The following is a 72089-nucleotide window of genomic DNA, read 5'->3' as shown; positions in this document are numbered from 1 at the left end:
GAGAGATTTTGGACTTCCAGGATACGAAACAGTAACAATAAATTTGTGTTACTTTAATTCACTACATTCATAATAGTTTGTTACAGCAACAATAGAAAAGTAATAAAAATGTCATATGGTTGGATATCTGGTCTGTATTGTTAAAGATGGAGTGTTTTATATTATTTGGAACAAACCAGACTGTTGTTAGCTCCTTAGGGAGTGGAACATATCCACAATAGTTTCAAGCTACGTCTATAATATATTATATAATTTACTTGTTAATCTATTAAATGTAATGAATATTTTTACAACTCAAAATGCATTAATTCTACAGATCTGCCCTAAAATCAAATATTAGTTCTTATTTCTGTTACTCCTTTTGGCTTTTATCAGTTATAAAGGTTCTGCCTGTGGAACTTCTGGCTAAGACCAGAAAGCAGAGCTCTCTTTCCTTTTGTGTTGGGGGGGTGGGGCGAATATCTTTGGGGGAATATATTAGTCCATTCTCATGCTGCTATAAGGAACTCCACGGGACAGGGTAATTTATAAAGGAAGGAGGTTTAATTGACTCACAGCGTGGTGGAGGAGGCCTCAGGAAACGTAAAATCATGGCGGAAGGAAGCAGGGGGAAGAGTAGCAGAGCAGAGTGGGAAGGTCCCTTATAAAACCATCAGATCTCATGAGACTCACTCACTATCACGAGAAGAGCATGGGTGAAACTGCCCCCATGAGTTAATTACCTTCCCTTGGTCTCTCCCTTGACACGTGGGGATTATGGGGATTACAATTCAAGTGGAGATTGTGGGTGGGGACACAGCCAAACCATATCAGTGAAGTTTCCCCTGACTCTCACGGCAATCAAAATTCGTACTTATCCTTTTCCTAAGAGACCTGTTTTTAGAATCTGACCTAATTTATTTGACTTAGATTTAATTTTTGCAACATGTATGACTTGAAATAAGTTAATTGAACTCTCTTGGTTTCTTTATGAAAATAGGATACATTTTTGCTATAGATTTGAAATGATTATGAAATGAGATGATCCCGTTTTGTTTTGTTTTGAGACGGAGTTTCACTCTTGTTGCCCAGGCTGGAATGCAATGGCGCCATCTCAGCTCACAGCAACTTCCACCTCCCAGCTTCCGCCGTTCTCCTGCCTCAGCCCCCCAAGTAGCTAGGATTACAGGCATGCGCCACCACGCCTGGCTAATTTTTTGTATTTTTAGTAGGGACAGAGTTTCACTATGTTGGTCAGGGCTGGTCTCGAACTCCTGACCTCAGGTGATCCACCCGCCTCTGCCTCCCAAAGTGCTGGGATTACAGGCATAAGCCACCACACCCGGCCCGAGATGATGCTTTTAAAGTAAGTTAACAAAGTGCCTGGCACACAGATGGTGCTGAAGGATCTCTGTTATTCTTCCATTATTCTCCCTCCTCCTTTCCTCTCATGAAATCTCTTCCATTGTATAACTCATCTAGCAGGGGAGTTCCCTAGACAGGCTGCCATAGCCAAGTGAACCGAAGATTGTTTTAGGTGTCAGAAAGCAGAAATAAAGCCAGAAAGCAAGTATAAATGAATGCTAATATTTCAATATCAAAATCAGGCCTGAAGAAGAATGACTTTATGGAGTGTATTTTGATGTGCTCTTGAGTATTACACTGTGGATGGACTGAAAATTCCTCAAGCACTATTAATACTGACTTTTTCGATTTCACAGTCAGTGTTGTCTGTGCATTGCAATGTCATGAGACAGGAACTGTAAATGTCAGCATCACCTCCTGTTTCTCTAACAAGTATCTAAAAGGAACCAACTTTGAGAGTGATAGGGGCTCAATCAGATTAACGTACCTGTTACTGAATTGGTGCTAGATAAATACTATATAAATTATAGAATAATGGGGCTGAGGGTATGAAGCATAGTGTATTTGTAACATCATCCATGTCAAATGTTTCTTGGTTAGCCTCATTTTCATGAAAATGTAGTAGATATAAAAGAAGGATCTTTTTCTGCCTTGCTGTGTGTGTGCATATGTGTGTGTGTTTGTCATTTTATTTAGAGTAGAACAAAGTAGGATGTCTCTGCATTTTCCAGCCTCTCATCTATTTCAGTAAAGACAGGAAAAAAAATGAATTTGGAATTTTGAGAGGCTTTTGGTAACTATACATCCTGACAATGCTAAGCATTTCTAGGCCCAAGGGAGAAGAAGAGAATTGCAACGGGATGTGGTATTTTCTCCAGAGCAAACATAACAGATAAATGCCTAATAAGCTATTCTAACTCAGATCTGACTTAAGATGGATTCAGACCATCTTTACTGAAACCCTCTTTGGGATACCTCACTGCTTGTGTAGAGAAAACATGATGTACTTCAGGGGCTTCTGGAGCCATGCCACACTCAGTAAAATGCTTGTTTTCTAATCATTTTCATAATAACTATAACTGAGTAATATTGTACCTTTTTAATGCAAACTATCTCTCTAAAAGCAGCTATAATTATAAATATAAGTTTTATATTTTGGAAACAATTGAGTTTTCCTTGCCACAAAATTTCCATGCCAAAATGTGCTGATTTAAAGGCAATAAAATTACAATTGTAAAGCACTGACATACGCTTCAGTCTTCATCATTACCTAATCTTTATTTATGTCTTTGCAACTGGCAGCCATCAAGGGGTAAAACTGCATCATGCAGATATGACTGCAACTGTAATGCAACCCAGGATTGTAGATTTATTATGGGCAATCAACCTGATTTATTAAACAAACTCTATTAATGTTACATGGGGGATAAAGTTATTATGGAGCTCTTCACATTGTAAGAATTTATAATTATAATTTCTTCTTAAGAATAGAGTCACATCTTTATAAAATAGTCACTAGACTCTGACACACTGGGCTGTGTAAAACTGATGAGTTGAAAATTAAGACTGTCAGCAGTGTGCTCTCTAAAATGGCATACAAGCCATTTGAATCTGAAATAATAATATAACAATCCTTTTCTTCTTTCAGAAGATTGCTATTTAAATCTCTATAAAATATTCTTAGAACTAGTTTGAACCACTAGAAGCATATTATTTTATTTTTCACTTGACGTTTAGTAAGTACTTAAAATAAGTGTCAATAATTTAAAGGTAAATATGCCAGGCATTATTTTAATACAGAAGAAAATAATAATATATGTTAAAAAATGTTAAACCAAAATTTTTATTTATAGTTGATTATATTATTTTCTAATATAGTAATTAAATGGAAGAAATCATACACTAATATATGTATGATTGAAATTATATTATTATAAATATACATATATATGTGTGTGTATTATAAGCTTGCTTTTTTGCAGAATTGTTGGGAGAACACAACAAAGGAAATTGTTAACATTTTCTTTAATAATATTTATTATGTTATGATTTATTTTCACTTTTATTATAAGTACAAGGGTTCATGCGCAGGTTTGTTACACAGGTAAACTTGTGTTATAGGTGTTTATTGTACAGATTACTTCATCACTGAGGTATTAAGCTTAGGACCTATTCGTTATTTTTCCTGATCCTCTCCTTCCTGCCACCCTCTGCCCTCTGATAGGCCCCAGTGTGTGTTGTTCTCTCTATATATACATGTGTTTTCATCATTTAGTTCTCACTTATAAGTGAGAACATGTGTTTTTTGATTATCTGTTCCTGCGTTAGTTTGCTAAAGACAATGGCCTCCAGCTTCATCCATGTCTTTACAAAGGACATGATCTTGTTCTATTTTGGGCTTCATAGTGTTCTATAGTGTATATGTACTATATTTCATTTATCCAGTCTATCATTGATAGGCATTTAGGTTGTTTCCATGTCTTTGCTGTTGTGAATAGTGTTGTAATGAATATATGTGTGCATGTGTCTTTATAATAGAATAATTTGTATTCCTTTCAGTATATACCCAGTAATGGGATTGCTGGGTTGAACAGTATTTCTGTCTTTAGGTCTTTGAGGAATGGTCTCACTGTCATACAAAATTGTTGAACTGATTTACCCTCCAACCAACAGTGTATAATCGTTCCTTTTTCTCCACAACCTGGCCAGCGTTTGTTTTTTGATTTTTACTAACAGCCATTCTGACTGGTGTGAGATGATATCTCATTGTGGCTTTAATTTGCACTTCTCAAATAATCAGTGATGCTGAACGTGTTTTCATATGCTTGTTGGCCACACACAAGTCCTCTTTAGAAAAGCTTCTGTTCTTGTTCTTTGCCCAGTTTTGTATGGTTTTTTTTTAATTGTAAATTTGTTTAAGTTCCTTATAGGTGCTGGATATTAGACCTTTTTGGACTTACAGTTTGCAAGTATTTTTGTACACTGTGTAGGTTGTCTGTTTACTCTGTTGATAGTTTCTTTTGCTGCACAGAAGCTCCTTAGTTTAATTGGATCCCATTTGTCAATTTTTGTTTTTGTTTCAATCTCTTTTGGTATCTTCATCATGAAACCCAGGGTTTTTATAGTTTTAGGTTTTACATTGAAGTCTTTGATCCATCTTGAGTTAATTTTTGTATATGGTATAAGGAGGGAGTCCAGTTTTAATCTCCTGCATATGGCTAGCAAGTTAACCCAGCACCACTTATTGAATAGGGAATCTTTTCCTCATGCCTGTTTTTGTCAGTTTTGCTGAAGATCAGATAGTTGTAGTTGTATGGTTTCATTTCTGGGTTCTCTATTCTGTTCCATGGCTTATGTGTCTGTTTTTGTACCAGTACCATGCTGTTTTGTTACTGTAGCCCTGTAGTATATTTTGAACTCAGGTAGTGCAATGCCTCCAGCTTTGTTATTTTTACTTAGGATTGTCTTGGATATTTGAGCTCTTTTTTGTTTCCATAAGAATTTTAAAATAGGAAACTGTTAATGTTTTTATCAGTATATTTTTACATTTGAATTATGCTCATCTCATTTTCATATACTCAGAAGGTTACTAAGGAAGACCAAGCGTCTTTTTACTTTGTACTACAAGAAATGTTCCTTTCCCTAGGCAACATAATTTGGGGCTTTGTGACTGACCCTACCCTTTCCTAAACATTGGGTTGAGTCTGTGGCCAAAGGATGTCCAAATAGATTTACCCAATCCTGCCAGTTATATTAATTATTTAAAAGTTGGATAAGAACTCTTCTATACAGGCCAGGTGCGGTGGCTGACACTTATAATTCCAGCACTTTGAGAGGCCGAGGTAGGTGGATCACCTGAGGTCAGGAGTTTGAGACCAGCCTGGCCAACATGGCAAAACCCCATCTCCACTAAAAATACAAAAATTAGCCAGATGTGGTGGCATACACCTGTAATTCCAATCTCAGCTACTTGGGAGGCTCAGACATGAGAATCGCTTGAACCTGGGAAACGGAGGTTGCAGTGAGCCGAGATTGAGCCACTGTACTCCTGCCCAGGGTTAATAATTTCAAGGTCATGACTCTCCTCCCACTGCTTGGATAGATTAAATGTTTGGCCAGAAATCTTCCTTCCCCTCCAGGTATGTGTTATCTCTTCTCGAAGTGGGGCTCAGTTAGTTCTGATTCTAAGCCTTACGGTATCCTCTTTGTTCTTTTATGCTTCCACAATCTCCATTAATATAGCATGCATCCATTAGCACAAAGATCCCAGGAGAAGGATGAGGGACACATGATGTAGAACCACTGAGCTGAGCCCTACCTGAGCACCAATGCCAAGTCACCACATGTTGGAGCAGAATCACACCAACTAAACAGTATATTTATAAGAATAGGCTGGGCGTGGTGGCTTACGCCTGTAATCCCAACTCTTTGGGAGGCTGAGGTGGGTGGATCACGAGGTCAGGAGATTGAGACCATCCTGGCTAACACGGTGAAACTCTGTCTCTAATAAAAAAAAAATACAAAAAAAAAAATTAGCCGGGTGTGGTGGCAGACGCCTGTAGTCCCAGCTACTCGGGAGGCTGAAGCAGGAGAATGGCATGAACCCGGGAGGTGGAGCTTGCAGTGAGCCGAGGTTGCACCACTGCACTCCAGCCCGGGTGACAGAGCAAAACTCTGTCTCAAAAAAAAAAAAAAAAAAAAAGAATAAATGTTTATTGTCATATGTTGCTGAGGTTTTGTGGCAGGTGGTTTACTAACAATAGCTAACCAATATAGTGGCAAAGATGAGTATCAAGACAATGAAAGTGAAAATCTGTGGTCAGATTTTGAATATATTATCAAAATTGAGCAGAAAAAAATGTATGTGAGGTGAGAGAGACTTTTTAGTATATACTAACATTGAATATATAATTATACTTAATAATTTAAGTATTAATGTTAAATGTTTAATAAATATACACCTAATTTTATATTTTATTATTATATATTATATAACTTCCAGCCTCCAGAACTATGCAAATATAAATTTCTGTTATTTAATCCACCCAGTCTATGGCATTTTGTTGCAGCAGCTTTGGAAAACTAATATAGATATTTTGTCAGCAGAGGCCCTATTGACATTTGGAGTCAGAAAATTCTTTATTGGAGGCTATCATGTTTGTTATAGAATGTTTAACAGCATATGTATCCTCTACTGGTAGCAATCCATCAGTTGTGATAATAAAAAATATCTGTAGATATTACCAAATATCTCTGAGATGTCAAATTGCCCCTGGTTGAGAACTACTGTTCTAACCTAAAAGATCACACAAGGCCGGGTGCGGTGGCTAACGCCTCTAATCCCAGCACTTTGGGAGGCCAAGGTGGGCGGATCCCAAGGTTGGGAGATCGAGACCATCCTGGCTAACACGGTGAAACCCTGTCTCTACTAAAAATACAAAAAAATTAGCCGGGGGTGGTGGCAGGCGCCCGTAGTCCCAGCTACTGAGGAGGCTGAGGCAGGAAAATGGCGTGAACACGGGAGGCGGAGCTTGCAGTGAGCCAAGATCGGTCCACTGCATTTCAGCCTGGGCGACAGAGCGAGACTCCATCTCAAAAAAAAAAAAAAAAAAAAAAAAAAGACCACACAAGCTCTCAAGGAGTTTTAAATAATTTTCCTCAACCAAGTTCTTAAGGAAAGACTAAACCCCAGGCTCATCTGATTACAATGCTGACATTCCTTTCAATGAAGCTTATTATTTTCAGTAGGATTATAAGTGGAGGAAGAAGTGAAGGTTAGAATATGGACCAAGGGTGAATGAACAGAATTGAACTGTACCTTGAGAACATCTGCCCTTAGTCAGAGCTCTATTCATAAAGCACTGTTGGGGACATAAGTAAACAATACGGGCTGATGTTATTTTAGATTTTAGAAATCATGGGTTGATGGAGATCTCACTTGGAGCTCATTATTCCATGAAAATCCATATGTTGATGTTCCTGTCTGATTTTTACTTCTTTTTTTGAGCTAGAAGATGTCCATAATCATGAGGAAAGGTTTAAGAAGTCAAAATTATATTAAGCATTAGAGAGAGGAAAGATAAAGAGAAGAGCAAATATATTGCATGTTTTTTAATTAGTTATTTGAGTATCGAATTGTACTCTTATCTATTTACTTCTGTGTCTGTCCCATTAGATTGTAAGCTTCTTGCCATGCAGGATTATGTTTTTGTGGTTTTATATTCTTAGAATTTTGTACTACACCTCACATATAGTCTGAACTGAAAATATGCTGAATGATTAGGTAAGTCTAAGTACTACACGAGTAAAATGCCATACGACAAAATTAATCCGTGAAATTACGTAAAAGAAGTAGGATATTGCAAAGCAAAAAATTATATGTGCCATAAAGATACTGAGGACACAGGATACTGAGCTTATCCAGTAGTACAAGTGCATAAATTAGTTAGAAGAATAAAACAAATATAATTCTCAAATTCCCCAGGGAGTATTTTCTGAAAACTGCATTGCAAGAAATACACGTGACTATCTGAAATGGAAGAATACTTCATACAGACTCAAAAAATAAAATATTCAAAAGAACATGTTTTAGAGTAATTTAGAGCAATGCAAAAATAATTTGTTGTCAAATATGGGAGGGAAAAGTGACATGGTCAATAGATAAGTGTACAAGATGACAAAAACGCAGATTTCTGGGGCTACTGTCATAGAACAATTTTGAAGGTTTGAACATTTGAAGTGGGCCAATATAAAAGCATTTTTGTTCTGCTAATCTTGCGCTATTTGGAAAGCAGGAAACTTGAGAATATCAGATTGTATCTAAAAATAAATTTGGGATAATTCATATCCTATGAGATTCACCAGAATCAGAAGTATATACTGTCTTATCTCTAATAATATGCATTAAAAGAAAGTGCTTCATTTATTTATCTTGAACTGAAAGTACTTTAGCTAGCTCATAGACAAATAAAAAATGGTAATAATATTTCATTTTAGGTTTTCTATGACTTAAAATACTGAAAATAATTGTAGATAATCAGCTCTTGAATGCCAAATTTGGGTAAGCTCCCTCAAAAATACGTTAGAACAGAATATTTATAGACCTAATACTAAGTTATTCCAGGTAAAAAATCAAAGAAGTAATAATGAAAATTAATAGATAAGCATAATTATTTGGTAATATTCTCTGAGTCCCTTAGAATTTAGTTCCAGTGTGTGAGATATCTTTAAATAAGTCATAGAGTTGAAGGAAGACATAGAATAATCCTTTAAAATGTCTTAGATCAAATGTGCATTGAATTTTGATTTATTGAAAATAAAACATTATCTATATAAATGTTTCATACAAAATTTTGTTTCTGATGCAATCATGTTGCACTCATTTACAAAGCAATTAAAGTCCTTTCTAGGCTTCACTTCAATATAAAAGGGAATTATCTTCACTCATCTTTTGGTTACGTTTTTTACTCATATTTTAAGATAAGCCATTGTGATTTCTAAAATTTATAGGAAGGCCAATAATAAAAATCAGAGCACTATTTTTATTATTTTGCAGTTTCAGTGTGATCGATTAGAGAAAGCTTGATTTTGGTATTCCTTTTATTAATTTTTATTTCCTGTGAGGAGTGAGATCTCTTAGCTGAGAATGAAATATATTAAGTTTGAATGAATTAAGTTTCAAGATATTTTAAAATAACTGAATTGTGGAAGCAAATTTGATTATATCAAGAGTAAGTATATGTTACTGAAAACTTCACTTTTCAAGTAGTCATTTTTGAGGTTTGGGCATTTTCATTTTAATAGCCAGAAACTGAATTATGTTTTGCCACTAATTTCTCAATATAGTTTTAGCCATCAACATTATTACGAAAAAGTTAAAAGTATCTACATTATTAAACAGGTTGTACAAATGTTTCATCTGTAAAAGGGTCTAATATATGTTGATTTACTTGTGTTACAGCAACCTCTAAAAACTTGAAGGTCTGGAAGTAAAGCAATTAGAGAGATATTGCCATACTAAAGGAGTTTATATTGTAAAGCATCCTTTTGAAAAACATCAGCAAATTTTCTTCCAACTTGATTTTCTTTTTTTTTCTATCAAATTTATATTAAGTTCCAGGGTACATATGTAGGATGTGCAGGTTTGTTACAGAGGTAAACATGTGCCATGATAATTTGCTGCACAGATCAACCCATCACCTAAGTATTAAGCCTAGCATCCATTAGCTGTTTTTGTACCAGTACCATGCTGTTTTGGTTACTGTAGCCTTCTAGTGTATTTTAAAGTCAGGTAGCATAACACCTCCAGGTTTGTTCTTTTTGCTTAGGATTGTCTTGGCTATATAAGCTCTTTTTTGGTTCCATATGGATTTTAAAATAGTTGTTTTCTTTTAATTTTGAAGAATGTCAATGGTAGTTTAATGGGAATAGCATCGAATCTATAAATTACCTTGGGCAGAATGGCCATTTTCATGATATCAATTCTTCCCATCCATGAGCATGGAATGTTTCTATTTCTTTGTGTCCTCTCAGATTTCCTTGAGCAGTGGTTTATAGTTCTCCTTGAAGAGTTTTTTCACTTCCCTTGTTAGCTGTATTCCTAGGTATTTTATTCTCTTTGTAGCAATTATGAATGGGAGTTGTCATGATTTGGCTCTCTGCATGCCTGTTGTTGGGGTATAGGAATACTAGTGATTCTTGCACATTGATTTTGTATCTTGAGAATTTGCTGAAGTTGCTTATCAGTTTAAGAAGCTTTGGGGCTGAGACAATGGGGTTTTCTAGATACAGGATCATGTCATCCGCAAACAAAGATAATTTGACTTCCTTTCGTCCTATTTGAATACCCTTTATTTCTTTCTCTTGCCTGATTGCCCTGGCCAAAACTTCCAATACTATGTTGAATAGAATTGGTGAGAGAAGTTATACTTGTCTTGTGCTGGTTTGCAAGGGGAATGCTTCCAAATTTTGCCCATTCAGTCTGATATTGGCTGTGTTTGTCATATATGGCTCTTATTATTTTAAGGTATGTTCCTTGATACTTAGTTCATTGAGAATTTTTAACATGAAGGGATGTTGGATTTTATTGAAGGCCATTTCTTTGTCTATTGAGAAAATCATGTGGTTTTTGTCTTTAGTTCTGTTTATGTGATGAATTACATTTATTGATTTGCATATGTTGAACCAACTTACATCCCAGAAATGAAACCGACTTGATCATGGTGGATAAGATTTTGATATGCTGCTGAATTCAGTTGGGCAGTATTTTATTGAGAATTTTTGCGTTGATGTTCATTGACCTGAAGTTTGTGTTTTCGTTGTTGTATTTCTGCCAGGTTTTGGTATCAGCATGATGCTGGCCTAATGAAATGAGTTAGGGAGGAATCCCTCCTTTTAAATTTTTTGGAATAATTTTAGTAGAAATCCACCTTGACTTTTCTATTTGTATCATAGAATAAAGTGATTTTAATCAAAAGTGTCTGAGGCTATAAAGTTATTCACAAACTGGAAGCTGTTGTAGGGGTTGTAATTAAAATGTTTTTTAACTGCTTTGTGAACACACTATTCTTGTTTTATTTTCTTTTATCTGCATTAAAACACTACATATTATTATTATTATTTGCATAGGTTATCATATTATGATAGTAGCCTACAATAGACACCAGTGTAAACTGCCACATAATGAATGACTCTGTGCCCACCCCAACTCTTTTCTTTATTTAAGGAGTAATTATAAGAGGAAACAGATGGCAAAAATTAGAAAGTGAATATTGTCACATGACGGAAAATAATGAAATCAGTTTCTCAATCTTATAAAACCTGAAGCTCATTTTGAGCTCCACCTCCAGTTTGAAGATGTGCCACATTTAGAAATAAACTGCATTTCTCTTTCTTTTCTGCCTTTTGAAGGGAGAGGAGTCACTGTTCATCTATGACAACATAATTAATTTTATATTGCAATTACTTTTAAATGATGACAGCTATCGGTAGCCTGAAACAGCTTCAAAAGTGCTTTTTAGCAATATTTCTACTTAGCTTATCATTGTAAGTCTTCCAGTTGTATAATGATACCCCCTCCCAAAAATGAGATGCTTTAAAATTCAAGTGTTGAAAATAAAATAAGTAACATCAGTTTCACAAAGATAAGATGTAATTAACTTTATTATGAGTCAGTCAAATCTGGGCATAACTGTAATACATTTTGTAAACTCTGCTAACTACTTGCCATGTAAAGATAGCTTATGCTTTGAGTAGTCTTCCTGATGGACTCATACCCTTATCAAATTAGCTTATAATTAAATCAAACTGTACTAAATGGTTATATGTAAACTTTTGGATACAATTAGTACAAGAAGACTATTAAAAAACATATCCCTGGGGCTAGAGTTAGCCTTCAATCTTTAGCCATGTTATTTAGAGCAAAGCTTTTAAATCCCAGTGTCGATCAGTCAACATTTCTGACGTTTTAGACAGTAATTTCCTATTTATTTAATTCTAGAGACCACCACAATTTTGCTTAGATTATACTTTTATACTTCTGTTTTTTGGATCTTGGATTGTGATTCAAAAATGCCATAATTAGTCATAATAGCAAATTTTAAAACTGACATTTTTATTTCAACTAAAACATAATTAATATCACTTCTAATATTGCTTATGACAGAGAAGCATAAAGTCTCTATTTTTCACAAAATTAATGAGAAGTGAAATAAATCTGTTATCAGCCATAAATCTGTAAATTTTTTTCGCTCTATTTAAGCCTTGAATGCCAATTCAGCTACTTCTTATGCCATTAAATTTAATCATAAGAATGCTAACAAAGTTCAGCCCCATCAAAAGTTTAAACTTGATACTCTGTAGTCCTTTATTATTCAAATAAATTTCCTAACAAACTCATTCCTTCAAAAAGAGCCTCACAAAAGAATATGAAGTTTAAAAAAATACAGAAATGTATTATATAGCAAATCTGTCTCCATTCACGGAATTCAGATTCATCCATATGGTGAATTATGGTGTATGCTCAAATATGCTTTTAATTGAAGAAAAAGCCTAAAGCTTTCACAAAGACTGCAGTATATCAATTTTATCACTGTAATACATCACAGAATGTGTTTGTTTTCATTCTTTATCCTTGGGTTATAGGAACCCTGTCTCTCTATTGACATATGGTAGCACATAATCTTCGTAGACTTTCTTCTACTTTGCTTCTTTTGTAAGCTATTTTAAATGTTTCTTTCTACATCATTAGATGTAGTAAATATTCAGTATATTATTTCTCCATAAAATTGTAAAGTATATATCAGTTTAATTATGCTTGATTACATGCATTTATAATATACTCAATATATAAACTCTGTATGTATGTATAATATATTGATCACATATCTGTGTATGCATATGTTCATAAATTACCATATTGATTCAAAAAGGAGCCACCTAATATTATAATTGTAAAAACTATTCTATTCATATATAGGCAGTGGCTACAATTCACCATACTTTTACATTTTTACATTATTCTAAAATGCAAGTTACTAAAAATGATAAATATTGGAATATTATCTCTTTTTTTCTATTATTTGCTTTTAATATATTCATCTAGGAACTGTTCTACTATACTTCATTGAAGGGATTCCTCCATTTATAAGTCCTTCCTCCAATTTTTAAGTCCTCCCCTAGATATTTTAAAAACTATTAGATCTACTAAATGTTCAATAATTTCATATATGGGTCTGAGGATCCCAGATCTTTGTACACTAAAAAAGAATATTATAGCACATTATAAACATTATAAACTAATAATTACTGGCTTAGTTTTTAATAACAAACTGTAAAAGGACTCTGTGAAAGAATTCTGTTTCTACATGTCTTAAATCTGGTGGGATGTCCACAAAACCTCAAAATCTCTAATTAGTGACACTGGATTAATTTTTGTCTGCATGAGATACACTTAAGATGAGTACTTAAAATGTCCTAGACTACCCTTATTTATAGATCATCACAATTTTTGTAAGCACATTAAAATATTTTATAAGTCATTGTATAGAGATACAGTCCCTGATAAAATACAGATGGAGGAAATTTATAATAATTTTAAAAATAGATAACAGATAAACATTGGAAAGACACTGTATGTATTTATTCCCAGTGATTATATGTTTTGTAAACTGATTAAACATATGGGGCGGGTAAAGCTAAGAGAGGAGAACTTGCTTATTCATTCCTTTGAACTCCTTTATATTCGAGACCATTAGGTCTAATGGATTTGAAATTCCATGCTTATTTTTTAAGTGAAGGCCTTGTGACACACAGTAGTTTGCAGAGATTGCAGAAGATTTACAAAAATAAATGGATAAATCGAATTCAACCACAGCATTCATTATGCATTCCTTTTGTAAAAGGCATGTGCTCAGAGATTTGGATAAAAATGAAGTGTATAAAAATGAAATATGATATGGTCGATGATATGAACCAACTAACATAGAGAATGCCATAAACATTCAAAGAGAAATTGCACACAGTGAACTTCAGATAAGACATTACAGTAAAGAGCAAGGCAAGTACGATCTAGTAAACAGGGTGCTTGCCTGACAGCCAGAAGTAGGGGATTATTGCACATTCTTAGCTGCTATAGTCTCAAATAAATAATTGAAACTCTCTGAGCCAGATTTTCCAGCATAAAATCAAGATAATATCAAACTTGTAGGGATTTTGTTGGCATTAACAAAATAATTTTACTGATAGTGATTATTAAACTGAAAAGCAAATTATAAAATGTAAGTAGTTTATTGTGATGAAGTGAATTCACAGTGGTTCTTAAAATATGTACAGCTAGTCAGTTATTTTACGTGTAACAAATAGTACAATGTCATTTCATTTTAACAGCTTTATTGAGGTATAATGAATATACCTAAATGGCCTATTATTAAAGTGTACAATTTCATAACTTTCCATATATATTATATATATATAGAACCTTGAAACCATAATTATTATCAATACGGTGAGCTTTTTTTTTTCTTTTTGCTCCTCTACACTTGATCCCCTAAGTCCTCAGGAAACCACTGATTTTCTCTTTCACTAAATATTAGTTTGCATTTCTAGGATTTTATATAAGTGGAATCTCATGGGCATTATTTTTGTCTTACCTCTTCTACTCAACATAAATATCTTGACATCCATCTCTCTTGTTGAGTGCAACAACAATTCCTTTTTTAAAATGCAGAGTACTGATTCATTTATGGACATATACGATTTTGATGCATTCATCTGTTCATGGATATTTGGTTGTTTTGTTTTTTTTAATGCTATTCCAAATAAAGCTGGTATGAACATTTGTGTACACATCTTAGCAAGGACATATAATTTGCTTTGGGTAAATGCTTAGAAGTGAAATGACTAAATTATATTTTTGAGTTGTGTTCCAGTTTTTAAGAAAATGCCACACTGATTTCTAAAGTGATTGTACCATTTTATATACCCACCTACATTTGATATAAAAAAGCTTTTTAGGATTGTAGCTATTCTCATAAGTAGTGTTGTGTTGTCTCATTATGGTTTGAATTTGCGTTTACCTAAAGAATAAAGATGTTGAGCTTCATATGCTTATATTCTATATGCGTATCTTTTTTGTATATTGAAGTGCCTATTCAATTATTTTGTCAGTTTTGGCAATGGTTTGTTTGCTTTCTTTCATTGAGTTTGAGAGTAATTTACATATGAAAATACATTCATCAGATATATGATTTACAAATATTTTTCATGCATTATTTGACTTTTTAAAAATTTTTCTTGACTGCTTTTGAAGGAAAGAATTTCTTAATATTTATGAAGTTCAGTTTGTCAATATTTTGGTTCTATTAGAATCATGCTTTAATGTTGTATTTGCAAGTTTTTGCCTAATTTAAGATGACAAATAATTTTTCATCTATAATTTTTTCAGATATTGTTACTTTTTTTAGCTTTTAGATGAAGCTCCATGAACCTTTTTGAGTTAATTTTTATATGTGGTGATAAATATAGATTCACTGATTCACTTTTTTTTGCATTAGAATATCCAATAATTCCAGCATGATTTTTTGAAAAGACAATTTTTAACCACTGAATTGCTTTTTTGTCTTTGTTAAAATTCAATGTCAGATGTAGACTCCTTTTTTATTATATTAACACATTTGTCTATCTTTATTCCAGTGGCACAATCTTTTTATTAGAGTAAATTAATAATAAGTTTAGAAGTCAGGTATTATAATTTCTCTATCTTTATCATTTTTCAAAATCAGTTTGTCTGTTCTAACTCTTTTGAACTTCCCCATGAATTTTGCATTCATCTTGTCAATTTCTGAAAAAAAAATGCTATTTGAATTTTGCATAGAATTACATTAAATTTATATATTAACTTTAGGCAATTTTAATATCTTAACATTATTAAGCCATGAGATAGATGGAGATGGAATATCTCTTCATTTATTTAGATCTACCTCAATATTTCTTACCAATGTTTTCTAGTTTACTGTCCACAGATGTTTGCCCATCTTTTGTCACTTTCATCCCTCAGTACAAAATATTTTTGTTACCATAAATAGTATTATATTATTTTACATTTAAAACTTTATTTTAGAACCCATTATTACATACAGAAAAACTGCAAAATTGTTCTCTCTCTCTCTCTCTCTCTCTTTCTCTCTCTCGGCTATTATTGATTTCTGTTCTATCGATCCAGTGCTTTGGACATTTTCATTGGTCATTTAATTGATTATCAGTCAACTATTTTGATGAATGTCCTGTTTAGAAATTTCTCCGATGTTTTTCTTATCACTAATCTAGGTTTTGAGAGGAAAACCACAACCACATGAATCCGGGTTTCCTTATCACTAATCTGGGATTTTCAGAGGAAGACCACAGAGGTAAAGTGCCATTTTTATCTCATCCTATCAAAGGTATATACTATCTACATGATTTATCCCTATAGATATTGACCTTGATCACTACAATATGCTTCTCCAGGTTCGTCTCATATATATCCTCCCTGATTCCTAGAAATGGCCATTTCTCCGAGGGGCCCTTGTTCCTTTCATTGCAAAAAATTGATACTAGAACCCAAGATATGGATGCTAGGTTTGCTCATTGCTACTGGGAAGAAAATTGTTTCTGGGCCCTCCCAGCTGACAGGAAAAGGACATGTGCATATGTTTACTAACCTGTGGAGACACATACCTATAAATATTTATATATTTAACATATAGAATATAAGCATATATATTTAACATTTAAATTTATATATATTTATATATAAATATATTTATATATTTAACATATATATAAAAATATAGATATTTAACATATGTTAAGCTAAACCTAAGTTCATAGTAATGTTTCCAATTATAATCTACTACCACATGGATTATTCTAGCCTCCTTTGCTAGTTTATCTGTAAATTTCTACTCCAAAATACAAACTGGTTCCTAGCCCTCACCATTCATTTATATAGTTGTTCAATTTCAGAATATATGAATAACAATATGCAAACTGTTAACCCATAGTCCTGTAGTAAACAACTTTATCAACTAGAGTACAGTGTTTATGTGGAGTTCCTTTTGCCTTTAATCTTACAGATTCCACTCATTTCCAAAGTGACTTAAATCAATATATTTCCACAACTTCTTTTACTCTGTTATTTCATATGTTTTTAATAAAGTTAGATTGTCTTAGCACAGTCTGCATTCATTTCTGGGATTCTCTGAACTTCTAAGTGATTAACAGCTGCCATTTCTTCTGTTCTATTTTCTTTTGTATGGTTTCATATTCCCTCTGGCATTACTTCTCTCCTGCCTGAACTATGTTCTTTCTTCAAATGCGAGTCAGCTGATAACTGTTTTCAGCTTTTATAAAACTAGAAGTATATTCATCTTACCTTCACTTTCATAGGATGTTTTTACCGAATGCAGAATTTTAGTTTAACATTTATGTTTCCAATCAGAAGTTAAGAGAATTTGCATTCTTGTTCCCATTTGCTTAAAAAAAATTCTGCTATCCTAATTAGGTTTTTTCCTCTGTATACAATCGATCTTTTTCTTCTTCCTGTTTTGAAGATTTTCTCTTTATCCCTACTTTTGAGGCTTAGTTTATCATACGCCTACATGTAATTTTTCTATATATTTTGCATATAGGAATCTTTGGGCTTCTTTGGCCTGTGGGCTTAGAATGTTTATAAAATTATTCTCTCTCTCTCTCGGTTATTATCGATTTCTGTTCTATCCATCCAGTGCTTTGGACATTTTCATTGGTCATTTAATTGATTATTAGTCAACTATTTTGTTGAATGTCCTGTTTAGAAATTTCTCTGATCTTTTACTTATCACTAATCTGGGTTTTGAGAGGAAAACCACACGAATCTGGGTTTCCTTATCACTAATCTGGGTTTTTGAGAGGAATGTCTTAGCCATTACTTTTTCAATTTTAACTTTTATTTTTTCTAATCCATTACCTTTGGTGATCCAACTACACCTATATAATACTATTTTAAACTATGACACAACTCCTTATTTATGTGGGGTTTTTTAGTTTTTTTCATTTGTTCATTTGTTTTATTATAGATAACGTCTATTCATATGTCTTCAAGTTTACCAATCTTGTCTTCTGTGATGTCTAATCTGTTCTTGATTTCATTTGGTTATATTTCATGTAAGACATTGTAATTTTATCCCTAGCAGTTTGATTTGGACATTTTTTCTATCATCCACATTGTCAATTATATATTAAATAGTTTTACTAGTTTCACAAACAAGGGAAATAGAATTATGACATCTCTTTCAATATCATTGCCTATTAATTGTATCATATATGTCATTTCTAGATTTGGTTTTATTGATTGCTTTATCTCATCACTTTGGATCTTTTTTATCTGATTGTTTATGCCATTAAATTTTGAATGCCAAACATTGTGAATTTTACTTCTTTTGAAATGGGGTATTTTTCTCCTCCTATAAATATTTTTGTTTTCTTGTGAAACATGGTGAAATAAATTTGAAGCAGCTTGATCTTTAATAAACAGGACCAGAAATTGTTTAATTTTTGTTGAATTTTATGCCCCCCTCACCAAGGCAAAACACTTTTAGTACTGCACTCAAAGCCCTGTTAATGATGAGGTTTTGTACATTGGTCTAAAATATAATACAGTTTCTATGATCTTTGGGGATTATCCTCTCTAATTCTTTTTTGTAATTTTTTACCTGATATTAGGCAGTTTTTCCACATGCCTTCCCTGTTCCAGACTCAGGAAAACCTTCTGTAAATGTCCATAGTTCTCTCACTTGGGTACTTTGACTGCAAACTCTAATCATTTTTTCCCCCTTGGACATTAAGTTCTACCCCCTTAATTCAAAGGTTCCTTTAGGCTCTGCCTATTTCATCATTCCTTATCCTACGTCTTGAATACTGCCTCTATGCAGTGAGTTTGGGCAATGGTAAAGCTCACTTCATTTTCTTACCATTTCTTAGGAATCATAGTTTTTCATTTTATGATGTTCTTTAACTTGTAATATATTATGTATTACAGATATTATATATTATATTATATATTATAGATATTATAGATATATAATAAAGTATACAATATATTTTTTCCAAATAATTTAGTTACTTTAGGCAGAAATACAAACTATATAACTATTCCCAATCTTGGCCAAGGGAGAAAAGCATTTTATTTTATTTTCATAGTATTACTATAGTATAAAAATTATCACAGCTATAAAGTAGGGCCTAAAGCCATAAATTCACATATTCTTTATTCCCATATTTCCACCCCCATCATATCCACATTTTCTTCTTAAACATATTTTTCTCTGCATATTTTAATCTTTTAAATTCCTATTTTTGAATTATTTAACAATTATTTTCCAAAACTTCAAAAAAGCACAATTATTTGATATTTTGAATATTTTTTATATCGGTCTTTTATATATTGTCTTGCAATGATACACTCATTATGTTTGATAGAGTAAGTTGAATTAATATAGTCTTTATGTTAAATTGAAAGGACTGCTTCCTCCTCATGTCTTTTCTTTACATGAGGTAGGGAAACACTATTGGCCTTTATTCTGCTATTTATTCCTGTCACTGAGCAAGCTACTTATTAGATTGGTCAACAATAGACATTCATCCAATTTTCTCAATTGAGTGCAAATTGTCTTCTAAAGGAACTTATTGGAGGAAATTTAGTATTTCTTCTCCTACCTCTTCACTGTGACTAATAGGAGTCAATTACCTGAACAAGTGGATTTACTCTGCATTATTGAGTTTCACTTCAGTAGGGCATTCCATATTTTTTGGACTATAGGCAGTAACCAAATACAGTTTGTTTCTCACATTAAAATACATCTTTCAACTTAAAATTTATAAGTATTAAAGATGATATTTTTATTACTGACTAGCTGATACATTCTGGTTCAAAACTCAAATTAAGATGTTTAATATTTATTCTATCAACTAAAAAACTTGGATAAGTCAAAAGTCCACAGATTTATCTCTTCCTGATTATTTCAGTGGAATTTTGATAATCCTGTCTAAAAATTACTGATATATCTGCAAATCATATTAGGATTTCATCTTAAATAATATTCAGTACATTCCATGTATTTTAGAATAAAGGCTGTTCCGCCAAACTGAACTGATATATCCAATGCTAATCATGTAAATCCATAGAATAGCTACTACAATATTTTAAACCTCCTAACTCAGACAAATAATTTTTCAACTATGTCCTATTCTTTGGGGAAAATTGCATGTTAATTTTAATTTGTAGAAATTTTCAATTATTTATTTATTTGGCTTATTTCTTAGCTTTCACATACAGATTGTAGTTTTGAGGAACAGTTGGAAAGGGAGATATAATCATTATTCCATGGTACTCTCCTCTTTTTTTCTCAAGTAATGCCTGGATTATTGTACCCTATAGATATTGATAACATTTTTTAGCCTAAGAATAATTTGATGTAAATTAAGTGAAAAAGTTTTACTTTTTCATTTTCAAATTACTTTTTAAAATTCCATTCCACTTTCACTTGTATGATAATTTTTTATGCCATTGTAACTTGGGAAAGGGTAAAAGAAAAAAATGTTTCTACTCCAAATGTCAAATGAGATTGGTAATATTTATCACACCCTGTATTTTTAACTTCCAATTTTAGAACCAAATATTCTTGTCTAGAATTGCTTACGTGTGGTCTTGCTCAGTGGTGAAGGAGGGGGAACAGATGACCTCTCAGTGTCATTTCTTCTTTGTGATTCCTTAGTGAAAAGAATGGTGGATTCTTAAGCGATTATATCACTATCATTGTACAAGGTTGTATGAATCATCATAAAGAGTGCCCTTTTTGGTACCTAACATCATAAAAATAGAGTGTTCAGAGCTTATGTCTGATGAATATTGTATTTTAGCTACCTTATGCAATGGTGCCTGATCTGCAATCCATTCATTCATTATCTGCATTTCAGATAATGTTTCCTCACTTGTAAACTATATTGCTGCCTCTGCCTCTCCACTGGATTCTTTCTGTTGTTGTTGTTATTGTCCTTGGAAGTTGTCCTTACACACACATATATATATAGGAATTCCTGAATGGTAATTTCCTTTCTCACATACTTTTTGAACATGGTGATATATATATCTATATGTTGGCTACCATTTGTTATTGCTCTCAACCTTGAAAAAATGTTTCTATGTTACTAACTTTTTATATAATGAAAAGTCAATGTACTTTAACTTTTTTTTTACTATTGTGTACATAAGTAAATACTTTATTACTATTGTGTACTATGCATAAATGTATACTTTCCTTTGCAATCAGACTTCCTTGGAATTTTAAATTAATATCTTATTAACTACAAAAATATTATGTAATTGATTGAGAGTGGGGCTGTATACTATTTTTTAAAGTTATATTTTAGAAAATCTGTAAAAGCTAGACTCTTCACCACAACATCTTCATGATCATTAAATTAATTATTGCTCTGGAAAATCAGGATAGGATTTGACAGATTGACAAAGAACAATTTGTTGACAGATTGACAATGAACCATTTGTCAATTGTTCTTAATTTTCTGTTTTTCCTTATCATAAGCTTACCTTTTCTTAGAATTGGTTCAGGAAATTAGACGTATAGATGTGGGTAAGCCTTTTCAAACTTAGAACACCAACATTTGTATATATCTGTTAAATATTTTATTATATTTAGAAGATAATTCCTTATAGTCAACTCCTTTTTAAATAAAACCTATAATTATTAAACAAAACAACTAAATAATAAATTAAGTGCCCACAAGTTTACTTAAAATTCAGTTAAATTATAATCAAATCTTAGTAAGTGTTAGTAAAGAAGAGATTCCTCTCTACTTTTGTCTTCAGGCCAGTTAGGAAGATCCTTGTAAATTCAAGGAGATAGGAGACTGGCTTTATGAATTAATACTTGGAGGAGTCATACATAAGATTTTGACAAAATGAGGATCTCTTGAGTTATAGCAAACTTTCAAACAGTGGACGGTGAAGATGTTTCTTGATTGGTCTTAAGCAACGACTGTCTGAGAAAAGCTCTGAACCAACCCTAATTTAAAGGGATACATGATACCCCAGAGGAAATATATGTATTGAAATTACTTGCATTATATGATACACAACTGTTTCCATTCAAAAGCATTAAAAGCAAACTATGTTGATCCATGTATACAAATAATTGGCATATTACATTTATTTAATTTGTCATACAACTCTACATGGAAATAAAAGAGAGAAGAGAGAAAGCAAAATTTGCCTGTTGGAGATATTATGACAGGTTATGCTGCCAAATCTAAGCTTAGTTTTATGTCTCCTAAAATAATATTAAACTCAAATATATGAGAATTAATAGTGCTTCTCATCAGTATTTATAATTTCATAAGAATACTAAAGCTAGGTAAACAAATATATACACTAAGAAATGCAATGCAAAAAAGGTATCTAAAGCCAAAGACATGCCTGTTGTTAAAAGAGATTTCCTTGTAGCTTGCCATATACACAAATTGTCTAAAGTCTCTTGCATAATAGGCTGATTACTGTAGGTTCCATAATACTTTCCTTATAAACTGATTTTATCTCACAATAATCTCATATTTATATAACATTAAGTTATGCAAAGTGTTTTCCTTTTTTTCTCATTATAATATGCCCAGTATGGGTTAGAAAAAATATCATTATTGTCATTGTACACATAAGGGCACAGATGAGCCAGATTGAGTATTTCTCCAAGGTTTTACAACTAACTAATGATAAAGGCTAAATAATAATCAAGACTGTAAGACTTTTAGTGGAATATTTGTTTTCTCTATCTTGTTTCCTCTCAAATTATTGTGCCAAATGCTTGTCTATCATTAACTCGGCTTCTACGCCTCTCAACCTGAAATTTTTATTCACAGTTCATGCACACATAAATAGGCTTCCTTCTGCACTGTCACATGAATCCACAGCTTTGCAATGTCCTGCTATACATTGTGCCTTTCCTTTGTTTTGAATTTTTTTCTTCTTATTCTTAATATAGTTGTTTCACTTCATATCCCTCTTACAAGAAACTAGAAAAGACAAAATAATATGTAATGTTTGATTTACTTCTTTTAAGTTGAAAATAGTTATGCAAGGTAGCATATTTAAATTGATTTAATTTGAGACAACACTGCCATTAGATGGCACTCTGGGTAAAGTTGACAATGTTATTTCCTATATTGGAGCACGACATCATTCAAGGACTTATGTAAAGTAAATGGAAAAGAAGATTGGCGAAACTTAATAAGTCAAAGAATTATACTGAGTACAATGATAGGTGAATTTTTCACCTTTAAAAATTTAAGGTTTCCCTTTGAATCATTACACACCTTTACTCATCAAATAAAAAATTAAAGTTATACAATGAACTATTTCTCACTAGAATGTATAATATATGATTTTTTAAAAGAAAGTACTTATACTGCCTTGTGTAGCAAAAATTAATATTATAAATCACTTTGGTTATACCCTTTCTAATATAATGTAACACTCAGGAATGAAATCAATTAGTTTTTATAAAACTTATATTCATTTTAAGGCAATCTCCACATATAAACATGGATTTCTGAAACATTAAAAAATATTGTTTATATTTCTAATCTTTTTATTAAAATAAATACTCTGGAAATATACTTGGTGCATAAATACATAATCCTTTCATGTTAGATTCAATATATTTTATTAGAAGTTATTCTATTCGTTCAATCCTTCCCATCTAATCACTAATATGTTGAGAAGTTAGGAGGGAAAGTAAAGATGTATAAATGCTGGCAACTATTCTTGAGAAATATATGCAAATGTGTGCTTTTTGATTTATTAGATTCTAAATAGCTGAATGCAGGTATAACATAGTGCACCACTATATTTTTCATTCATTTATTTCATTAGAAGCAGTACGAGACTCTATCATACAAAAAGAAATAAAGCATTTACTCTACTCAAGGGACTCTTCAAGATAGCAACTATAATAATGAATAAAATGAGCAAATCTTCATCTTCATGAAATAAATATATTTAAATTCTATGAAACAGTGCATATTATATGAATAAGCAATAAAGTTATTTCATTGTCTCACCTATGTTACTGTAATAGAAGTTGTTTGAAAATGAAAGTGGCCCATGCTAAATTTAACATTTTATCTTAAATGTTTAGAACATATTCATGATTTATCTTAATATTTTAATGTATTATCTATAAAACAAGAGTGATGAATGCAAAAATGAATGTATGAAATAATAATAAGACAATAATTGTTCATCTAAAAATACACAATATTTATATTTTACTTACTATCACCCAAGGAATCCCTCTCAAAGCATACCCTGTTCCCTTCTTTCTTATAACTAAATCTAGCCAGAGTTTATCATTAAACATTTTTCTAAAATTTTACCTAATATATGTATTCCTAAAATTAACACTTTTGTTTTCATGAATTAATGACATTTATATAAATTGAATAAAACTGTACATATTCCATGATGTACTTTTAGAAATCCTACTGAAATTGTTTTTGAGATATATCATATATAATATGCCCATCATATCTGCTAATATTTTATGCATTCTATTGTTGAACTACATTCATGATTTACAAAAAAATGTTGTTTAGATAATCTTAATATATGCCATGTGAAACATATAGGCAAGGGTTTTTCGAGGGAATATACAGAAGAATAAAATTACAGGGTTCTAGTTGACTTTAATAGGTAAATACAGCTGTTTTTCAAAGTGATTGATCTGATTTACAGTTCCACCAGCAATGGATAAGAAATGCCCCGGTGTGTGATGTTCCCCGCCCTGTGTCCAAGTGTTCTCACTGTTCAATTCCCACATGGAGCAAACCAACATGGCACATGTATACATATGTAACAAACCTGCACTTTGTGCACATGTACCCTAGAACTTAAAGTATAATTTAAAAAAAAAAGAAATGCCTTTACTCCAGATCTTCAGCAACATATTGTCAGTGTTTGAATCCTGTCAACTGGTAGATCTGAAATGGCATTGCACTGTGATTTTAATGCTAATATTTATGAAATAGAACTAATATTGTTCCAAATGTGCATTAGCTGTTCATGTTTTCTTTTCTGAGAATCTTCCCACTTTTCTATTAAGTTGTTCTTTCAGTTATTTGATTCAGAGGATTTCTTATATATTTTCTGGAGAGTAGTCCTATGTTTCTGTTATATATTAAACTTGTCTTATCCAAGTTAATGGCTTAATTTTCCATTATGTTATGGTATTTTTGAAGTTTGTAGTTTTTCTGGTGCATCCATTTTATATATCTTTTATCTTCTGTGCTTTGTACAGTATTTTAAAAAGCCATTGTTGCATGATTCATCTTACATGAGGTACCTATAGTCAAATTCAGAGAGAGAGAAATGTGAATGGTGGTTTCCAGGGCATAGGAGAGGGGAAAATGGGGAGTTTTTAATTAATAGGCCTAGAATTTCAGTGTTGCAAGATGAAAATGGTTCTTGAGATTTGGTTGCACAATAATGTTAATTTATGTGACACCTCTAAAATGTATACTTAAAAATGATTACCATAGTAAATTTTATGTTATGTATATTCTAATAGAACGAAAAAAAAGGTCTGCTACCTTAAGGTCATATAATTGTCTCTTTGTATTTTCTTTTAAAATTGGCATATGTCCCTCTTCATATTAAAACTCTAGATTCATCTAAAACTGATATTTTTGTGTTTGTACAGGTGACGAATGAGATAGTTCTCTCTCTCTCTCTTTTTTTTTTTTTTTTTGTAGAAAAACCCAACTGTCTTAGCAGTCTGTATCTAGACTCTATCACTCTAAATTTCAGGAACAAGGCAAGGATACCAACTCTAAATGACTTTACTCAATATAGCCAGTGCAATAAGGCAAGAAAGAAGAATAAAAGGCACAGTAACTTGAAAGGAATAAATAAAATTATCTCTGTTCATAGATGATGCATAATAACCATAGAAAATCCTAAATTATCTTTAAAAACTCTTAGAATTGATTAGTGAATTGGGCAAGGTTGTAGAATACAAGATCAACACACAAAAATCAATTGAATTTCTCTGTACCGCAAAGAACTTGTGGAAACCAAAATTAAAAACACAATATAATTTGCAATTGTTCCAAAGTAAATTATGTAGCTAGATAAAATCTTCACAAAATATATAGAATCCATATATTAAAAATACAAAATCTGAGGCAAGAAATCAAAGATATACTATGCTCAACATAGTAGAGATGTTCATTATCTCCAAATTAATCCAGAGGTTTAAGGCAATCCTTATCAAACTCCCAGTAAGGTTTTTTTGTAGACAGAGACAAGTTCATTATAACATTTAATATAGAAAGGCACAAGCCCTACATTAGTGACAGAGTCTTGCTCTGTCACCCAGGCTATAAAAATATTTTAAAAGAAGAAAAAATTGGGATGATTTACTCTGCTAAAAATTAAGCTATAGTATAGAGTCAGCAATCACACCAGTGTGGTATTGGTGGAGGAACAGAAAAACAAAATCAACGAAACAGAATAAAAACCTAGTAGTAGACCCACACAAATATGTCCAAACTAAGTTTTGAAGGAGGCACAAAGGTAATTTGAGGGAGGAAGAATAGCCTTTTCAGCAAATGGTGATGGAGCATTAGTACAGGTATTGGGTAAAAACATAGAACTTTGACTTAAACGTTATATTTTAAATAAAAAATTAACTCAAAATAGATCACAAATTTAAATGTTAAAATATAATTTAATTTTATTAAAATATATAAAAATATTAGGGCTCCACAACTTTGTAAAGACTTTTTATATTTGACACCAAAACCACAACCCATAAAATAAAAAATAAAAATAAAAACAAAAAACTGGAGCACATCAAGGTTAATACTTCTACTTTGCAAAAAACCATGTTAAGAGGATGAAAATACAAGTTTATAGACAGGGATAAAGTATTTGCTAAACATATATCCAACAATGGACCTGTGCCTAGAATATATATGCACACCTCACAAAACTGAACAGAAAAAAAATTAAATAAGAAAACGATTCAATTAGAAAATGGGTAAAACACAAAGACACATTTCATTAAAGAGGCTGTACAGATGGAAAATAAGTACATGAACCTGTGGTAATCTTCATTAGCCATTGTGGAAATACAACTTAAAATCATACATTAAGAGGATGTGGAGAAATAGGAACACTTTTACACTGTTGGTGGGACTGTAAACTAGTTCAACCCTTGTGGAAGTCAGTGTGGCGATTCCTCAGGGATCTAGAACTAGAAATTCCATTCGACCCAGCCATCCCATTACTGGGTATATACCCAAAGGACTATAAATCATGCTGCTATAAAGACACATGCACACGTATGTTTATTGCCGCATTATTCACAATAGCAAAGACTTGGAACCAACCCAAATGTCCAACAATGATAGACTGGATTAAGAAAATGTGGCACATCTACACCATGGAATACTATGCAGCCATAAGAAATGATGAGTTCATGTCCTTTGTAGGGACATGGATGAAATTGGAAATCATCATTCTCAGTAAACTATCGCAAGAACAAAAAACCAAACACCGCATATTCTCACTCATAGGTGGGAATTGAACAATGAGAACACAGGGACACAGGAAGGGGAACATCACACTCTGGGGACTGTTGTGGGGTGGGGGGAGGGGGGAGGGATAACATTGGGAGATATACCTAATGCTAAATGACGAGTTGGTGGGTGCAGTGCACCAGCATGGCACATGTATACATATGTAACTTACCTGCACATTGGGCACATGTACCATAAAACCTAAAGTATAATAATAATAATAATAATAATAATTACAATAAAAGAAAAAAAGAAAAAAAAAAAAAAAAACCAAAAAAAAACCAACAACAACAACAAAAAAATATTACATACTTATCAGAATGGCTAAAATGAGAAAACAATCACAGCATCAATTTTTGGCAAGGATGCACTGAAACTAGATGACTCATACTTTGCTCAAACTGTTCAGGTCACAATTTTAAGTAGTATAGCCATCATCAAAAAATTGGGGGTAAGTTATTAAAACCTAAACACGCAGCTAGTGTAGACCCAATGATTTCACTTCTGGGCATTTATCGGGAAGAAATAAAAACTTACATTCACACAAAAACTGTACATAAATACTCGTAGCACTCCTATTCATAATAGGCAAAAACTGGAAACAAGTCAGCTGCCCTTTAGTAAGTGAATGGTTAAACAAACATTGGTACAAGCATACCATGAAATGTGACTCAACAATAAAAAGAAAGAAACTGTAGATATACCATACAACTTAGACAACATATCTGGGAACTTAAATTGCTACATGGCCACAGTAATCAAGACAGTGTGGCATAGCTGAAGAGATTAGTGGATTAGAATAGAGAGACCAGAAATAAATGCACACAAGCATGTCTAATTTTTGACAGAGCTGTAAAGATACTTCAAAGGAAGAAGAAAGCTTTTTTTAAGAAAAAATGTCAATCCTACAAATTCACATACTATGTGATGCCATTTGTATAACATCCTTGCTTGACAAAATTATGGGGAAAGGAAGCTATTTTGGTTTACAAGTATTAAGGATAGGGAGTTATGAAGTAGGAGAGAAGTGGGGAAGTGGTGGTTAGAAAAGAACAACAAAAAGGATCCTTGTGACAATGGAACTGTTCTACATTTTGACTCTGGTTATGGTCACATGAGTCTACACATGTGATAAATTCTCCTACAAATCCACATCCAAACACACACAAAGGAGAGCATGTAATTAGAAAAATCTAAATATAGTTAAACAATTTTATCAATGTCACTTATCTGCTTACAGTGTACTGGGGTTTATGCAGGATGTTGAGACTGAGTGAAGAGTGCTGTTTCTTACAACTATATGTGTATTTACAATGATCATAATATAAATATTAAAAATCCCCATAATGTATGCATTTGAATATCTTTTCAAACCAGTCTGTTTCCCAGGCTGGAGTGCAGTGGCACAATCATGGCTCACTGCAGTCTTCAATTCCCAGACTCAAGCGATTGTCCTACCTCAGCTTCCCTAGTAGCTAGGACCACAGGCTCACACCACCACGTCCATCTATTTTTTGCTTGTTTGTATCAAATTTTTGGTAGAGACAAGTATTCACAATATTGTCCAGGATGTTCTTGAACTCCTGGCCTCAAGCGATCCTCCAGCCTTGACTTCCCAAAATGCTGGAAGTATAGGCATAAACCACAGCTCCCGGCCTACCTTATAAGCTTAAAATATGTATTGAACATGAAATTATAGTCAACTTATATTCTTACCCTATTCCTGAATATAAAAATACATTTTAAATTATTTAACTCCAGTGCAATCATTTAAAATTTTATGCTATTTTGCCCAAGATTTTAGAGCCGTCTTAATCTTAATGACACATATCAGACCAAATTTGACTTTTCTACCAGCCAAGCAAGCCATTATATAGAATTAATTTATGATAACTATTTAGTCAAAATTTCTCTCTGCATTCCAAAAGTTTCTTCAGAAATAGTTTTTCTACTATCCTCTATTTTTTCAAAGTACATATGCTAATGGTATTTTGATGCTATTTTTTCATGTTTGGTCTGAAAAGTATTTATTTCATCATTATTCATAAAGAATAGATTTTGGCATACAATTATAGATTCACTTTATTACTTTCTGACACACTTTCTCTCTGTTTTAACAGCCCCATACAGGCAAATAAGAAATCAGTCTAAGCTCTGCTCCTTTGTAGATAGTTGTGTTGTATATTTTTTGTTTGTTTAGTTTTGTTTCTTCTCTATGGCTGCTTTAAAAAAGTGTTTTGTGGGTTTAAAAAATGTTCTGTGGGTTTTAAAAAAAGTGATGCTTTTTAAAAAGTGTTTTGTGGGTTCTTCCATTTTATAAGAATATATCTTTATAGAGATATATTTCTATTAGTATTTTTTATTTTGATCAGGCTTCCTGAGTCTAATATTTGAGCCTTTTATCACTGTTAGATCATTCATGTAACTTTTATTAAAAAAAACAAAAAACTTCGCTCACCCATGATTTCTACTCTCTCTTGCATGAAAAACGCATTTTAACATTTTTATTCTATTCTTCAAGTCCTTTTTTATATTTTCAACTTATGGGAGCTTTCTTCCAACTCCCTGATTAACATCTTTAAATCTTCCAGCTTACTAAATCTCTATTCGTTTATTCCCTAGGGCATTGATTTTCAATTTCATGTTGTGTGTGTGTGTGTGTGTGTGTGTGATGTTGTGTGTGTGTGTATGTGTGTGTGTGTGTGTGTATATGGGATTTCGTTTCGGTTGTTTTTCAAAACAGTATGTATTTTTGTTTATTTCATCTTTATATGTTCAATGTTCACTTTAATGTAAATGTATACATTCAATATTCTATTGTCTGTCCAACATTTGCTAGTTTCGATTCTTCAGTCTTTATTAATCAGATACTGCCACTGCCTATTTCTGCACATTCTTATTTGTGGTGGCTTATTTTCTCATGTACATATCATGTTTTTATTAGCAGTTTTTTGTAGAAATGCTTTGAAGAGTGGATTTGACATAGATGTCTTGATTCCTTAAGACAGAAATTGTGTTTATGAGGTAGGAATAGCACTGGGTGGTCTCAGAAGGATGGAAAAACCCAAACAGCAGCTAAAACAGGAAGTAGGCAAAGAAACCACAGGATAATAGAAACACAAAATAAGGGAGAAAAAATGGCCAAAACTCTGGTCAGGGTAACATGTCCATGACACTTTCACACAAACTTAAACAAGGGAGAAAGAGACGGATACTGGGGTCTCCTGAAATCCTTTTCTTTTGTAGAATACCTAATGATTATTTCAACCCTAATTAAAGAAACACACATAAAATTAGAAACCTGAACTGTGTTGTCCACATCTTATTCTCATGAGCAAACCTGCACTTCTCTCTTAAGCTTGTACTTAGCTTCGCAATATAAAGGCTTGTTGCCTTTCACTTCCGTCTGATTAGTCTCGGAATTTTTTCTCATGACGGTGTCAAAAACCTGGAAACCTGCTGAAGCTGGGGTCTCAACAGCCTCTGAAGACCCTTCTGAGCCCTCTGGCAACATTTATATGTGCCTTAAATGTGGAGATTATCAGCAATGACCACAATTATGTCTTCAGCACATTTTCAGGCCTCATTGAAATGTGGCCTGAAATTCAAATCCAAGTACGTTGGCATGACTGCTGTGGTTAGAAATTTTCTGGGGGAGACTTTCTATCTTTTTCCTCCTATTTCTTTTGATATAAGGCCAAAATAAGAATATATCCCGAGTGTTTGCTTCCCTAGAACAATATTTTCTCTTTTTCTGGTTCACATGGCGATGGTTTTATGGGTTTATAAAAGGTGCCTCCAATCTGATTTCCCATCTTGCACAGACCATGCCCCTTCCATCTACAGGCATGGTCAATTAAAAGAAGCTTTTCACGCCTCTAGGGATCAACACATACTTTCCATGGTAATCAGTGGGTACGTAACTCAGCCCTCCGGACAGATTATGGTCACCGAAAGAAGTCCTCTTTTACCCAGTTCAAGTATGTTGCAAACAAATGAAGACTGGGCCTGGTGGCTCATGCTTGTAATCTCAGCACTTTGGGAGGCCAAGGTGGGAGGATGGCTTGAGCCCAGGAGTTTCAGACCATCCTGGGCAACATAAAGAGACCCAATCTCCACAAAAAAATTAAAAAATAAAAGAAATTAGCCAGGCATGATTGTCTGCGTCTGTGGTCTCAGCTACTTGGGAGGCTGAGGTGAGAGGATCACTTGTGCCCAGGGGATTGAGACTGCAGTGAGTCGTGATTGTGCCATTGCATTCCAGCCGAGGTGACAGACTGAGACCTTATCTCAATCAAATAAATAAATAAATAAATAAATAAATATTTTACCTTGAATTTTTAGATAGGTCATGCCACAATAGTTTGCATTGGTTTATAAAAGCTAGAAAAGTAAACCACATAAATTTTCCCTTAGGAATTGTTATAGACTCAATAACAACAAAACTCGTGTTTATTTATTATTTTACCTGTTACCAAAGTTAGAGAAATATTCTTGATTATGGATTCTTTACATTGCAGAAAAGAAGAATGATAATAATGCCTACTATTTATTGAACACTCATTATTTGACTGGAGTTGCATTGTTTTTACATTTGCACCTATAGTTAATTATCATGAATCCAATTAAATATATCCTGCTTTAAAAATGTATTTATCAAAAAGGCTGCTGAATTTGTTTTTCAGTAGTTATAAATATACTTCTCTGGTTTCTTGCTCTCACTGCAAGAATTTTAATTTAATGCTAAAAAAGAGTAGATTTTGCAAAATGAATGGAACTTAGATATTCAGAGCAAGCTGTGATTGAGGTATGGAAAAAACAAAACAGGAGTTAGACTAAACTTATGCAGCTAAACTTAATTTGGTGTCTTGTTATCTGTAACTCCTTCCTTCCTTCTGCTTTAAATTTCAACAGAGAATAATGATATGGAAGTGTTTTTTATATCTTAAGTTTTGGGAGGAAATGACTGAGAATGTTGTTCAGTGTGTTAAAAAACAAACAAACAGAGCACGAAGCAGTTTCCTTTCTCCTAAGGGAACTGACTATGGTATTTCTTTCTTCTTGATCAAAATAAAAACAGTAAAGTTGAAATTACTTGAGAAGTAACAATATGGTTTACCTCTCGTTTGTGGAAGGCTCTAGGCCTTGTGAATGATTTTACCTAACAAAACGTCTAAAACAGATTCATGTTTTCATACATATGTCTATATTTCAGTCTCATCAATTTAAGTTTTGTTCAGTAAAATAAATCGCAAACCTTAGAGCCTTCTACAAATTTAAGAGGCAAACTATGTTCTTATTTCTTAGGTAATCTCGATGTTATTATTTTATTTTGATCGATATCATACAAACACACAAAAGCATGAAAGTTATATTATAGCCTAGAAAAACAGTACAATGGCATCTATATAATCATCAGTTAAGAAATAATAGGATGTTACCTTCATATTAAAAGCTCTCTGAGGAATCTCACCATATTTACAATTCACTCCATCTTTCACAACTGGATTTTGTATTATCAATTCCCAAATATTGTTTGATATTATCTATTTTATAAAACGGTTTAACCAGTTTCCATTATATGTATTCTTCTATCACTTGCTTCTGTACTTCTGCATTATCTATTTGAAATCTACTCATGTTGATGCCCTCATGTTGGTGAACCACTTCATTCATTATTACTTCTGAACATTCCTATGTATTCCTTTACATAAAGATGGCATAATTTATTTGTCCGTCCCATTGTGGATATGCGTTTGGGATGTGTTTACATATTTTTGCTACTATGAAAATACAGAGCTGAATATTCTTATACCTGACTCTTGGTACACAAGTTCAAAAAATTACCCACTGGCATATATCTTAGATTGAATTGCTTGGTGTAGAAAATGAACATTTAATTTTATGATATAAAATGTTAAATTGTTTTTAACATGGTTAATTCAATATATACTACTAAAAATAATATTACTGTGTTCCTATCGTACTACATTCTCACCCATATTTCTTATTGTTAAGCTTTATAATTCACTATAATCTTTAGGAAGGAATATAAAATCATGCTTTGAATTAACATTTCCCTGATTACTAAAAAGGTTGGCCATGACTTCTCTTTATGACAAATTTCGAACATGTTTTGACCATTTTCTACAGGATTGTTTCACTCTTTTATATGAATTCATAGGGAATATTTTATACCTTCCAAATATTAATCCAGTGAATCTTCATTTGGTATTTGAATAAGTATTTGCAGATTCTGTATTTGCTGATTCCATATTTGCAAATTTGCCTCCTTGCCAAAATTAATTGGTAATGCTACAATCAATATTTGTAGTGCTTTGTGCTCATTAGCAGATATGCATGGAACAGCAAAATATTTGAGTTGCACTTTGAACATGCACAATCCCAGCTGAAGCAGACCAAGTCGATGTTCTGTTTTCAGGTTTGTGCTCTCATACTATAAATAAGCACTCTCTTCATGGTCTACATAGTGTCATATTTCTCATATTTTTGTGTTTTGTTTTTGTTTTTTTTTCTTTTTTTGCTGGTGATTTCAGCATTGAAAATGCCCCCTAAGCATAGTAATTAAGTGCTGTCTAGTGTTAGTAAGTGCAAGGAGGTAATGTTGTGCCTTACAGAGAAAATACATGTGTTAGAGAAGCTTTAATCAGGCATGAGTTGTGGTGCAATTGGACATAAGTTATTAATCAATAATATATACATATTAAGCAAGGTGTTATTAAACAAAATCATACATAAAAGAAGGTTATGCATTGGTCAGCTGATAAAAATATTGTGACCACAGGCTCACAGGAACCTAACCCTGTATCTCCTCTAGGAGCAATGTGTCAGTATTTGTAAAATTAGTGCTCAGGCTGATTTTATAACACTTATTACTGCAGACAATGAAAATCAACCGTACTTTGTTGGGAATATCTTTGTGGCTTCTCTCCTCATTGCTTTTATAGGATTATGTGAAAGTTAAAATTACAAATTTCTGAATTTGGATTTGAATGAATGTATCTATTTTCCTCTGTATAGTTTGTAGCTTTATTTCCATGTGGTTTAAGTAATATTTCCTTTCACATGGTTTATTAAAAAAAAAAAGCTCTCATTTTCTTTCTTAATAGCATTTGTGCATTTCTTAGTCTTACCTTTTAATTGAAGTCTTTAATCAGTGTAAAGTTCGTTTTTGTTTGTGGTATAACATAAGGAGTTTTTAGAATTGCAAATATTTGCTGCAAAATGTATTGATTACCACCATTTTTTGAGCTGTCTGATTTTCAAGACCCATTCTGTTATAGACTAAGTACTACATATACAACAAATTGTTCTTAGGCTGCGTATTTTCTATGTTTCTCCTCTTCTGCTTACATCATCCTGTCTTAAAGCTTTATATTGAATTTTGATTTTGACAGAAAAAAGTCATTTAAATTTTAAATTCTTTGCAAGTGTCTTGATTATTTGTGACCCTTGTTCTTCATATTCATTTTAGAATGAGTGTGAGGACAGGTGTGGTGGTTCATACCTGTAATCCCAGCACTTTGGGAGGCCAAGGCAAGTGGATCACCTGAGGTCAGGAGTTTGAGACCAGCTTGGACAACATGGTGAAACACCATCTCTACTAAAAATACAGAAATTAGCTGGGCGTGGTAGTAGGTGCCTGTAATCCCAGCTCCTCAGGAGGCTGGGGCAGGAGAATCACTTGAACCCAGGAGGCAGATTGCAGGGAGCAGAGATCATGCCACAGCACTCCAGCCTGGGTGACAGAATGAGACTCTGTCTCACACCAAAAAAAAAAAAAAAAAGAGGGGGTGTGAGAAGTCTCTCTCTCTCTGTCCCTCTCTCTCTCTCATACACACACAAACACAGACAAAAACAGTACCTTTTAAAATATGACTTGAAATTGCATTTAATCTATAGATAGACTTGTGGAGATTTGGCATCTATATGATAGACTTCTAATCTATTCTATAATACATCTCACTTTTTTGTAAGTCCCTGTTACATTTTCAATACAAGTACTTTTGTCTATGAAGGCATAATTTTACCTTCACTTATTCTAAAAAAGTTTACATTTTATTTGCCATTTTTCTTTGTTTTTTTTGCTTATATTATTAACTAATAACTAGGTATATTTACAAATTGTACTTATATAATGATTTTATAATCGGAAAATATTCTTGATATATTTTCATTGTGTATTTTTGGATTTTTTTATGGTTTTGTCCTTAAGCAATCATGATACCTGCAAAAATTACCTTTGTTTGTTTTTTCTAATTTGATTTCTTTTCCTGAAAAAGAATGGGTGTCAGGAGCATTCTTGTCTGTTTCCTCATCTTATAGTAACAACTTTCAAAATACACCCTTCAAAAGTGTTTCTTTTTTCTAGTTTTATTTTATGTGTCTGTCCTTTATTAGCTCAAAATTATCCTTTATTGATACCTTTTTTATTATTTTTTTATTGATACCTTGATGCTTAAAAGTTGTAACTATATGTTGTATTTTATTTAGCACTTTTTGTGCACTTATGGAAATCCCATGATTTTTCTATTTAATTTGTTAATATCAAAACCTTCATAACTTAAATTACTAATATTAAACCAACCTTGCATTCTTGGGATAAACCTAATTTGTCCATAATGTATTATCATATATACACACTGCTGAATGCAGTTTATTAATATTTTATTTATAATGTTTGCATTCACTTAATAAATGAGGTAGTAATGTCTTTGTCCGAATTTAGTAAAAATCTTATCCTAAACTTTTCCCTGGAAGTATTTGTTTAATATTGGATTTTGTGTTTCTTAAAAAATTATTATAAAATCACAGAACATTTATCTGTATTTAGAGTGTTTCCTTTGGTGAAATATTTTTCCATTTATTACAACTTATAGTTTAGCTATGGAAACAGTTTTCCTTTTTTTATAATTGAATTTGACGTGAATTAGATTGGATACAAATATTCATATATAAATGCTTACTTTAAAATAAAAGTGCAAAATGCATATAGGCATAACCCTTCTGGCTTAAAGAGTAAATGATGAAGACATAAAATTTCAGTAATGAGAAAAAATAAATGCTGACATATTGCCTATAAAACTAAATAAAATTGAATTTTATCACTGAATGCAGCTAATTTGTTCTTATTAGTAGTGCGTGTATGTGTATTTGTGTGTGTGTGTGTGTGTGTGTGTGTGTTATTTCTTTTTATTAGAAGGCGATAGTAATGACTATGACTCTGTCATATCCTTCTTTTCTTTTCTTTTTTTTGGTCCTTTGTTGCCTAGGTTGGAGGTTGGAGTGCAGTGTTACAATCATAGCTCCCTGCAACCTCAAACTCCTGGGCACAAGCAGTCTTCCCACCTCAGCCTCCTGAATAGCAGAGACTACAGGCAACCAACACCCCTAGCTAATTTTTAATTTTTTTCTAGAGACAGGGTCTTTCTTTTTGCCCAGGCAGTTCTGGAACTCTTGGGCTAAAGCAAACCTCCTACCTCGGCCTCCCAAAGTTCTGGGAGTAAGCCACTGTGACTCACTTATTTTATATTCTTATAGGTTAATACAAGCAACAAAATTCCTTTCCACCTCTAATAGTTCTTCAGGTTTGATTTATATTTGAGGTAGAATTTGCTTATCGTCCCTCTTGATATATAATATTGCACAAAATAATGGAGTATGTTTTGAGAATATTGCAAATTGTGAAAGAGCCTCATTCCTTATTTTTTTCTCATTGCTGGATGAATAAAAAGTTTAAATTAAATATGTCAATATTTTTGTATCTTCCAAGCCATAGGTTTCATCTCATAGCAGAATCCCAGATTTCAGATCCTACTACATTTTTTGACATAGAATTGCATTTAATTTGATATATCAAACGTCATATTTTAATTTCTTATCACAAACTTATTGATGCTTTACATTGTACTTTAATGCCAGAGCAATATCATGAAGTCTAAATATATGTATCTAATATGATTTACTTTGCCAGGAAGGCATTCACTTATTATTATTATTATTATTATTATCATTATTATTATTATTTTAGATGGAGTCTTGCTCTGTTGCCCAGGCTGGAGTGCAGTGGCATGATCTCAGCTCACTGCAACCTCCGCCTCCCAGGTTCAAGTGATTCTCCTGCCCCAGCCTCCTGAGGAGCTGGGATTGCAGGCGCGTGCCACCATGCCTGGCTAATTTTTTTGTATTTTTAGTAGAGGCGGGGTTTCACCATGTTGGCCAAGCTGGTCTCAAACTCCGGACCTCTGGTAATCTGCCCACCTCAGCCTCCCAAAGTGCTGGGATTACAGGCATTAGCCACTGCACCCGGCTGGCATTCACTCATTTTATTCATTTATTCATTCACACATTAAAATCTTTGTCCACCTGGCAAATTACCTTTCCTATACCTTTCCCTTGGCCAACTATTATTATCCTTTCAAAAAAGGTTCCAGTGTAATCACTTTCTAAAAAGAGCCGAACCACTACTACCACCATAAACAGGCATTGTATTAGCCTGCTAGGATTGCCATAACAAAACACCACAGACTGGGTGGCTTACCCAACAAAAATTTATTTTCTCATTCTTTTTGAGGCGGGAAGTTGTGGGTGGTTTGGTTTCTTCTGAGGCCTCCCTTCATGGCTTACAGATGGCTGCCTTCTCTCTGTGTTTTCTTCAAGGCCTTTTCTCTGTGTGTGCATACTCTCGGCATTTCTCTCTGAATGCTCTCATCTTATTTGCATATCTGAACATTAGTTAGATTGGATTAGGGCTGATTCTAAGGGCCTCATTTTACTAAATTCCCCTATAAAAGTCCAGTCTCCAAATACAATCACATTTTAAGACAGTAGGGGTTAGGGCTTCAATTTATGAATATTAAGTATACACAATTCAGTTCATAATATACATTCTTAAGTACCTATGATAAAATAAAGAGTTCTTCAGTTGTCTGTTTGTATCTCAGCAAAATCTTAAATACCTCATAGGCAAGAGACTTTCTTTTCATTCATGTATTTCCATAGTAACTCAACATTTTTAATTTCGGTGTACTCCTAGAATCGGTACTATGCCAAACCATATTAGAATCTGGGTCAAAAGATAAAATAAGAAATACTTGTCATGCCTTTATATAATGTTTTCATATTTTGTTAATCATGGATATTTTAAATTAATTTAGATTTTTTAAAATATTGCATGAAAATGTTATCTGAACTACTGAGGTTTTTTGGTGCCTCTTGGCATTTTGCACCTGAAGTTATTGCTTACTCACTTCATCCTACTCCTGATCTTGTCTAAAATGATAAAATTCACACAGCAACATTTTAAGGATCTATGTGATAGTATCCCTAAAAACTTGCAATGTGACTATCTTTAGATAACTATCTTTAGATTTGCTATATCGTGAATAACATGTCTCTTGAAAACGATCATAGAATAGACACAAGGGCACTACTTTGGAAATTCATACCTGGCTTCTAGTTTCGTCTCTGTCAATTATTTTCTGAGTTCTAGAGTTTAGCTTTGCTGTAGTTAATGGCTAGACAGAAAGTCAGGCATGCCAAACTCAATATTAACATCGTATCAACATTCAACCTATAATCTCTTTGTATGTTCACAAGTCTAGGTTCTACTTTGGGAGACTTTCATTCAGCAGTTCCAGAGTGTGGTATATGAATCTACACTATTAATATACACTTCTACCCCTAGTAATTCTAACATAGATGGCCCTTGAACCATTTAGCTTGTGGGTTACATTCAATGAAAAATATGGTAGTTCTGGTTATACAAATATAATCTGAGAATTGACTGGAGTCTCTGTACAAGATTGAATAATCAAGAAAGCGTTCAGCCTGCATCCAGAACAGTAGTTCTAAGTTTTTAAGAAAGGAAATAGGAACTTAGGTACTAATTGGTTTGGAGGTGCTTCAACAATACATAAAGACATTCACTAGAACTATAAATCTCTAATATTTTTACATGAGCTGATAATAATAGTCTCTGCTACTTCTTGGTCTCCTCAGTGTCACACACTGAGTTACATCATTTAAGGCAGAATCAGGAATAGGATGAAGAATATGGTTTTATGTAATTCTCACTAAATTCTATAATGTAGCATTATTATTTCTGTTTTTCTGCTGAGAAATATGAGGTTTATCAAAGTTAAATTATTCTTATAGGTTAGCTGGTAACTAAATGTCTTCATTTTTAGCACCAAGCTCAAAATCTACCGGAGGTGGTATTAATGATCCTTTGCTGAAAGAATAAGACCATCAGACTAGAGCAGCCTGGAATATATTCAGAATCAGAACCCAGTAAAAACTTTTTGACACAAGTTAAGAATGGCCTTAGAGGAACAGCTGAAGCCAAGCCTTGAGGCAAAGGGCAAGAGCTTTCACTTTGAAAACAGAGAGGATGCCACTGTGGGGTCACCTGAAAGGAGGAAATAGTGAAAGGGAAAGATCTACACAAGAGCCATGACAGCAGCCTAAGCTGTTGGAATAAATAGACATGCTGAGTGTTAAAAGTCTTAATCAGTTTGCTTGTTTAAACTCCAGATTTTAAAGAGATATAAGTTTGATGACAAAGTCCTTGCTAGAGGTTGAGAACTGAGAATAAATTAAACACAAATTATAGAAATAAATGAAAGTTTCTTTGAATAATTACACAACTGTTGGCTACCTCAGGATTTCATATTTGCACAAGCATTTCAAAACACTATTTTTTCAGTTGCTATAATGAATCGTACATATTTAAATTCTATTTGAGAAGATTAAACTATCGTCTAAAACTAAAGATGTTACGTATCTTTAAACTGCTTTCTTACCATTTCTTATAGCATATTGTGCCCTTGTCCACTGAACTTATATATTTCAATTTTTTCAATGATAAAAAGGCCATGATTTAATATGCACTGATACCACATTAGATAAATACATTTACTGGTACATTTAAAACTACTTTTCCTGATACTTTTTAAAATACTTGAGTATGCCTATCAATATTAATAAGCAAATTGTTCCTTCATTCCTCTACCTTTTCACATTTTTTTCTCTTTATAATTTTATTTCTTATTTCTTATTGTTAATATATTTCGAGATCCACTCTAGGAGGTCTGAAGATTTAGTGCTTGTGTGATCACTTCGCAAATTTTAAAAAAGGCCAAGTTTTTCAGCCCCACCTCCCAGGAATTCTTAGTTTTTAGGTCTGTTGTGGGTTCTATCTCTCTTCTTATCTTCTTAGTTAGTTTTGAAGCAGGTTTTTAGAGAATGACTGCAGTACAGTTACGTGAGTGGCTTTAAGCCAATCTAGTTCTATTTCTTTTCTTACTTGCAGTTCCTAAGAATAACTAGAATGTGCTGGGAATGTAACAACTTGAGATAGGGAGAGACCCATACAACAGCCTGAGCTCTGTTTCAGTCCCCCACAGGAAGCAGGATATTCTTCACTACTTCTATGAGGGCAGTCATGTTACCCTGGGGTATAAAAACTGGGGTGGGTGGCTTTCCAGGATTCTTCATCTGTATTGCAAGTGGTATATGCACAGATGACATTCCGTCCACTCCAGGCAGCTATCCTGAGGCTTGTGAAACCAGCTCCTAACCATCCTAGATTTCTGTTGTCCTTTGCTGCCTATGTGTAAATAATAAACCACTTCATGTAACTTGTTGTGTTCATGAGTGTTCTGTTTCACTGGACTTAGACAAATTGGTCACAAGTGTACAGTGTGCTTGCTTCACAATGAGATTTTTAAAAGACAGCCTACTACATTCCATTACATTTTCTGTTCTGTACAAATCCTTTCTTACGCTCTCAGAAAATGTAGCTTTCTAAGGTATGTGAGAGATGATTCTGTTTAGCTTTATTGACTTAATTCTGCATAGGTAGTTAAGTAGTAGAATGCTAAAACCAAGTCCGTTAGGTATATTTGTATTTAGAATATTAAAGTCCCTCAGGCTGTGTCTGATTATGCCTGCCATGTTAACTCCAACAAATAAGACTATGCGTACCTCATAGTAGCTTCTCTATATATTCAACGCTTCCTGAATGGCTGAACGATTATAAATTTTGACAGTTTCTAATTTCCCCTCATTTTATTTTTCCATGGTATTCATCTCTGTCTGGTCTATAGAGTTCTGTGGTCTGAATGTTTATGTCCTCCAAAAATTCTTATGTTGAAACCTAATTACCAAAGCAATGTATTGGAAGGCTGGGCATTTGGGAGGTGATTAATTCATCAGGGTGGAGGCCTCGTGAATGAGATTAGCTCTCTTTTTAAAGAGGTCCCAGAGGGCTGCCTGCTCCTTTGGCAATGTTAGGCTACAGGAGGAAGACTCTGCCTTTGAGGAAGCAGGCCCTTACCAGGCATTGAATCTGGTGTTGCCTTGATTTTTTTCATCCCAGGCTCCAAAACAGTGATAAATAAATGTTAGTTGTTTGTAAGCTACCCAGTTTATAGTATTTTGATATAGCATCTCAAATGGACTAAGACAGAGGGGTCAAATAAGAACAAATTAGAACAATATATTTAGGTCACCTGCACTTCCACACCCACCATTTGTACAGCATCAGTCACTTTCCTTTCCTACTAGTTATCAGCTATTCTTTCAAAACACCAGGAATAACACCTGCCTCTAAAAATTATGAAGCATAGACAGAATTGTGTAGAAACCCTTGCAAATAGCAATTATTGGCTTGATTTTCACAGCAACATTTTTCTATGAAATAAAATATAATGTATGAGGCAAATATACACACATGTGGTACAACATATTATTTTGATAGAAAAACAATTATGAAAATTATTTGGAATATAAAACGTCAAGTTAAAATTTGGGCTGAAGGTTAGCTTTTTATAATTTGGGCTGAAGGTTAACTTTTTATAATTTGTAGAGATCATTAGATAAACAAGAGGTGCTGAAAACACTAAAACCATCCCATGTATTTGCACACTAATTCTGCTCCCTCCATTTCACACTGTTATTTGACTAATGAATTTTGATTCTTCAGAGTCAGTAAAGTATGACATCTTAAGAGGGGCATTTCCTGTTGTCAGTGGCCATGCTATTTCATCCTCCTATACAGTCTCACAACTCCCTGTACAAATTCCCTATCTAAGCACTCCTTCTTACCTCATTGCTCTTCCCACGTTATGATTAAAAGCCTATTTATAGTCATTTCCCTCTAAATAGTACAGTATAGAAAAGGTAAAAAAGGTCACTTATAATGGAAAAAGGTGACAGACACTACTTCAGCCAAATGATCAAGTTTAATATCAACAATAAGAAGGCATATTGATAGTGCATTCCCTTTATAGGATGTAATAAAAATGACACTTTACCTCTGTAGTCCTGTTTCCAAAAACTCATAACCCTTGAATAATTATTTGAAGAAGAAAGACAAATCCCAGTAGAGGAGATCCTAAAAAATACCTGATGAAGTACCCTTTAAAACTGTCAAGGTCATCAAAAACAAATTAATTCTGAGAAACTCTCACAGCCAAGAGCTTATTATTTACACATAGGCAAGAAAACGACAAGTATTATAAATGTAAAGTGGTATCTTTGATGGATCCTGGGCTAGAAATAGGACGTAAGATAAAAGCTAAGAAATATGAATCAAGGGTGAGCATTAATTAATAATAATATATTAATATTGGTTCATTGGTTCACTTGTGACAAATGCATCAGACTAATAAAGGTGTTAATACTAGGGGAAACTGGCTATGGAGTGTATGAGTACTCTTTGTACTGGTGCTTTCCTTTTTTCCTGTAAATATGAAACTATTCGAGAAAATGTTCATTTCTAAAACCTTGTTTAGGTTCCTGTCTCCTCCGTTAAACTGCACGGACTGTGAAAGTCAGGTTGTGTCTGTCTCCATTACCTCCATACATCAGTGCACCACACACAGGAGGAGCCTGACAATTGTTGAATGAGCTATTGAATGAATGGGTAAAATAACCATCTAATAACTGACTGTGAAAGAACCTTAATTCCCTGAAGAAACTCCTATTTTATATGTAAATAGTACTTCCTCAAACCACCAGTCAGGATGGAAATTAATGCCATCTGCTGCTTGTTCTTCCACAATCTTCTGCTCTTGGGCCTTGCCATCATTTTCTCTGACTGACTGTCCTAAATATCTGTTTGCTTCCCAAAGAATCCTTATGCTCCTGAATAATCAACTTCTTTTTCTTCTTCTGCCAAGTACAGTATAAAAAAATCCATGGAAACCAGGAAGACCTTAGGGAAGCCCCCCTAGGTACAGAATTCAAAGGTACTGGGCTACCTTCTGATGTTCTTGATGCCAATGAATTACTTTCACAAGGCCCCTTGGACATAGTCACATCATTTATATTATACTCTCTGAAATATTAATACTTAGCAAATCAATTGAATAGATAAGAGTCGTCTTTTCAAAGGAAAATACTCTTGGGAGATTTAAGGAACCAGAACTGAGATCAATATTATTATTACTATAATTTAGCAATATCATTGACTATTTCAGTTTTTGAGAATTAACACTGGAAAATACAATATATTTATAACATTATTTTATGGGAAAATAGTCTACTAAATTAATTTAGGAAACAAAGCACCCCTACAAGTTCAAGACTGAATATATTTTTTAAAAAAATAAGCTGTAAGTTACATATGTAAACATGTGCCATGCTGGTGCGCTGCACCCACCAACTCGTCATCTAGCATTAGGTATATCTCCCAATGGTAACTTACCTGCACATTGCGCACATGTACCATAGAGCCTAAAGTATAATAATAATAATAGTAATAATAATAATAGTAAAAATAAAAAATAAAAAAATAAAAAAAAAATGAACTGAGAAATAATGGCCATCAAAAAAAATTCAGAAGATAAAAATCAGTACAATTGTATATAGATAGAAAACTAATTGAGGAATCAAATCTGTAAAATTTAAGTGGAAAAGAACTTAGACCAATGCAAATAATTTCAGCAAAATAAAAATGTAAATTGAAAAAAAAATAAGCTGTAAATAAAACCTTTAAAAAAGTCCTTTGCTAGCAAGAACACATGACAAAAAATGAAATTAAATAATTATTTAGTACAACAAACTAATGCATTAAAAGCTCTATTAAGGCCATATGGTCTAATGATCAAAATATTTCTTCATGAATCTGGAGATCTACAAATATATTTTGAGTTTTATATGCTGCCTTCCTTTTTTATCAAGTAAATTAACCTGTTTATTATCAGTACCTCTGTTAATATATGTATATGATATACAATTATCATATACAGGAATGAAATTATGTGTGGATTCATCTGTATTTAAAATAAAGTTTAAATGTCAGCTAGAGGTTAAAGATTCACCACAAATTTTTGTACATGTTTTATTTTAAATCTGTTAATATTAAAAAAATACAATAACACCATTAATAACTTGTGTTTATTAGATAAGGTTCATCATATTTAGTGATGGATCTCCATCCTTTCATTTAAATCTCACAAAACCACAATGTGTCAATATTAATGAGGCTTTCGTTTTTCAGATGACGAATATTTAGCTTATAGAAGTCAAATGGCAAAGCTAATATTTATACTTAATGCAGTTTGATTCTGAAGCTTAAGCTTTTATCCTGTTTCATTATTAATGATTACTACTTTTAAAGTACCATGGTTAGTATAAATGAAACTGAGCAGATCACCTGTAGTTTTACAGTAAAATGAATATCATTCAGTTTATTCATTTTCAATGTGTATTGAAATTTGACAATGGAGGTGTTTGTTTAAATCAAAATTTTTTCTTTAAAGAAAGTGATCAAATAGACCAATCATTCGTTTATTCTTCCTTTATTTACCTACTCCAAAAACTGAATTATTAATCATCAATGAGTTAACTAAGGTAGACTTTTCCTTAATTATGTGATGTAAGTATATTCGATATCAGAAAAAATAACTAAAGTTTGTCTTTCTACTAAACGTCAAATGATATAAAGTGTGTTTCTTGTCAGCTCGGATGGTTCTGTTTCCATGGCTTCCCACCCTGCTAAGAATACCCAGAAAACAAGTCTGTCATAAGCCAAATGCTCACCACAGGAAACTCATCCCTGCTGGCACCAAAATGGTCTCATATTAAAGGAGGTCAGTTTCCCTTCGGATCCATAAAATGCAGATAGGATAGTATGATAATTTCAACACTTACTGGAACATTCTAACTTACGTTAAATAAGCATAATGTGGCAACCATGAAAGCAAATTATCTTTAGATGGGTTATTTAATATTAAAGGAATATTTCCTTTAGACATGGAGAAATGTTTTGGTAAAGTAACCTAATTTGTACTTTTTTGTTTTGGCAAAGCAGTTGTATTAAAAATGAGTTGTCTTCTAGCTCATTCCAAAGTAGAATTACACATTTCTGAATTACTTAGTTGCAAATCAATAGATCACAATTATTTTGTATATTTTTTTCCTTTTATCAACAGCATGCATATTTACAAATAGACATATTTCGTTTTTATGGTTTTTTAATGAAACAAATGTTAAATAATTCATGCAGATATTTAACAAATTAATATTAAATATTACTAATTTTAAGATCTTTCAAATTATAGCTAATATTTTACTCTATAAAATATCTTGGACCAGTGGATTAATGCCATGCATGTGAGTGACCTGAAAACTTGTGTTGTAGCACAATTAATGAGTATGATCTACTTGCAGAGTCTTCAAAGTATTTCTAAAGCCAATGCATAATAAAATTAAGAACAACAAATGGATATAGTTGAATAAAATATAGAATGATAGATCTCAGAGCTAAAAAAAAAAGCTCTCAGCAAATATATTTGATTCAGTTATTGTCCTTACCTGAGATAAAATTGTTTTATACAAATTTTATAGCAACTCTTAAGACTTAGGAGACCCAGCCAAGGTTACAGGACTTTGCTCAATGTGAGTTAATGATAGGGGAAGTGTTTTGTGACAGACTATCTTAATTTCCTGATGGAAAGTAGGCCTGTTAGAGTTTTTCTGTGTTCATTATTTTAGCTTAATTTTGATTTTAAAAGCATTCCACTGGAATGAGGATGTTGTAGAAGGCAGAAATAATGCACTTAAAAAAATCCCATAAACCATAAACCATAAACCGTTAGCTGTTTCTAGGAAACTGAGCATGAAAGGTCACATCTTTTCTCAGTCTGTTAGAGGATGTCAGGATCTTTAGCTAGGCAAGAGGTATTTCTACCAGAGAAAAGGGCTTTGTGAAGGAGAAAACGTGTATGTGGCTAGAGATAAGGAAAACAAGATAAGGGAGACTTAAATTTTAGAAAGAAATAAAAGCTGCCAGCCATAAGAATTCTATAATTTCTAAGCAAACTAATTCCCCAAATGGAAAAAGGTAAATAATTGAAGCTTAATAAAAGGATAGAATCAGGGAGCCATAGCAACTGATTGTAGAATGTGTAGCATGTAAACTGTGTACTCAGAAATTAGATTAGCAGTAATGGTAAGACTTCTAAGGAACTGTATTAAAGAGAATTATAATAAGAAAAGAAAATCCTGGGCAGTCCCAGGTAGAAGATCATATTTTCTGGTTAACTAAGAGTTGTCTGAATTCAAACCTTGTTATAAATAATTCTACTTGCACTTACAAAATCTCTTACCTCGCTAAACGAAATTTACTCAACAATTCAAACATTGATAATTTGGGGATTTACTATGCTTTAGAATTGATATTCTTAAATTATTTATTATCATAGTTATTGAGGGTATGGATAAGAAAATTTAAGGTCACAAGCTGAACCCAAATTTAGGTTCCCCATTTGATAATCATGAACTTTGGGCAAATTATGTAATCTTGCTAAGTCTCAATTTATTGTATTTTTCACTTTACTAAATATTACCAAACTGTTCTTCATGATAGTTATTCTAACTGCCATTCCTACCAGCAGTTTCTGAGCATTTCCTTTGCTCTGAATTTGCACCAACATTTATATTTTCAGGTTTTAAAAGTTAGGTCATTCTGATGATTGAGGAATGATTCAGTATTATAGTACAATTATGTTTTTACACTTTATGGGTTCACTGGATTTTAAAATATTTTAGTCTATTTATACATTAGGTTATTTACATTTTCTTTTTTTTACCTTATTTTGGTGTGTGTGGTGAGAACGCAATAGCCAATCTCTTAACAAAGTTCAAGTGGTTTGCAATACAGTATTATTAACTATAGTCACCGTGCTGTACCTAGATCTCTAAAATTTATTCATGCTACATAACTGAAACTTTGCATCTTTTTGATTAACATTTACCTGACTGGGCATGGTGACTCACACCTGTAATCGCAGCATTTTGGGAAGCCAAGGCGGGCAGGTTTCTTGAGATCAGGAGTTTGAAAGCAGCCTGGCTAATATGGTGAAACCCGTCTCCACTAAAAATTAAAAAAAAAAAACAAAACTAGCCAGGCATGGTGGGGCATGTCTGTAATCCCAGCTACTTGGGAGGCTGAGGCATGAGACTTGAACGCTGGAGGCGAAGATTGCAGTGAGTCAAGATCGTGCCACTGTACTCCAGTCTGAGGGACAGAGCAAGACTCTGTCTCAAGCAAATAAATAAACAAAAACCATTTACCCATTTCGCTAGCCCTTATCCCTGGTAACCACCATTCTGCTCTGCTTTTATGAATTCTAAGTGAGAATCATGCAGTATTTTTTCTAAATTCTAAAGTGAGATCATGCAGTATTTTTCTATCTGTGACTGGTTTACTTCACTTAGCATTATATCTTTCAAGCTCATCCATGTTGTGGCAAAGGGTAGGTTTTCCTATTTTAAGGCTTAATAATATTCCTTTTAAAGACTTAATAATAATATTAACCCTTTAAGTGTAATATGTGTAATATTGGGTGTAATATTATGTCAAACACTATATCTAATATTACGTGTAAATAATTCATGTATTTACCTTTAAAAAATACCTTTTAAGGTTTAATAATATTTGGAATATTATTAAACCTTAAAATAGGAAAGCCTACCATTTGCTACAACATGGATGGACTTGAAGGACATTTTATGTATATAAAATGATTGGTTATTAAGTGAAATAAATGGCCAATCATTTTATATATGTAAAATTACTTATTTATGTATTAATCCGTAGAGGGACACTTAGGTTTTTTCAGCATCTTGGCTATTGTGAATAAGTCTACAATGAACATGGGAGTGCAGAAATCTATTTGAGATATTGAATTTATTTCCTTTGGATATATAACAAGAAGAGAAGTTTATATTTTCTTATTACTTTTTTAAGATTTTATATATACTAGAGAGTAATTAATTAGACATTAGATGCAATGAAAAGGTTTCTTCTAATCAATGATTTTTTTAAAAATTTTGTCATGTTAAGAAGTAAATTTTAATTGTAATGTACCAAATATGAAACATTTTATTCTTAGTTTGCATGCTTGTATTTTGTTTAAGAAACCTTTCCTAACAAAGATTACTAAGATACTGTTTTATCTGATACTTTTGAAGTTTTACTATGTACGTTTAGGTCTTTAGTAATACATTTAGGTCTTTAGTAATGTAGACTTGATTTTCGTGCATGTAATTTAAGGTAAGGTACTTTTGATATTCTCTTGGACATTGTTTTCTGTTATATATACTTCTCACCTCTCCTCATTATAATTTCTCTTTGAAAGGGGAGCTGATTCCTGTGAATCCTAGTGGCAACCTACTTATGGTTGGTTGGAAACAGAGGTAAAAAATTGGAAGGGAGAAAGCAATATTTTCCCTTCTTATACCTTGGAAGATGCCTCTAGCAGCAGCAGCATCTCTTTCATAGGGCCAATTCCTGTCAGGCAGATGTGGAAGTTCTAACCTCTGCAAAGCAGTGCTAATCTCTCAGTTTAATCCAACCTCCTCCATTTATCTCTCCAGTCTAGGGGCAATCATGTCTTTCTGCCTGAATTTTTAGATTGTCTTAGTGTGTCCTAGTTAGCTTCTCAGCCTCTTCTATTATGTGTAAATAATTCATGTAATTACCTTTAAAAAATAATAAAAAGCATTGCATTTAATTCTTTTTCTGTATTTATGGAAATGAACAAATGTTTCTCCTTTGTCTTTTAATACTGCTTTTCATCAGTAAATTGTATAGATGTACAATCAATTTTGTAGTGTGGTTTCACTTTATTTGGCAACATTTCTTTATGAACTCTGTTCATCTTCATATGCCTGAAAATATTTTTTATATTATTTTATAATGGTTTATTACATTTTTTAACCTACTGGATTCACAGTTATTTGCCACAGCAATTTTAACATACTATTATTTTCTTGTTTTCAAACTAGAATGTAATATGCTCCACAAAGGAAGGAATTTATGTCTCTTTTGTTCACAGCTCTCTCTGGAGTATGCATACTAATGTCAGGGAAAGAGTAAGAATTTAATAAATATTTGAATGTTAGATAAATGAAAACTGTTGATTTTCAGAAGCTGGGTGCAATCTAATTGCAATGTCTTTGTAAATAATGTTTTCTCTCAAGCAGTGTTTTAAAGTTATTTCTTTTATATGTTTTTGTTTTCTACAGAGTTTCTACAATGTGTGCAGGTATTAATTTATAATTATCGTGTCTGATATTCAGGGTGCACTTTAAACTTGAAATTAGTTTCTCTCTCTTTTCAAATATTTTGCTAAACTCTTGGTAATTATCTCTTTCAACATTGTAACTCTGACATTTGCTGCTTTCTCTGTTACTTTCATTTGAAGAATGCAGGCACAGCCCAATGTCTCCTTTGTGCCTCTTACCTTTTCTTTAATATATTGTATATCTTGATTTATTTGTGATGCATTCTGAGTTAATACTAAATATTATATTTTAATTTAATATATCTTTACAGTTAACTAGAATAAAAATGACCCTTTCCAAAAAATATCAATTCCATTGTTTATATTATCCTATCTGTTCTTCTTTCATGACTACCTGTATTTGTTTCATTATTTATTTTTAATGATTTTCTTTATTATCACTTTAAGCTTCTAAAGTATGTGCATTTTAAAATTTTCACCAGATTGCTTCCTTAAAATTAAGTTCACTTCAAATGAATTCCTGTATTATTGTTGTTTTCTAGGATATATTTTTAGCATGTTATTTCTTTATGTGTTTTGTAATTTTGGTTGGCAGATTCATTTTAAGTAGGAGCCATTTTGTTTTTCTTCTATTGTTATTATTGTTTATATTTTTTCTCTTTTTCTTCCTTCCAGATAGCCCTTTTGCATTTCCATCAATCTGGCAAGTCCCCAATCTAGAATGAAGTCTTATATGTTTGAAGTTATTGTAGATTGTCATGAAACTAGTAAGAGTTGGCTAAATTCATCTCTCAATGTTGTGTTTTTGCTCTTCCCTGTTCATTCTATATAATCCTGTATTGCCTGTTGTATATTTGGATATATAATCCACAACTTCTGTTAAAATCAATGCTCCAGATTGGCAGTCATGTTATCATTCACTATCATTTATAAGTTCTCCTACATCCGTTTACTTAAAACAGTGAATTTGGCTTCAGTATGCCATATCTCATGCACATTTTAGTCCAAATAATTTCTTGGCCTTTACTGCAAGTCTCTGGCCATGAGTAAACCAGTGGTTTCAAATTCACTTACTTTCTCTAGCTCCTGTCTTACTTTTGACTCATAGAGATATCTATCTTGTGTTCACACAAATATCTTTTTATATTTTCTTTTTTATTTTATTTGACATTGTTTTTCATTTTGAGAAGATCATGTGTTAAAGTAGGAAGTGATAGATCTACCTTAAGCACAAAATTTTATGGCTTAGTTTATAATACCTGAAATTTTTAAGTTAAAGACTCACTGAATATTCCTCACAATAACCACATTTTTCTGAACATTTATTATATACCTGGCAGTGTTCTAATCATTGCAAAGATAGTAACTCAATACTGAAAACAATCTTATGAGGTATATATTATTACCATCCCCTTTCTTAATAGCAAACTGAAAGTTTCAGTAATTTTAGAGAACTTTCTCAAGGTCACACAATTTTAAGTTTCAGGAGCAAGATTTAGAGCCACACACTGTGATTCCATGTATTTAACCATTTTGCTAAAACAAACATCAAATGCCTTGGAAAACTCTAAAATCTATGTTGCATTAGGCAAGAAATAAACATCTATTGCATTATTTTGAAAACATTTATTTGGTCTTCATACTGTGACAAAGTGGCATGCTTATTATATTCTTTATGAACTGTTTGCAACATAGTTTATGCCAAAAACTCTATGCTCCTTTAACAGTGGTTGAAAGAAGGAAAAAAGCAATTATGTTATATGCCTAGAGGAGAATAAGCTCTTTCTACTTAACTTCATCTCCCGATGCACATTACTTGTGGGATGGCTGACTATCAGAATGAACAAATTTCTCTTCCAGCTTTGTGAATCCATCGAAAGGATGCCTGAAGGTGAAGGTGAGTTATGCAGTATATTCTGAAAGCGTAAAAATTTTGTTTGACTGCATTTCTGACATGCATGGGTTCAACAGCCTGGGAGTTCATGTATTATACATGGAGATTCAGCCTCCACTCCTAGTAACTATTTGCTGGGTGAATGACAGCTATAAACACATTGTGTATCAGACTTTCATGAAGTTTATTATGAGTGAATTTCCAAGTAGGTGTCTAAGCCTGTATATCATATATAAGCATGCCAAATCCTGTGGATCAATTAATTTAAGAAATAGAACAATTAATATACTACTTATGGTACTAAGACTTCACTGTAATATCTAAAAAGACTCCACAGTTATATCTAAAGAAAGAAAGGAATGGAGAATATATTCCAAATTTAACTTTCCCTAATATTTAACTATTTGACTTGAGGCATATTTCTGAACATATTTGAGGTCCATTTTTATTTGAAATGTTTTGTTTTTATTTGCTAATTATAGTATTTTAGAATTCATTATGTCAACCCAAGTTGTCGAACCAAGATCCAAATATACAATATGCAATGCTATTTTCTTTCTTATTTTGAATGCTTACTGAGTTTTTTCCATATAGTCTCTAAACAATTCTAAGCTTTTATATGCCTTAGAAAAAGTTGGGAACTTTATGTACAGGTAATCCATTTAGAAGTTCACACAAGAAAATCTACTTGTACAGATATTTTATATAGATTGGCAGCCTAGATGTATCACTAAAATTTACATAAACTGAATAAAATCTATTTCTTTTCTACCAGATGGGTGTACACAAATACAATTCACCAATTCTTATTTAAGAAAATATATATTTTCTAATCCACAATGGACATATTAGTTTCTTTCCATATATGCATGGATGGCTATTTTTGAAATTCATTTTACTCTTACAACAATAATCCAAAATATTCTTATTTGAGTTACTATCTATTAATGGCATTTTCAAACTAAATATAATTTGTATAATAAAATGAAGGTTCTAATTATGAATTATAAAATATTTGGGAATTCATCACTGGCTATTTGAGATTGATGAAAAGGTAAAAAGGTTTACCAGCATTTATAGAACATCAGGATACATATTTTCAGCAAAAACACTAAAAAGCAGTTAGGTAACTCTCAATAGGTAATTTGTTATCCACGATGAGCTTTCAGTTTTTGGTGGACAGTAATGGAAATTAATATCAAATGCAAGGAGTAACTCAAAAAACAGATTGGTCTTGATCAAAGTGCTATAAAATTAATTCTTATATGTGATTTTTGCTTGTACACAAATTTGTATATACAGTTTATCTGTATATATATGAACACGTATATGTATAATATTTGAAATATATGTGTATTAATCTGTTCTCACACTGTTAGTAAAGACATACCCCACACTGGGTAATTTAAACAGGAAAGAAGTTTAATTGACTCACAGTTTCACATGACTGTGTAGGCCTCACAATCATGGCGGAAAGCAAATGAAGAGGAAAGTCAAGTCTTACATGGTGGCAGGCAAGAGAGCCTGTGAGGGGAACTGCCCTTTATAAAACCAGTAGATCTTGTGAGACTTATTCATTATCTCGAGAACAGCATGGGAAAATTCCACCCCCATGATTCAATTACCTTCTACCATGTCCCTCCCATGACAAATGGGAATTATAGGAGCTACAATTCAAGATGATATTTGGGTGAGGACACAACCAAACCATATTGATATGTCTTTGTTGTTTTTCATAAATAATGTATTTTGGTTTCAGTTGCTGCACACTCCAATTCTAAGAAAAATAAATATATATCTTTATAAATATACGTATATGTATTTACATATCTTTCTCTTATTACGGTAGCTTTAAAAGTGATCTCCATTTCTTTCTGCAGATTAACGAAGAGTCCAGGTGTGTGTGATCAATTATAAATCTGTTAAGGCAAATCTAGGGGGACTAAGTGCAAAAGACAAAACTTTGACCTGATGCATGATAAGGAATATGTAAATTCATGGATTCAGAGGGCAGCAAGATTTGGATCAGAATTGGGGCAAATTAAAAACTTTAGAAGAGGTTGTTTCACGGCAAATGTTTCAAATTGTGGAGGTCACTCTTAGATACTTTGTTGGGGCTTGATAAGCGAATGTATTCATATATCTGGGCTAATGGACAAATTAAATAAATGGACTTTTACTTCTTCCAAAGGCTATATTTATCATTTTTACTTTCATTGTTTTCCATAATACTATTTACTTTATAGCAGTATTCAGTTGAAATGTGCCAACATGAATTTCACTGAAAAATTCTACAAAACAGATAGTACAAAATGTTTTGTAGTTGAAATGTTATATATGACTAAAGACATATATAGTTTAATCCAAATTTCAAAATGCCTGCTTGAGGTATGTATTTTTATAATAGCTTTCAAATGACAAAATTAGAGCAAATTATACGTATTACCCCTTATTAACTGTCATATACTTAGAGTTGAGAAAGACCTAATATGTGACTGTTTTACTTATTTGATATCTTTTATTTTTTTTTCCCTGGTATTGGCTTTAGATATAGGGAAATTAAGACTTGGAGAATATGGGCCGGGCTCAGTGGCTCATGCCTGTAATCCCAGCACTTTGGGAGGCCGAGGCAGGTGGGTCACGAGGTCAGGAGATCGAGACCATCCTGGCTAACACAGTGAAACCCTGTCTGTACTAAAAATACAAAAAATTAGCCAGGTGTGGTGGTGGGCGCCTGTAGCCCCAGCTACTCAGGAGGCTGAGGCAGGAGAATGGCATGAACTTGGGAGGCAGAGCTTGCAGTGAGCCGAGATCGTGCCACTGCACTCCAGCCTGGGCGACAGAGTGAGACTCCATCTCAAAAAATAAAAAAATAAAAAAAATTAAGACTTGGAGAAATATGACATCATGGTTAAGTCCATACGGAACAAACACACCATTAGTTAATCTAAATTAACTACATAAGACATACAGAATGTTCTTCTTTCTAGTTTACTATTTGTAAATAAAATATCAAATTCTTCCTAGTGTTTTTAAAATAAAAATCTAATTGTACAACTTGCACATGTGTTATAATTTCCTTTCTCTTTATTCTACAAAAGCAGCCTATTAATTTGCTCTTAGTTTCTTTTTAAAGTGAGTAGTATATGTGAGAAAAACATCATTCATTTGAAGCATGCATAGTTGGAGTTCTGATTTTATGGTAGAAAACAGAGGCAACAGCTTTCTCTTGGACTGCTTAACATTTTGAAAAAAAACTGAGCTGCAAAGGAAAGAAGCTAGAATGTTAAACTGACACAAGACAACATCCACAGGAAGGGTTTATATAATAATAAAAACATACTTTCTTCAGAAATTTAAAACATTTACAAAATCTATAAACTTTAAAAAATTATTAGATATTATCTATAGTTAAGATAAGCTTCCAAGCATTATTGAAATGAGTTAAAAGTTCCATAAGTAATGCGCATGTGTGTTACATAAAAATGTATCACTTAAAGATTCATAGGCTCAGTATTTAAGGGTGTTAATTCTTTGAAATTAATTACAAATTAAATGTATTACCAAGAAAAATCTCAAAAGATTTGTTTTAATTTTTTTATTTGTATAAACTTAAGGGGTTTATGTACAGTTTTGTTATGTGGATATATTACATAGTGGTGGAGTCTGGGCTTTTAGTGTAACTATCACCTAAATAAAGTGGATGGTACCCATTAAGTAATTTTTCTGCCCACCCCCAGCTACCACCCTCACACACTTTCAACTCTTCAGTGTCTGTTATTCTACATTCTATATCCAGGTGTAAACATTATTTAGCTTTCATTTATAAGTGAGAAAAGGTGGTATACGACCTTTTTCTGAGTTGTTTTAGTTAAGACTATAGCCTCTAATATCACCTGTGTTGCTTCAAATGACATGACTTAGTTTTTTTCACGGGTGAATAGAATTCCATTGTATATATGTGTATCTGCGTACACACATATACAATTTTTTTTTTACCCAGTCCTCCATTGATGGACACTAAGGTTAATTCCATGAGTTTCCTATTGCTAATTGTGCTGCAATAAATATACAGGTGCAGGTGTCTTTTCATATAATGACTTATCTTTTGGGGAGGTAAATAAACAATAATGGGATTACTGGATTGAATGGAAGTTCTACTTTTAGTTCTTAGAAATATTTCCATACTGTTTTCCATAGAAATTATACTAATTTACATTCTCACCAACAGTTTATTTTCTTTCACTGACAGTTTATAACCATTCCCTTTCCTTCTCATTCTCACCAACATGTCATTTTTGACTTTTTAATAGTAGGCATTCTGTTCAACGTAAAGTGATATCTCATTGTAGTTGTACTTTGCACTTCTCTACTGATGAGTGATGTTAAGCATTTTTATACGTGCATTGGCACAAAGCCTTTATGAAGTATATAACTACAAAATAAACCCAAATTTGTAAATCACCGATATTCCTGAGGAAGAAGCAAGAGCAAAGAGTTTAGCAAATCTATTTACAAAACAATTAATGAAAATTCAGTAGTCTTGCAAGAGATTAAACATCCAGATACAAAAGGCTCAATGAATACCACTGTTATACGGTGCAAGGCAGACTTCACCATGACATATAAAGTCTATATAATCTAAAGTCAACCTAAAAAAAAAATCCTAGAATCAGCAATGGAAAAGGTTCTAATCACCAAAAAGGAAACCCCATGAGACAAGCAACAGGCCTCTCAGCAGAAACTTTACAAGACAGAAGTGATTGGGATCCTATTTTTAGAGAACTTGAGGAAAAGCAAAAACTATCAGCCACAAATTTCAAATTTTTCCAGGATAAGCTTCAAAAATGAAGAAGATATAACCTTTCTTAGAAAAGCTAACTCTTAGGGAATTTGTCACCACTGGTCCAGCCCCACAAGAAATGTACATAGGAGTTATAAACACATTCATGACAGATCAACTTTTCCCACTGTAAAAACAAAAAAGTATAAAACCCACAGGTTTTAAACAACAATCATGCAAAGGAGGAAGAGAAATAAATAAATGGCAATATGGCAGAGCACCACAAACCACAAAGACAAACACACAGAGTAAAAAGGATCGAAGAATCCCTAAAACAAGTAGATAATCATAAACATTATGACAGAAACAAAACCTTGCATATCAATATTAACCTTTAATATAAATGGATTAAATGCTACAGTTAAAAGATAGAGATTCACAGAATGGATTTAAAAAACGTGAACCAACTATATGCTGCTTACAGAAATTCAACTTATCAGTAACACTTAGACTAAAGATAAAGGAAAAAAAATATTTCATGAAAATAGGAATCAAAAGCAAGCAGAAGTAGCTACACTTATATCAGATAAAACAGACTTAAAAAAATTATAAAAAGACAAGTGAAGTCATTGTATAATAATAAAGAGATCAACCCATGAGAGAATATAACAATACAAAGTACATATGCACCCAACACTGGAGCACCTAGATTCATAAACCAAATATTATTAGACCTAAAGAAAGAGATAGACAGCAATGCAATGATAATGGGAGACTTCAATATCCCACTCATGGAACTGGCAGATTATCAAGACATAAAATTGTCAAAGAAACACTAGGCTTGAATTGAACTTTAGACAAAATCAACCTAATAAACATTTACAGATCATTCTACCTAACAACTTCAGAAGATTTTTTAAACTAACAGACTGAATTTAAATTTTAGACTGTAATAAAAGCAATAAGAATAATTTAACTCTCTTTTAAAAGAACGTTGGATATTCGAGATATCATGCATTATTATACAGCATCATTGATGAGAGTGATATGGTGCCAAGACAAACCAGTGAAACAGTATAAAACAGAGGAACAGACCCACACATTTGGGTTTTTCCACCAGTGACTCTGCAGTATAGTGAAGAAAATGTGGCCTCCTTAAAATATAGGAATATCATTTTCTCTTTCTCTCTTTCTTAAAAGTGTGTCTGTTTTGCTAGCTTAGAGAAGGAGATAATGTAATTACAATAATAATTTATGTGAATGAACTTTGAGAAATGAAAAGCAGTATAGCATGCACAATATTATAATTGCTGCCATTGTTACTATTGGGACTTTTTAAAGAAGCATCAATTTGAAATTATGTGTAGGGAAGCACTAGTAAGCAAAAAAAAATGTGTTATGCAAATTTAACCATGATTTAATAGATGCTAAATTACTTTAATCTAATTTCCTGAGTGCTTTATTAACTATTTTTTTTTTGCTTTGGTGTCTTTAAAATTTAATTTAAAAATTTCAACCTGTAAAATATGTTTATTACTTATAAATAAAAATACTACTACAAGGCTTATCATAACAATTTATTTTGTGTCCCATGCTCCAAATTTACCCATTTGGTAATTATTCTGTTTAACGACAATGACTTTAAATTTTTAGCTATTTCTCCCAATATTTATTTCTATAAATTGATAACATGCATCTTCATTTATCTCATTTTCTAATTGTATATGCTAGTTGAATTTGTCTATAAATGGTAATGCTCAATTTATTTTGTTAAAACAAAAATTGCACTGGACAGAGTTAAGCATTAAAGTTAATGACTTTATTTAGGGCTACTTCAATGAGGTAGAAGAACCAGAGCTTAGTCTGAATTCAACTCTGCTGAAAGAATGGGCTGGCATGTGCATTTAGAACTGGGATGGTGGATCCTAGGTCATGCATATTTCCTAATTGGCTTTATCCAAGAAAAAGTAAATATCTCCTGTCTTCACAATGGGTTAATTTTGCAACTTGGAGCAAGGTGCTTGTGGAAATTAGGCTTCTATCCTCTCACAGAAACTGGGAGCTAAGGGCACTCTCTCAGTTGATAATTACAATTTAAAGAGATGGCTATCATGTCTTGGCTGAGTCATTTCTGGGCTGTGAAATAGGTAACAAATCAAATGGGCCAGAGAACAAAAATACAAGTTTTTTAAATTAAATGATCTAAGGAAAGGAAGATAAGGGTATAGAATCAGTAAGAAGCCCATTTAATAATTAGCCAAGGTGAAGGGAACATCAACACCACTTTGGTCAACTTACATCACAACATCTATGTCAATCTACATAAACATGAATAGTAATCAAGATGTCTATAATAGAATTTAAGTTGACAAAGTACAAAGATTATATCTCTTTTTGCATTTTCCTCTTTAGATAAGTATTACTTGAACATATTATAATGGTAAGAAGTACAACTGACATATATTGATTCAGGTCATATGCTATAGATACATTTTTACTCATACTCATCAAAAATAAACTAAGGAATTATTATATAATTATATAAATGAGGAAACAAAGACTGAGAGTACCTAAGCAATTTGAAATAGATCATAAAACTTACTACTCTCATATAATATGTCTTACTCTTCCCCATACCTACAATATTCTTATAACTTTTGCCTTTGAGCATGCTGTAATTTCTGGCTAATAACTTTTCACCTCCTTAAACGGAAATGCTTATGTTTATATTTGTAGTTTCAGATGTAGTGGATATATTTTTCCTAAGTATTCCACATTCAACTTATCTCTCCTCTTGCTTCCACAACACTGTACACAAATCTTACAGAACATACATTGTTCTGGCAGTTGTGGATGACTGTTCTTTTCCAAGGTAGTGTCAGCTCTTTGAGCACATAGAATTTTTTGCTACAACCTAAGGCTTAAGAAAGTCCTGAACATGTACTATAATATACATTAATATTGGTGAAAAAGAGGTAGCTAATGTTTCTGAACAAGGTGCGTGGTCAAATGGTCAATTCTGTTTTAGATGATACAATACAAACATACCGATGATGTCTAACTGAACTGAGAAAGCCTGTGTGCCCTTCATATTATTAAATAAACCAGGGGCTTGAAAGTAAATAAAACTTGGAAAAAATATTCTTAACTTGATCCGCAAATACATTTTAGCGATATAGTCCTTCCACTTAAGTGAATACTTTCTGATTTTTTTTATCACTAGCCTGGAAAAATTCATTTTAAGAGTATTTTAATCTGACTCCTGCAGGGAAAAAAATTAAGTGTTCCATATCATTATTGTTTTAAAATTATATGGTATTTTATTAATCAAACATATAGACGAATTAATAGTAATGTGAATCATTTTCTAGCATTCGCTGAATCAAAAATATGTTTATGGTAATTTGATATAATGACATAACTTCAGTCTAAATCAAATACCAAGACATGAAATTAAATTCATCAACATTGACAAAGTTACAATTTCAACACTGTCCCTTTTCATTTTTGTTTTCACTTTTATTTTTATTTTTATTTATTTTCATTTACAGAGGGTTTATTTTGAATCTTATACATTTGAGCATTATGTTTATTAAGTAATAATCATTATTGCAATTAACTACATTCCCTTTTTATTGTTTCTGTTGCTTATTAAAGCTGTATAAATGAAGAAAAATTTTATTTCTACCGTTAGATGAAGTTGTGCTTTACTAGGCAGAATATATGGTTAGTAAACACAATTTCTGCTATGTAGTAGCCAAGTAAGTGAGCAAGCTACTTAACTTACCTGCATTGTTTTTTTATTCGGCAATATACTGATGAAATATACTGCTTCACAGTTTTACAGTAAACAATGAATGAGCTAACAGATTTGGAGCACTGAAAAGTGGGTCTGCCACACAGTGAGTACTAGAGAAATGTTTCCTAGTGATTTCACTACAATAACAATTCATGTTGACAAACACATATAAGAAGTTCTTATATAAGTTCTAAAAAATTTTACATCAGATAAGCATAAGATTAAAAATTTGCAGCTACATATTGCATTAAAAATACTTTCTACTTTTCTTGTTAGTCTGTATTGCACAAAAGTACATATAAGTACATATACATATGTACAAGCACATATCACGTGGACATATGACGTATGCCTACATTATTTATCTATGTAAATAAATCTAGCAAGATGATAATAGATAATAATAGAGGACTGATATTCAAATGATATTTATATACCTCAATGTAAATTGTTATGGGCTTCTTTTTTATTACTTAATTAAACAATGCGTTTTCCCTTTAGTTAATATATTTACATTTCTATACATAAAGGTTAAATATTTATATATTAGTTGCTAAGTGTTTTTAAGACAATTTTTTTAGAGTAGTTTTGTGTTTACAACAAAATTGAGAAGAATATAGAGAGATATCCCTTATACTCCTTGCACCCACACATGCATATCCTCCCTCATTATCAACATCTCCTACCAGAGTGGTACATTTGTTACAATTTATGATCCTGCAATACATGTCATTATTCTCTGTAGTCCATAGTTTACAATAGGGTTCACTTTTGCTTTTGTTTATTCTGTGAAAATGGACAAATGTAAAATGACATATATCCACCATTATAATATATGACAGTCTCCATCGCTCCAAAAGTCCTCTGTTCTTTGCCTGTTCATTGTTTCCTTTCCCTGAGCACTGGCAGCTATTGATATTTTTACTATTTGCATAGTTTTGCCTTTTCCGGAATATCATATATTTAGAATCATACAGTATGTAGCCTTTTAAGTTTGGCTCCTTTTACTTAGTAACATGCATTTAAGTTTTTTCCCTGTCTTTTCACAGCTTGATAGCTCATTCCTTTTTAGCACAATATTATCCCATTACCTAGATATACTGCAGATTATTCATTCACCTACTGAAGGAAATCTTGGACATCTTAGATGCCTTGAATTGTCAGCAATTATGAGTAAAGCTTCTATTAATATCAGTGTAGAGGTTTTTGTGTAGAGATAAGTTTTTAAAATCCTTTGAATATATACATACTTTAGTCTGAATGTGTCCCTACCATTCACAGGTTGAAACTTAATCACCAGTGTAATAGTAGCAAGAGGTGTAGTTTTAAAGAGATGATTTTGTAATGAGGGTAGAACCTACTTGAATGAGATTAGCACCCTTATCAAAGACATTGAAGGGAGCTTCTTTGCCCTTCTGCCATGTGAGGACATAGCAAGAGGTGCTATCTATGAGATATGAGCGCTTCCCAGACATCAAGTCTGCTGGTAACTTGATCTTGGCCTTTCAAATTTCCAGAACTGTGAGCAATAAACTTCTGTTGTTTATAAGTTGCCCAGTCTATTTTATTACAGCACCTCAAAAGTTCCAAAGCAGAGCATGACTATAGGATTATGTGCTAAGAGTATGTTTAGTATTTCAAGAAACACTAAATCAGCTTCCTAAGTGGCTGTACCATTTTGCATTCCTACAAGAAATGAATGAGAGTTTTGCTCTTGTTGCCCAGGCCGGAGTGCAATGGCACGATCTCAGTTCACCACAACCTCCGCCTCCCGGGTTCAAGCGATTCTCCTGCCTCAGCCTCCTGAGTAGCTGGGATTACAGGCATGCACGACCATGCCTGGCTAACTTTGTATTTTTAGTAGAGACAGGATTTCTCCATGTTGGTCAGGCTGTTCTTGAACTCCCGACCTCAAGTGATCCACCTGCTTTGGCCTCCCAAAGTGCTGGGATTACAGGCATGATCCCCCACGCCTGGCCTGGTGCATTTTTTAATTGTGCTATTTGTTTTCTTATTGTTGAGTTTTAAGAGTTTTCTGAATATCTTGGATAATTTTTTTTGTCGGATGTATCTTTTCAAATATTTTCTCCTGGTCTATGGCTTGTGTACTCATTGTCTTGGCATTGGCTTTTGCAATAATAATAATAATAATAATAATAATAATTTAATGTAATCTACCTATCAATTACTTATTTCATGAATTATGTCTTTGGTGTTGCATCTAAAATGTCATCACCAAAGCAAAGTCACCTAGATTTTCTCCTATGTTATATTTGTAGTTTTACAGTTTTGAATTTAAACTTAAATCTGTGAACCATTTTGGGTAAATTATTATGAAAGGTTGGGATCCTTGACTAGATTAACTTTTTGTATGTGGATATCCAGTTTTGTCAACACCATTTGTTGAAAGACTATTTTTTCTCCATTGTATTGCCTTTTCTCCATTGTCAATCAGTTGACTATATTTATGTAGGTAGATTTCTGGGCCCTCTACTCTGTTCCATTGATCACCATATTTTTTACTAATACCACAGTCTAGACTACTTTAGCTTTATAAGTTGCTAAACTTTTGAAAATATTATGTTTCTTTTCTATCCCAGCCATTATTTATATGTTAAATAACACACCAGATGGGTATTTGTATAGTATATTTTCAAGCCATTCGTTTTCCTTAGATAAATTTTTCCTGCTCCATAACATATAGTGAATAAAATCTTGAGAGAGGAACCAAATCACCTACCTTATCTTTCTTGATGTCTATTTATTTAATGAAAAAAAATCAGGTGACATTATATGTATACAAAGTTAATTTGTTATCTGAAATTCATTGTTTCCATAATAATTCAATTGTTTAAATATTTTGACAATTTAGTTTTGCTTCCAAATGCCTTTGTACATAATTTTAATAACTGTTGTAAATTTTAATATTTCCTAGTATTTGTAAATTGGAGCCTATAGCAATTAATCTGATTCAATTTCCAGTAGTTTTTATTACACAGAGGTGCTAATTGAAAACCTGATCACTGAACTAAGGAAATTAGATACAGAGGATTCACAATATCTAAAGTATCTAAATTACTAATTGTAAGTAGCTAGGATTTTGACACAGAGAGTTATAAATAATTGAAATTCAAGAAATAAGTACTATCAATTTTCTTTCACTAAAGAGATCAGTAAAGAACTGCAACAACAGAAAAAATAAATCCTGAAGTAAATGTGAAATAAACAAAAATCATATGTGATGTTATTTGATAAAATTGCTTCTTAAAACATAGTATTTGATAATTATAATAAATAATAATATTGCCTTATAATGGACATGTGTGCTCATAATGTGAGGTACATATGGACTAAATATTTTATTATATTAAATTGTGTGCATCTGTAGAATTCAGGCTGAAATTTATTACTCAATTTATTACTTATTGGTGTTTTCATGAGTTATTTTGCTTTGGAATTAATCAACAGGATCTTCTTTGTTTTATAGTTAAAAGAAATCCTGCTGCAGCAAACTCTTTAATATTATGTAACAATATAACGCAACTAGCACTAGATTTTAGGGCTTGCTAGTTGTAGGTATGTAAAATAAGCAAAAGTTAAAACATCCTAAAGAGTAATCAGGCTTCAAATTCTTGACCAATTATTTATTCTCTGATAATTAATGTACCATTTAGATTTTATGAATGCACTTGTGGCTGTAAGCCTCCCTTGTGTTATGACAAGGTCATGCTCACATTCATTTTTTTGGGGAATTCAAAGGATACAGCAAATGAAGGGGAGAAATGACTAAAATAAGATATGCCTAGAATTTCCTACAATTCTTTGAAAATGGTTTTGGCGTTCAATTTTCATCATCATTAAAACACATGTACAGATACATTCTCATGGTTGTGTATTTTAGAACACTTTTTCTCTATAAATATGAGAGTCAGGTAACTATTTTTCATGCTTATGTAAGAATATCTGTTCCAAGATGTGTGATATTCTCTGTGGTTTTTTTTGTTTTGTTTTGTTTTTGTGGTGGGATCTCTGCTCACTGCCACCTCCACCTCCTCGGTTCCAGTGGTATTCTCATTTTTATTGAAAAATTACAGCTAAAGCCTAACATGATCTTAACAGTCAAGGCAGTCCCTTTAAGGGACATGGTTTGGGGCAGGTTATTGGAATCTTAGCTTTGAGACATTTCCTTCAACTTCTCTTTCCTGTCTTCTTTTTTCTATTTATTTATTTATTATTCGAGACAGAATCTCACTCTATCACCCAGGCTGGAGGGCAGAAGTGCAATTTTGGTTCACTGCAACCTCCGCCTCCTGGGTTCAAGCAGCTCTTCTGCTTCAGCCTCTTGAGTAAATGGGACTACAGGCACACGCCACCACACCAGGCTAATTTTGTATTTTTAGTGGAGATGGGGTTTTCCCATGTTGGCCAGGCTGATCTCCAACTGCCGACCTCAGGTGATCCACCTGCCTGGGCCTCCCAAAGTACTGGGATTACAGGCATGAGCCACCATGCCCATCCTCTTTTTTCTGTTCAATAACTGGTTCATTATTATTATCAAGAGGCAAACCACTTCAGAAAGATATGTCACATATATGGCATCATTCAAACAGCTTAGTTTCATAATTGAACTTACAAATGAAGAATGAGAAAGAAGCGAGTTTAACTTTATGCCACGTACTTTGTACTGTCAAGTACCCTGCAGAAGAAATAATCTTAGATATGGCTTGTTCAATGAATAAATCAGACGACTAATAGAATTAGGATGCCAAATGTTTATCTCCACATACAACATATTTTCATAGATCACTTTACAAGTCACTTTAATTTCCCAAAATATTCACCTCAAAAAGGAATGTAGAAATTTGTTGCTAAATATGTCTCCTCACTTGAAAAAAGTTATTATGGTTTCAGTATTCGTCATTTTCAATCACTTGAAATATGATAACTAAATAATCATAAAACATTTTAATCAGGAATAAAATAAAAAATATGCATACAACAGCTCAAATATGTCTACTATATTTTATTTCTTTTTTTTTCTCATGATGGCTTGACTTGCTTTTTTTCAAAATATCAGAACTCCATCACTTTATGAGCAGACATCCATTGGTTTTTGCTTTTCACAGTGAATTGTTGAGAACAAATAGAATGGCTTATACCCTGCAGAAGTGTTCAGTAGAAAGCCCTGATTATCAGCGAGAGCCACTTGACAGACAATTTTCTTACAGAGCTGCTGAATCATCTCAAGGAGATCTAGCATGAATGAGGTGTGATATTTATTTCAACTCTAAAGAATATATGGTGTGTGTATGGCCATTCATTATCTTTGCAAATATCCTGAGGAATAATCGACTTCCAGTACAATAAAAGTCTGTCAAAACAGAATCCTGATAATAAATATGAACATATACATCAAAGTCCAAATTTTACAACACTTTATTTTATAATAATTTTGTATAGAAAATATCTACAAGTGGGTAGGATGGGAAAGTATGCCAAATAGATAAATTTTCACAGTAGTGTGGCAATTTTTAAAAATTGAATCAAAGCTACTAACCCACAACACTTTTCTTGGAATATATATATATATATATATATATATATATATGTTTATCTGCAGAGGTTCCTCTCTTTGTGAAAGGTAAAAATACTATTATAAACTATATTTGAAAACTGTATTTTGCCTTTGTGAATAAAATTGTGTGAATATATTTTATTGTTTAGTACTGCTTTGTTACTAAGCTTCTGTGAAGTCACCGCACAGGACACAGATGAGAAAGCTAAAGCTCAGGGAAGTGAATTACTTCCGTAATTGTCTTGCAAATATTTGAAAAGAATAAGCCCTTTTTTTTCTTTCTATTCCAAGGGATATCATTAAACATTTAACATTAACTATTCAAATGCATGCGGAAATTACATAACTTGAGTGTCCCTGTTTAATGCCCAAGTTGCAAAATAATTATACATATTAAAATGTGTATAGTAAAAATATGCTAGAAGATGTAATTAGAAGGTTGTTTTGATTGGTGAATTATAAGTGTCATAATAATATATAAAGAAGACTGATTTTAAATCAGAAGCTCAGACATACAGATGGACACTGCACCATTTTCTGGTTGTTAGCAATTCCTGATAACCTTAGAAAGACCTTGATTTGATTCCCGGAAATTAATGTGATCTCTTGGCAGGCTCTGTCATCCCTGGTGAGACTTTAGGGAAGATGCAATGACACATTTGCTGACATCAGAAATAAAAACACCTCATAAAAATTAGAGATGGGTAGGACTACAATAAAGGAGATTGTCAAAAATCTATTTTATGATTTTATGTAATGAGTAATTTACCTTTGATACCTTTTACATTCATAAAAAGAAGAGCATTATTGTACTTTCAAAATCTTTTTCTTAGTTTTAAAAGAATTAGAATGTAAAATAAAATTTAAAATGGTGTAATGGTAATAAAAAACACAGACACTACAATTTAAAATAATAATCTAAAATCAATAGTTTTATGATTTGAAATATATACAATTTTGAAATCAAATCTGTTATATCATTGACACAAAATAAACATTTTTAACTCTATATAGCTGGAGAAAATATTTATAACAATGTTCAAACTTCGCTGTACCCCAGTTTATAGAAGTAATTTACTAATAACAATCTTTCAGAAGAAATTAATATAAGTAAAAGTACCCTGTGATATGATTGATAATTGCACCTACATAGAAAGAAGCCCCTTTAATAAAATACAGAGTTCTATAATGTGCTTCCCCTAGTGGGTTGATGTGAGAAAGTTACTTGAAATTTATTTTCTATCACTATAGTAGTAGTAATAGTATTAATAGTAATAATGATAATAATGATGCCAATAATATCGTGAATGTATCTATTAATTATGATGCCAATAATATCATAAATGTATCTATTAATTTAAGAATGTAATAAAATGCCAGAAAAATAAGTCTAGAGCTTAACTCTTTATGAATTATTTAAATTTAATTCTACCAATAACCCTATGAGGTAGGTAATACTATTAATCTCTTCTTGAAGAAAAGGAAGCTGAGGCAAAGAAATACTAGATATATAGCCCAAGTCACACAGCTAGAAAGTGAAGGTCAGTATTTTTTTTAAAGTAAAGTTGTGTGTGCTAATCTGAATATACATTAATTTATCTGGAAGCATACCAAGAAATTGTAAGAAGGGTCATTTTTGAGAAGGGAATCTAAAGGACAAGGGTGGGAAAATATTATCCATTTTGATATTATTTAAATTATTACCAGATTATTACAATTATTACCAAATTATTACAAATTACCAAGTTATTACAAATAAATACAATTATTTTCACACATGTTATATGTATGTATGTATTTTTAAGAAAGAATGGCCATATTGTTTAATGATAACATATAAATATCATATATAAAATAGATAATGCTGTATTAACATAATTGTGTATGTGTGAGAGAGAGGTAATTACATTACTAAGGTAGTTGAGGATTATGTGAGTTAATGGATATAAAGAACTTAAAACAGTTTTATAAACAGTAAATACTGAGTTAACATTACCTACTATTATTCTTATATGCATGGTACAAATCTACCAGTGTTGTCATTTTTAGATATACATAGGGGTGTATTCTGTTTGCACTATATTTTAAAAACTAGCTTTGTCCCGAAGTATATGTATCTTAGCCTTTGTTACTCCTTTTGGCATTGAAATTTTCAAACTCCTAATGAGTAATGAGCTAATTCAATAAAAAATTCTAATATCCTTTATCATTTAGGAGTAAAATTGGTGTTTACTGGTAATGACCTACCTACCCAAAAGTGTGCGGCCTATGCAGATATGAAAAAATATTTTAAGAGACGAACCACAAGATGGCAGCGTTCTTAGACGACCATTTGATTCCAGACAGTAATGTTCAATACACATTTCGACATGAAGCTCTCCTACTTAAAATGATCAAAACATTATACAGACAGAAATGTAGAGATGCGTTTTACCATCTATATTTTTTTTCTTTGTAAAGCATTCAAATATATTGAGAAATAGTTTTGGATTGATTATATAGAGAAAAAAACTATTTCATGTTAAGAATGAATGAAAGCAATAGTACTAAAAAAGCGGAATAATTTAAATAGGCTAAAAACAGAGAAAGCAAGATAACGTATTTATTACTCACTCTCAACAGGCCAAATAATTGAAAGACGAGTAAGAGAAACTGAAGAGGTGAAGAGTGTGGGCCCAGAAGAGAAGGCAATCTTTAAGTCATATTTTTCTCAACTTGCACAAGAGGACATTAATTCTCGTGAATTCAGAGCTCATGCATGTGGGACTTTAAATTAAAATATTAGAACTGTTTAGGAATTTGTAAAAAGAGTGAAATATTAGTTTTTTGTTTTTACGGTTTATAACCACAGTAATCCTTCCCATGTGATAATATTTTCAAACAACACAAAATTTATATTAACAGAAAAACAAAAAGCAGAAAGAGATACAGATAACACAATTCTGTAAGAGGGATTCTAAATTTAAAAGTATTATTTTTGCCATTTTATTTTTAAATATTATTCTATCATCCTTTTGTAAAAAATATTAATTTATATGCATCATTTCTTTCTGTCCAAAATTAAAAATAAACATAAAATGGAATTCACAAACATAATTATCTTCTTTGTTTCTTCTCTAATAATCATATCATATGAATATTGTGTTTATTTCTAGCATTTATCTCTAAAATTCCCCTTATTTATTGTTTTCCTCTTTATTTCATATTCTACCAATTTTACCCCTATTTCGTCCTATTTTCATTTACATCACGTTTTATCTCTTACCGCAACCAAAATTTTACAAAACTATGAGTCATTTTGAAATTGAGAATAATTAAAATACATTTTAAACTTTATTTTTCTTTTTAAAAATATTTTAGAAAAGCAGAAGAACTGAACTATTCAACTGTTAAAGCTCCCATCATCATTCACTCTAAGCATTGTAATAGGAATCCAATCCAATCAGATTCATTGTCTGGAAAAACAGGAATGTCAATTATTATATTTTTAATTGATGCATGATAATGGTAAAGATTTATTGAGTACATGTGATACTTTGATAACACATGTTGGTTATAACAATGTGTTATAACCAACTCAAGTTATTCAGGATATCCATTCTATCAAATATTTATTGTTTCTTTGTTTTGGGAACATTTCACAACTTTCCTAGCTATTATAAAATATCTAATATATTGTTGATAATTATAGTCACCCTACTGTGTCATCAAACATGAGAATTTACCCAATCTATTTTGCTTTATGTTTGTACCCATTAACCAACCTGTCTTCCTTTCTTCCCCCAAACATCCTTTCCAGCCTCTAGTAATGATCATTTTACTCACTACCTCCATGACACAAACTTTTTTAGTTCCCACATATGATTAAGAACAAGTGTTATTTGTCTTTCTGTGCCTGACTTATTTCTCTTAACATTACCTCCAAGTCCATCCATGTTGCCACAAATTACAATATTTCATTATTTTTATGGTTGAATAGCATTCTATTGTGTGTGTGTGTATATATACATATATATCACATTTTCTTTATGCATTTATCGATGGACACTTATGTTGATTCCACTTATGGGCTATTGCGAATAATGCTGCAATAAACATGGAGGTGTAAGTATCTCTTTGACATACTGATTTCCTTTCTTTTGGATAAATGCACAATAGTTGAATTGCTGGATTGTATGGTAGTTCTAGTTTCAGTTTTCTGAGAAACGTCCGTATGGTTTTATATAATGGCTGTATTATTTAACATTCCCACCAATAGGTATGAGTTTCCTTTTCTCCATATCCTTGCTAGTATTTGCTTTTTTTTTTTTTCTTTTTGATAATAGCCATACTTACCAGGGTAAGATGACATCTCATTGTCGTTTTGATTTGCATTTCTCTAGTGATTCGTGATGTTGAGCATTTTGTTTTCATCCAACAAGGCCAATTGTATCTCTTATTTTGAGAAATGCCTACTCAGATAGATGCCTTGCTAACTTTTTCATTAGATTGTTTCTTCTCTTTTTCTTTTGTTTCCTGTTGATTTGAGTTCCTTGAATATTCTGGATGTTAGTTTCTTGTTAGATAAATAGTTAGCAAATATTTCTCTCATTCTACAGATTGTATCTTCATTCTGTTGTTTCCTTTTCTGTGAGGAAGATTTTTTGATTCAATATAGTCTCATTTGTCTATTTTTGTTTCTGTAGCTGGTGCTTTTGAGATATTAGTGATAAAATCTTTACCTAGGCCAAAGTCTGGAAGCATTTCCCCTGTTTTCTTCTAGTGGTGTTACAGTTTTGGGTCTTACATTTAAATTTTCAATCCATTTTGACATGATTTGTGTATATGGTAAGATACAGGGGTCTAGTCACGATCTTGTGCATAGAGATATCAAGTTTTTCCAGTAAGATTTATTCAGGAGGGTGTCCTTTTTTCAGCATATGTTCTCAGCTCCCTTTCAAAAATGGATTGGTTGTAAATACGTGAATTTATTTTGGGGTTCTCTATTTGGTTAAGTTGGTATATGTGTCTATGCCTATCCTAATGCCATGCTGTTTTATTATTACAGCTTTGTAGTATACGTTAAAGTCATTTGAAGTGTGATGCTTCCAGCTTTGTTCTTTTTGCTCAGTACTGCTTTGGCTCCTCAGAGTCTTTTGTGGTTCTATATAAATTTTAGAATTATTTTTCTATTTCTATGAAGAGTATAATTGGTATTTTGATATGGATTGTATTAAATGTGTAGATTGTATTGGGCAGTATGGTCATTTTAAAAATAATAATTCTTTCAATCCATTTCTCATTTTGCATCTTTCTTTTTCTTGGTTAATCTAGCTAGCAGTATATCAATTTTGTTTATTTTTTCAAAACCCAGATTTTTGTTCATTGATCCATTGCATTTTTTATGCCTCTATTTTGTTTAGTTCTGCTTTAATCTTAATTACACCTTGTATTCTACCAATTTTTGGTTTGCTTTTTTTTTGCTTTTCTAGTTTCTTGAGGTGCATTGTTGTTAATTTGAAAATTTCATACTTTTTAATGTAGGTATATTTAGTATAAATTGCCCTAGAGGCACAGCTTTCATGGTATTCCATGGGTTTTGGTATGTTTTGTTTCCATTTTCATGTTCTTTAAGAATATTTAAATTTTCTTCTTAATTTCTTTATTGATCCAAGATAATTCAGTGTCACAATGTCTCATTTTCATGTATTTGTATAGTTTCCAGTTTCTCTCGTTATTGATTTCTAGTATTCCCCTTTGGTGTTAGAGAATACCCAGTATAATTTCAATTTAAATAAAAATTTGAGACATGTTTTGTGACTTAGCATATAGTCTCTCCTGGAAAATCTTCCATGCACTGATCAGAAGAACATTTATTATGCAGCTGTTGGATAAAGTGATCTGTACATTTCTGTCAGGTCAATTTGGCCTAAAGTGCAATCTAAATCCAATGTTTCTGTGTTGAAATTTGTCTGGATGATCTGTCCAATGCT

Source organism: Pongo pygmaeus, chromosome 7 (genome assembly GCF_028885625.2).
Source record: "Pongo pygmaeus isolate AG05252 chromosome 7, NHGRI_mPonPyg2-v2.0_pri, whole genome shotgun sequence".
Taxonomy (NCBI): domain Eukaryota; kingdom Metazoa; phylum Chordata; class Mammalia; order Primates; family Hominidae; genus Pongo; species Pongo pygmaeus.
Note: the sequence above shows the minus strand (reverse complement) of the source record.